The 67,895-nt window shown below is 46.0% G+C and overlaps 7 protein-coding genes and 3 long non-coding RNA genes across 10 annotated transcripts; 5 read left to right on the top strand and 5 right to left on the bottom strand.

Moving 5' to 3' along the window:
- Nucleotides 1–18,962: 18,962 nt before the first annotated feature.
- Nucleotides 18,963–22,052, bottom strand: LOC148715713 (uncharacterized). The gene is made up of 3 exons (XM_088746598.1): nt 21,714–22,052; nt 19,514–19,808; nt 18,963–19,150 (listed from the first exon to the last, which is right to left on the bottom strand). Exons 1-3 carry the CDS (start codon nt 21,818–21,820, stop codon nt 19,031–19,033), a joined length of 522 nt encoding a protein of 173 aa, XP_088602724.1. The 5' UTR covers nt 21,821–22,052; the 3' UTR covers nt 18,963–19,030.
- A 1,986-nt stretch (nt 22,053–24,038) lies between these two features.
- On the top strand, nt 24,039–26,487 carry LOC148715712 (uncharacterized). Its single transcript, XM_088746601.1, has 3 exons — nt 24,039–24,078; nt 24,124–24,320; nt 25,222–26,487. Exons 1-3 carry the CDS (start codon nt 24,039–24,041, stop codon nt 25,297–25,299), a joined length of 315 nt encoding a protein of 104 aa, XP_088602727.1. The 3' UTR covers nt 25,300–26,487.
- A 934-nt stretch (nt 26,488–27,421) lies between these two features.
- LOC148715711 (uncharacterized) lies at nt 27,422–28,491 on the top strand. Its single transcript, XR_015995886.1, has 2 exons — nt 27,422–27,690; nt 28,000–28,491. It is a non-coding gene; the product is annotated as an uncharacterized LOC148715711 (long non-coding RNA).
- A 1,032-nt stretch (nt 28,492–29,523) lies between these two features.
- On the bottom strand, nt 29,524–36,766 carry LOC148715710 (uncharacterized). Its single transcript, XM_088746600.1, has 8 exons — nt 36,672–36,766; nt 35,730–35,918; nt 34,172–34,228; nt 33,999–34,092; nt 32,954–33,522; nt 31,467–32,254; nt 31,076–31,257; nt 29,524–30,944 (listed from the first exon to the last, which is right to left on the bottom strand). The coding sequence occupies exons 1-8, from the start codon at nt 36,764–36,766 to the stop codon at nt 30,231–30,233; spliced, it is 2,688 nt and encodes an 895-aa protein (XP_088602726.1). The 3' UTR covers nt 29,524–30,230.
- Nucleotides 36,767–38,202: 1,436 nt separating this feature from the next.
- Nucleotides 38,203–44,798, bottom strand: LOC148715709 (uncharacterized). The gene is made up of 5 exons (XM_088746603.1): nt 44,460–44,798; nt 42,260–42,554; nt 41,804–41,896; nt 40,852–40,985; nt 38,203–39,380 (listed from the first exon to the last, which is right to left on the bottom strand). Exons 1-5 carry the CDS (start codon nt 44,564–44,566, stop codon nt 38,891–38,893), a joined length of 1,119 nt encoding a protein of 372 aa, XP_088602729.1. The 5' UTR covers nt 44,567–44,798; the 3' UTR covers nt 38,203–38,890.
- Nucleotides 44,799–46,784: 1,986 nt separating this feature from the next.
- LOC148715708 (uncharacterized) lies at nt 46,785–49,233 on the top strand. The gene is made up of 3 exons (XM_088746599.1): nt 46,785–46,824; nt 46,870–47,066; nt 47,968–49,233. Exons 1-3 carry the CDS (start codon nt 46,785–46,787, stop codon nt 48,043–48,045), a joined length of 315 nt encoding a protein of 104 aa, XP_088602725.1. The 3' UTR covers nt 48,046–49,233.
- An 866-nt stretch (nt 49,234–50,099) lies between these two features.
- Nucleotides 50,100–52,601, top strand: LOC148715707 (uncharacterized). Its single transcript, XR_015995887.1, has 2 exons — nt 50,100–50,434; nt 51,336–52,601. It is a non-coding gene; the product is annotated as an uncharacterized LOC148715707 (long non-coding RNA).
- A 934-nt stretch (nt 52,602–53,535) lies between these two features.
- On the top strand, nt 53,536–54,605 carry LOC148715706 (uncharacterized). The gene is made up of 2 exons (XR_015995885.1): nt 53,536–53,804; nt 54,114–54,605. It is a non-coding gene; the product is annotated as an uncharacterized LOC148715706 (long non-coding RNA).
- A 1,032-nt stretch (nt 54,606–55,637) lies between these two features.
- LOC148715705 (uncharacterized) lies at nt 55,638–62,880 on the bottom strand. The gene is made up of 8 exons (XM_088746602.1): nt 62,786–62,880; nt 61,844–62,032; nt 60,286–60,342; nt 60,113–60,206; nt 59,068–59,636; nt 57,581–58,368; nt 57,190–57,371; nt 55,638–57,058 (listed from the first exon to the last, which is right to left on the bottom strand). The coding sequence occupies exons 1-8, from the start codon at nt 62,878–62,880 to the stop codon at nt 56,345–56,347; spliced, it is 2,688 nt and encodes an 895-aa protein (XP_088602728.1). The 3' UTR covers nt 55,638–56,344.
- A 1,436-nt stretch (nt 62,881–64,316) lies between these two features.
- LOC148715704 (uncharacterized) lies at nt 64,317–67,142 on the bottom strand. The gene is made up of 2 exons (XM_088746604.1): nt 66,966–67,142; nt 64,317–65,494 (listed from the first exon to the last, which is right to left on the bottom strand). Exons 1-2 carry the CDS (start codon nt 67,052–67,054, stop codon nt 65,005–65,007), a joined length of 579 nt encoding a protein of 192 aa, XP_088602730.1. The 5' UTR covers nt 67,055–67,142; the 3' UTR covers nt 64,317–65,004.
- Between the last annotated feature and the right edge of the window lie 753 nt (nt 67,143–67,895).

Genomic DNA, 67,895 nt, shown 5'->3' with positions numbered 1-67,895 from the left:
GTGCGCCGTAATACCCATCCCGCTGGACTACAAGCTCAGTGAGTTTCAGCCTCCCTGCCCACGTATCCCATCTTTGCCAGGGCTCTCAACATGCCACCAGCGCGCGTTTTCTCGGATTTTGCGGGCATGCCACGCGGCCGTGCCTATTGTTTGAGACGCGCGCTTTGTGCGCCGTAATACCCATCCCGCTGGACTACAAGCTCAGTGAGTTTCAGCCTCCCTGCCCACGTATCCCATCTTTGCCAGGGCTCTCAACATGCCACCAGCGCGCGTTTTCTCGGATTTTGCGGGCATGCCACGCGGCCGTGCCTATTGTTTGAGACGCGCGCTTTGTGCGCCGTAATACCCATCCCGCTGGACTACAAGCTCAGTGAGTTTCAGCCTCCCTGCCCACGTATCCCATCTTTGCCAGGGCTCTCAACATGCCACCAGCGCGCGTTTTCTCGGATTTTGCGGGCATGCCACGCGGCCGTGCCTATTGTTTGAGACGCGCGCTTTGTGCGCCGTAATACCCATCCCGCTGGACTACAAGCTCAGTGAGTTTCAGCCTCCCTGCCCACGTATCCCATCTTTGCCAGGGCTCTCAACATGCCACCAGCGCGCGTTTTCTCGGATTTTGCGGGCATGCCACGCGGCCGTGCCTATTGTTTGAGACGCGCGCTTTGTGCGCCGTAATACCCATCCCGCTGGACTACAAGCTCAGTGAGTTTCAGCCTCCCTGCCCACGTATCCCATCTTTGCCAGGGCTCTCAACATGCCACCAGCGCGCGTTTTCTCGGATTTTGCGGGCATGCCACGCGGCCGTGCCTATTGTTTGAGACGCGCGCTTTGTGCGCCGTAATACCCATCCCGCTGGACTACAAGCTCAGTGAGTTTCAGCCTCCCTGCCCACGTATCCCATCTTTGCCAGGGCTCTCAACATGCCACCAGCGCGCGTTTTCTCGGATTTTGCGGGCATGCCACGCGGCCGTGCCTATTGTTTGAGACGCGCGCTTTGTGCGCCGTAATACCCATCCCGCTGGACTACAAGCTCAGTGAGTTTCAGCCTCCCTGCCCACGTATCCCATCTTTGCCAGGGCTCTCAACATGCCACCAGCGCGCGTTTTCTCGGATTTTGCGGGCATGCCACGCGGCCGTGCCTATTGTTTGAGACGCGCGCTTTGTGCGCCGTAATACCCATCCCGCTGGACTACAAGCTCAGTGAGTTTCAGCCTCCCTGCCCACGTATCCCATCTTTGCCAGGGCTCTCAACATGCCACCAGCGCGCGTTTTCTCGGATTTTGCGGGCATGCCACGCGGCCGTGCCTATTGTTTGAGACGCGCGCTTTGTGCGCCGTAATACCCATCCCGCTGGACTACAAGCTCAGTGAGTTTCAGCCTCCCTGCCCACGTATCCCATCTTTGCCAGGGCTCTCAACATGCCACCAGCGCGCGTTTTCTCGGATTTTGCGGGCATGCCACGCGGCCGTGCCTATTGTTTGAGACGCGCGCTTTGTGCGCCGTAATACCCATCCCGCTGGACTACAAGCTCAGTGAGTTTCAGCCTCCCTGCCCACGTATCCCATCTTTGCCAGGGCTCTCAACATGCCACCAGCGCGCGTTTTCTCGGATTTTGCGGGCATGCCACGCGGCCGTGCCTATTGTTTGAGACGCGCGCTTTGTGCGCCGTAATACCCATCCCGCTGGACTACAAGCTCAGTGAGTTTCAGCCTCCCTGCCCACGTATCCCATCTTTGCCAGGGCTCTCAACATGCCACCAGCGCGCGTTTTCTCGGATTTTGCGGGCATGCCACGCGGCCGTGCCTATTGTTTGAGACGCGCGCTTTGTGCGCCGTAATACCCATCCCGCTGGACTACAAGCTCAGTGAGTTTCAGCCTCCCTGCCCACGTATCCCATCTTTGCCAGGGCTCTCAACATGCCACCAGCGCGCGTTTTCTCGGATTTTGCGGGCATGCCACGCGGCCGTGCCTATTGTTTGAGACGCGCGCTTTGTGCGCCGTAATACCCATCCCGCTGGACTACAAGCTCAGTGAGTTTCAGCCTCCCTGCCCACGTATCCCATCTTTGCCAGGGCTCTCAACATGCCACCAGCGCGCGTTTTCTCGGATTTTGCGGGCATGCCACGCGGCCGTGCCTATTGTTTGAGACGCGCGCTTTGTGCGCCGTAATACCCATCCCGCTGGACTACAAGCTCAGTGAGTTTCAGCCTCCCTGCCCACGTATCCCATCTTTGCCAGGGCTCTCAACATGCCACCAGCGCGCGTTTTCTCGGATTTTGCGGGCATGCCACGCGGCCGTGCCTATTGTTTGAGACGCGCGCTTTGTGCGCCGTAATACCCATCCCGCTGGACTACAAGCTCAGTGAGTTTCAGCCTCCCTGCCCACGTATCCCATCTTTGCCAGGGCTCTCAACATGCCACCAGCGCGCGTTTTCTCGGATTTTGCGGGCATGCCACGCGGCCGTGCCTATTGTTTGAGACGCGCGCTTTGTGCGCCGTAATACCCATCCCGCTGGACTACAAGCTCAGTGAGTTTCAGCCTCCCTGCCCACGTATCCCATCTTTGCCAGGGCTCTCAACATGCCACCAGCGCGCGTTTTCTCGGATTTTGCGGGCATGCCACGCGGCCGTGCCTATTGTTTGAGACGCGCGCTTTGTGCGCCGTAATACCCATCCCGCTGGACTACAAGCTCAGTGAGTTTCAGCCTCCCTGCCCACGTATCCCATCTTTGCCAGGGCTCTCAACATGCCACCAGCGCGCGTTTTCTCGGATTTTGCGGGCATGCCACGCGGCCGTGCCTATTGTTTGAGACGCGCGCTTTGTGCGCCGTAATACCCATCCCGCTGGACTACAAGCTCAGTGAGTTTCAGCCTCCCTGCCCACGTATCCCATCTTTGCCAGGGCTCTCAACATGCCACCAGCGCGCGTTTTCTCGGATTTTGCGGGCATGCCACGCGGCCGTGCCTATTGTTTGAGACGCGCGCTTTGTGCGCCGTAATACCCATCCCGCTGGACTACAAGCTCAGTGAGTTTCAGCCTCCCTGCCCACGTATCCCATCTTTGCCAGGGCTCTCAACATGCCACCAGCGCGCGTTTTCTCGGATTTTGCGGGCATGCCACGCGGCCGTGCCTATTGTTTGAGACGCGCGCTTTGTGCGCCGTAATACCCATCCCGCTGGACTACAAGCTCAGTGAGTTTCAGCCTCCCTGCCCACGTATCCCATCTTTGCCAGGGCTCTCAACATGCCACCAGCGCGCGTTTTCTCGGATTTTGCGGGCATGCCACGCGGCCGTGCCTATTGTTTGAGACGCGCGCTTTGTGCGCCGTAATACCCATCCCGCTGGACTACAAGCTCAGTGAGTTTCAGCCTCCCTGCCCACGTATCCCATCTTTGCCAGGGCTCTCAACATGCCACCAGCGCGCGTTTTCTCGGATTTTGCGGGCATGCCACGCGGCCGTGCCTATTGTTTGAGACGCGCGCTTTGTGCGCCGTAATACCCATCCCGCTGGACTACAAGCTCAGTGAGTTTCAGCCTCCCTGCCCACGTATCCCATCTTTGCCAGGGCTCTCAACATGCCACCAGCGCGCGTTTTCTCGGATTTTGCGGGCATGCCACGCGGCCGTGCCTATTGTTTGAGACGCGCGCTTTGTGCGCCGTAATACCCATCCCGCTGGACTACAAGCTCAGTGAGTTTCAGCCTCCCTGCCCACGTATCCCGTCTTTGCCAGGGCTCTCAACATGCCACCAGCGCGCGTTTTCTCGGATTTTGCGGGCATGCCACGCGGCCGTGCCTATTGTTTGAGACGCGCGCTTTGTGCGCCGTAATACCCATCCCGCTGGACTACAAGCTCAGTGAGTTTCAGCCTCCCTGCCCACGTATCCCGTCTTTGCCAGGGCTCTCAACATGCCACCAGCGCGCGTTTTCTCGGATTTTGCGGGCATGCCACGCGGCCGTGCCTATTGTTTGAGACGCGCGCTTTGTGCGCCGTAATACCCATCCCGCTGGACTACAAGCTCAGTGAGTTTCAGCCTCCCTGCCCACGTATCCCGTCTTTGCCAGGGCTCTCAACATGCCACCAGCGCGCGTTTTCTCGGATTTTGCGGGCATGCCACGCGGCCGTGCCTATTGTTTGAGACGCGCGCTTTGTGCGCCGTAATACCCATCCCGCTGGACTACAAGCTCAGTGAGTTTCAGCCTCCCTGCCCACGTATCCCGTCTTTGCCAGGGCTCTCAACATGCCACCAGCGCGCGTTTTCTCGGATTCTGCGGGCATGCCACGCGGCCGTGCCTATTGTTTGAGACGCGCGCTTTGTGCGCCGTAATACCCATCCCGCTGGACTACAAGCTCAGTGAGTTTCAGCCTCCCTGCCCACGTATCCCGTCTTTGCCAGGGCTCTCAACATGCCACCAGCGCGCGTTTTCTCGGATTTTGCGGGCATGCCACGCGGCCGTGCCTATTGTTTGAGACGCGCGCTTTGTGCGCCGTAATACCCATCCCGCTGGACTACAAGCTCAGTGAGTTTCAGCCTCCCTGCCCACGTATCCCGTCTTTGCCAGGGCTCTCAACATGCCACCAGCGCGCGTTTTCTCGGATTTTGCGGGCATGCCACGCGGCCGTGCCTATTGTTTGAGACGCGCGCTTTGTGCGCCGTAATACCCATCCCGCTGGACTACAAGCTCAGTGAGTTTCAGCCTCCCTGCCCACGTATCCCGTCTTTGCCAGGGCTCTCAACATGCCACCAGCGCGCGTTTTCTCGGATTTTGCGGGCATGCCACGCGGCCGTGCCTATTGTTTGAGACGCGCGCTTTGTGCGCCGTAATACCCATCCCGCTGGACTACAAGCTCAGTGAGTTTCAGCCTCCCTGCCCACGTATCCCGTCTTTGCCAGGGCTCTCAACATGCCACCAGCGCGCGTTTTCTCGGATTTTGCGGGCATGCCACGCGGCCGTGCCTATTGTTTGAGACGCGCGCTTTGTGCGCCGTAATACCCATCCCGCTGGACTACAAGCTCAGTGAGTTTCAGCCTCCCTGCCCACGTAATCCCATCTTTGCCAGGGCTCTCAACATGCCACCAGCGCGCGTTTTCTCGGATTTTGCAGGCATGCCACGCGGCCGTGCCTATTGTTTGAGACGCGCGCTTTGTGCGCCGTAATACCCATCCCGCTGGACTACAAGCTCAGTGAGTTTCAGCCTCCCTGCCCACGTATCCCATCTTTGCCAGGGCTCTCAACATGCCACCAGCGCGCGTTTTCTCGGATTTTGCAGGCATGCCACGCGGCCGTGCCTATTGTTTGAGACGCGCGCTTTGTGCGCCGTAATACCCATCCCGCTGGACTACAAGCTCAGTGAGTTTCAGCCTCCCTGCCCACGTATCCCATCTTTGCCAGGGCTCTCAACATGCCACCAGCGCGCGTTTTCTCGGATTTTGCAGGCATGCCACGCGGCCGTGCCTATTGTTTGAGACGCGCGCTTTGTGCGCCGTAATACCCATCCCGCTGGACTACAAGCTCAGTGAGTTTCAGCCTCCCTGCCCACGTATCCCATCTTTGCCAGGGCTCTCAACATGCCACCAGCGCGCGTTTTCTCGGATTTTGCAGGCATGCCACGCGGCCGTGCCTATTGTTTGAGACGCGCGCTTTGTGCGCCGTAATACCCATCCCGCTGGACTACAAGCTCAGTGAGTTTCAGCCTCCCTGCCCACGTATCCCATCTTTGCCAGGGCTCTCAACATGCCACCAGCGCGCGTTTTCTCGGATTTTGCAGGCATGCCACGCGGCCGTGCCTATTGTTTGAGACGCGCGCTTTGTGCGCCGTAATACCCATCCCGCTGGACTACAAGCTCAGTGAGTTTCAGCCTCCCTGCCCACGTATCCCATCTTTGCCAGGGCTCTCAACATGCCACCAGCGCGCGTTTTCTCGGATTTTGCAGGCATGCCACGCGGCCGTGCCTATTGTTTGAGACGCGCGCTTTGTGCGCCGTAATACCCATCCCGCTGGACTACAAGCTCAGTGAGTTTCAGCCTCCCTGCCCACGTATCCCATCTTTGCCAGGGCTCTCAACATGCCACCAGCGCGCGTTTTCTCGGATTTTGCAGGCATGCCACGCGGCCGTGCCTATTGTTTGAGACGCGCGCTTTGTGCGCCGTAATACCCATCCCGCTGGACTACAAGCTCAGTGAGTTTCAGCCTCCCTGCCCACGTATCCCATCTTTGCCAGGGCTCTCAACATGCCACCAGCGCGCGTTTTCTCGGATTTTGCAGGCATGCCACGCGGCCGTGCCTATTGTTTGAGACGCGCGCTTTGTGCGCCGTAATACCCATCCCGCTGGACTACAAGCTCAGTGAGTTTCAGCCTCCCTGCCGACGTATCCCATCTTTGCCAGGGCTCTCAACATGCCACCAGCGCGCGTTTTCTCGGATTTTGCAGGCATGCCACGCGGCCGTGCCTATTGTTTGAGACGCGCGCTTTGTGCGCCGTAATACCCATCCCGCTGGACTACAAGCTCAGTGAGTTTCAGCCTCCCTGCCCACGTATCCCATCTTTGCCAGGGCTCTCAACATGCCACCAGCGCGCGTTTTCTCGGATTTTGCAGGCATGCCACGCGGCCGTGCCTATTGTTTGAGACGCGCGCTTTGTGCGCCGTAATACCCATCCCGCTGGACTACAAGCTCAGTGAGTTTCAGCCTCCCTGCCCACGTATCCCATCTTTGCCAGGGCTCTCAACATGCCACCAGCGCGCGTTTTCTCGGATTTTGCGGGCATGCCACGCGGCCGTGCCTATTGTTTGAGACGCGCGCTTTGTGCGCCGTAATACCCATCCCGCTGGACTACAAGCTCAGTGAGTTTCAGCCTCCCTGCCCACGTATCCCATCTTTGCCAGGGCTCTCAACATGCCACCAGCGCGCGTTTTCTCGGATTTTGCGGGCATGCCACGCGGCCGTGCCTATTGTTTGAGACGCGCGCTTTGTGCGCCGTAATACCCATCCCGCTGGACTACAAGCTCAGTGAGTTTCAGCCTCCCTGCCCACGTATCCCATCTTTGCCAGGGCTCTCAACATGCCACCAGCGCGCGTTTTCTCGGATTTTGCGGGCATGCCACGCGGCCGTGCCTATTGTTTGAGACGCGCGCTTTGTGCGCCGTAATACCCATCCCGCTGGACTACAAGCTCAGTGAGTTTCAGCCTCCCTGCCCACGTATCCCATCTTTGCCAGGGCTCTCAACATGCCACCAGCGCGCGTTTTCTCGGATTTTGCGGGCATGCCACGCGGCCGTGCCTATTGTTTGAGACGCGCGCTTTGTGCGCCGTAATACCCATCCCGCTGGACTACAAGCTCAGTGAGTTTCAGCCTCCCTGCCCACGTATCCCATCTTTGCCAGGGCTCTCAACATGCCACCAGCGCGCGTTTTCTCGGATTTTGCAGGCATGCCACGCGGCCGTGCCTATTGTTTGAGACGCGCGCTTTGTGCGCCGTAATACCCATCCCGCTGGACTACAAGCTCAGTGAGTTTCAGCCTCCCTGCCCACGTATCCCATCTTTGCCAGGGCTCTCAACATGCCACTAGCGCGCGTTTTCTCGGATTTTGCAGGCATGCCACGCGGCCGTGCCTATTGTTTGAGACGCGCGCTTTGTGCGCCGTAATACCCATCCCGCTGGACTACAAGCTCAGTGAGTTTCAGCCTCCCTGCCCACGTATCCCATCTTTGCCAGGGCTCTCAACATGCCACCAGCGCGCGTTTTCTCGGATTTTGCGGGCATGCCACGCGGCCGTGCCTATTGTTTGAGACGCGCGCTTTGTGCGCCGTAATACCCATCCCGCTGGACTACAAGCTCAGTGAGTTTCAGCCTCCCTGCCTACGTATTCCATCTTTGCCAGGGCTCTCAACATGCCACCAGCGCGCGTTTTCTCGGAATTTGCAGGCATGCCACGCGGCCGTGCCTATTGTTTGAGACGCGCGCTTTGTGCGCCGTAATACCCATCCCGCTGGACTACAAGCTCAGTGAGTTTCAGCCTCCCTGCCCACGTATTCCATCTTTGCCAGGGCTCTCAACATGCCACCAGCGCGCGTTTTCTCGGATTTTGCGGGCATGCCACGCGGCCGTGCCTATTGTTTGAGACGCGCGCTTTGTGCGCCGTAATACCCATCCCGCTGGACTACAAGCTCAGTGAGTTTCAGCCTCCCTGCCCACGTATTCCATCTTTGCCAGGGCTCTCAACATGCCACCAGCGCGCGTTTTCTCGGATTTTGCAGGCATGCCACGCGGCCGTGCCTATTGTTTGAGACGCGCGTTTTGTGCGCCGTAATACCCATCTCGCTGGACTACAAGCTCAGTGAGTTTCAGCCTCCCTGCCTACGTATTCCATCTTTGCCAGGGCTCTCAACATGCCACCAGCGCGCGTTTTCTCGGATTTTGCGGGCATGCCACGCGGCCGTGCCTATTGTTTGAGACGCGCGCTTTGTGCGCCGTAATACCCATCCCGCTGGACTACAAGCTCAGTGAGTTTCAGCCTCCCTGCCCACGTATTCCATCTTTGCCAGGTCTCTCAACATGCCACCAGCGCGCGTTTTCTCGGATTTTGCAGGCATGCCACGCGGCCGTGCCTATTGTTTGAGACGCGCGCTTTGTGCGCCGTAATACCCATCCCGCTGGACTACAAGCTCAGTGAGTTTCAGCCTCCCTGCCCACGTATTCCATCTTTGCCAGGGCTCTCAACATGCCACCAGCGCGCGTTTTCTCGGATTTTGCGGGCATGCCACGCGGCCGTGCCTATTGTTTGAGACGCGCGCTTTGTGCGCCGTAATACCCATCCCGCTGGACTACAAGCTCAGTGAGTTTCAGCTTCCCTGCCCACGTATTCCATCTTTGCCAGGGCTCTCAACATGCCACCAGCGCGCGTTTTCTCGGATTTTGCGGGCATGCCACGCGGCCGTGCCTATTGTTTGAGACGCGCGCTTGGTGCGCCGTAATACCCATCCCGCTGGACTACAAGCTCAGTGAGTTTCAGCCTCCCTGCCCACGTATTCCATCTTTGCCAGGGCTCTCAACATGCCACCAGCGCGCGTTTTCTCGGATTTTGCGGGCATGCCACGCGGCCGTGCCTATTGTTTGAGACGCGCGCTTTGTGCGCCGTAATACCCATCCCGCTGGACTACAAGCTCAGTGAGTTTCAGCCTCCCTGCCCACGTATTCCATCTTTGCCAGGGCTCTCAACATGCCACCAGCGCGCGTTTTCTCGGATTTTGCGGGCATGCCACGCGGCCGTGCCTATTGTTTGAGACGCGCGCTTTGTGCGCCGTAATACCCATCCCGCTGGACTACAAGCTCAGTGAGTTTCAGCCTCCCTGCCCACGTATTCCATCTTTGCCAGGGCTCTCAACATGCCACCAGCGCGCGTTTTCTCGGATTTTGCGGGCATGCCACGCGGCCGTGCCTATTGTTTGAGACGCGCGCTTTGTGCGCCGTAATACCCATCCCGCTGGACTACAAGCTCAGTGAGTTTCAGCCTCCCTGCCCACGTATTCCATCTTTGCCAGGGCTCTCAACATGCCACCAGCGCGCGTTTTCTCGGATTTTGCGGGCATGCCACGCGGCCGTGCCTATTGTTTGAGACGCGCGCTTTGTGCGCCGTAATACCCATCCCGCTGGACTACAAGCTCAGTGAGTTTCAGTCTCCCTGCCCACGTATTCCATCTTTGCCAGGGCTCTCAACATGCCACCAGCGCGCGTTTTCTTAGATTTTGCGGGCATGCCACGCGGCCGTGCCTATTGTTTGAGACGCGCGCTTTGTGCGCCGTAATACCCATCCCGCTGGACTACAAGCTCAGTGAGTTTCAGCCTCCCTGCCCACGTATTCCATCTTTGCCAGGGCTCTCAACATGCCACCAGCGCGCGTTTTCTCGGATTTTGCGGGCATGCCACGCGGCCGTGCCTATTGTTTGAGACGCCCGCTTTGTGCGCCGTAATACCCATTCCGCTGGACTACAAGGTCAGTGAGTTTCAGCCTCCCTGCCCACGTATTCCATCTTTGCCAGGGCTCTCAACATGCCACCAGCGCGCGTTTTCTCGGATTTTGCGGGCATGCCACGCGGCCGTGCCTATTGTTTGAGACGCGCGCTTTGTGCGCCGTAATACTCATCCCGCTGGACTACAAGCTCAGTGAGTTTTAGCCTCCCTGCCCACGTATTCCATCTTTGCCAGGGCTCTCAACATGCCACCAGCGCGCGTTTTCTCGGATTTTGCAGGCATGCCACGCGGCCGTGCCTATTGTTTGAGACGCGCGCTTTGTGCGCCGTAATACCCATCCCGCTGGACTACAAGCTCAGTGAGTTTCAGCCTCCCTGCCCACGTATTCCATCTTTGCCAGGGCTCTCAACATGCCACCAGCGCGCATTTTCTCGGATTTTGCAGGCATGCCACGCGGCCGTGCCTATTGTTTGAGACGCGCGCTTTGTGCGCCGTAATACCCATCCCGCTGGACTACAAGCTCAGTGAGTTTCAGCCTCCCTGCCCACGTATTCCATCTTTGCCAGGGCTCTCAACATGCCACCAGCGCGCATTTTCTCGGATTTTGCAGGCATGCCACGCGGCCGTGCCTATTGTTTGAGACGCGCGCTTTGTGCGCCGTAATACCCATCCCGCTGGACTACAAGCTCAGTGAGTTTCAGCCTCCCTGCCCACGTATTCCATCTTTGCCAGGGCTCTCAACATGCCACCAGCGCGCGTTTTCTCGGATTTTGCGGGCATGCCACGCGGCCGTGCCTATTGTTTGAGACGCGCGCTTCGTGCGCCGTAATACCCATCCCGCTGGACTACAAGCTCAGTAAGTTTCAGCCTCCCTGCCCACGTATTCCATCTTTGCCAGGGCTCTCAACATGCCACCAGCGCGCGTTTTCTCGGATTTTGCAGGCATGCCACGCGGCCGTGCCTATTGTTTGAGACGCGCGCTATTTGCGCCGTAATACCCATCCCGCTGGACTACAAGCTCAGTGAGTTTCAGCCTCCCTGCCCACGTATTCCATCTTTGCCAGGGCTCTCAACATGCCACCAGCGCGCGTTTTCTCGGATTTTGCGGGCATGCCACGCGGCCTTGCCTATTGTTTGAGACGCGCGCTTTGTGCGCCGTAATACCCATCCCGCTGGACTACAAGCTCAGTGAGTTTCAGCCTCCCTGCCCACGTATTCCATCTTTGCCAGGGCTCTCAACATGCCACCAGCGCGCGTTTTCTCGGATTTTGCAGGCATGCCACGCGGCCGTGCCTATTGTTTGAGACGCGCGCTTTGTGCGCCGTAATACCCATCCCGCTGGACTACAAGCTCAGTGAGTTTCAGCCTCCCTGCCCACGTATTCCATCTTTGCCAGGGCTCTCAACATGCCACCAGCGCGCGTTTTCTCGGATTTTGCAGGCATGCCACGCGGCCGTGCCTATTGTTTGAGACGCGCGCTTTGTGCGCCGTAATACCCATCCCGCTGGACTACAAGCTCAGTGAGTTTCAGCCTCCCTGCCCACGTATTCCATCTTTGCCAGGGCTCTCAACATGCCACCAGCGCGCGTTTTCTCGGATTTTGCAGGCATGCCACGCGGCCGTGCCTATTGTTTGAGACGCGCGCTTTGTGCGCCGTAATACCCATCTCGCTGGACTACAAGCTCAGTGAGTTTCAGCCTCCCTGCCCACGTATTCCATCTTTGCCAGGGCTCTCAACATGCCACCAGCGCGCGTTTTCTCGGATTTTGCGGGCATGCCACGCGGCCGTGCCTATTGTTTGAGACGCGCGCTTTGTGCGCCGTAATACCCATCCCGCTGGACTACAAGCTCAGTGAGTTTCAGCGTCCCTGCCCACGTATTCCATCTTTCCCAGGGCTCTCAACATGCCACCAGCGCGCGTTTTCTCGGATTTTGCAGGCATGCCACGCGGCCGTGCCTATTGTTTGAGACGCGCGCTTTGTGCGCCGTAATACCCATTCCGCTGGACTACAAGCTCAGTGAGTTTCAGCCTCCCTGCCCACGTATTCCATCTTTGCCAGGGCTCTCAACATGCCACCAGCGCGCGTTTTCTCGGATTTTCCGGGCATGCCACGCGGCCGTGCCTATTGTTTGAGACGCGCGCTTTGTGCGCCGTAATACCCATCCTGCTGGACTACAAGCTCAGTGAGTTTCAGCCTCCCTGCCCACGTATTCCATCTTTGCCAGGGCTCTTAACATGCCACCAGCGCGCGTTTTCTCGGATTTTGCGGGCATGCCACGCGGCCGTGCCTATTGTTTGAGACGCGCGCTTTGTGCGCCGTAATACCCATCCCGCTGGACTACAAGCTCAGTGAGTTTCAGCCTCCCTGCCCACGTATTCCATCTTTGCCAGGGCTCTCAACATGCCACCAGCGCGCGTTTTCTCGGATTTTGCAGGCATGCCACGCGGCCGTGCCTATTGTTTGAGACGCGCGCTTTGTGCGCCGTAATACCCATCCCGCTTGGACTACAAGCTCAGTGAGTTTCAGCCTCCCTGCCCACGTATTCCATCTTTGCCAGGGCTCTCAACATGCCACCAGCGCGCGTTTTCTCGGATTTTGCGGGCATGCCACGCGGCCGTGCCTATTGTTTGAGACGCGCGCTTTGTGCGCCGTAATACCCATCCCGCTGGACTACAAGCTCAGTGAGTTTCAGCCTCCCTGCCCACGTATTCCATCTTTGCCAGGGCTCTCAACATGCCACCAGCGCGCGTTTTCTCGGATTTTGCGGGCATGCCACGCGGCCGTGCCTATTGTTTGAGACGCGCGCTTTGTGCGCCGTAATACCCATCCCGCTGGACTACAAGCTCAGTGAGTTTCAGCTTCCCTGCCCACGTATTCCATCTTTGCCAGGGCTCTCAACATGCCACCAGCGCGCGTTTTCTCGGATTTTGCAGGCATGCCACGCGGCCGTGCCTATTGTTTGAGACGCGCGCTTTGTGCGCCGTAATACCCATCCCGCTGGACTACAAGCTCAGTGAGTTTCAGCCTCCCTGCCCACGTATTCCATCTTTGCCAGGGCTCTCAACATGCCACCAGCGCGCGTTTTCTCGGATTTTGCGGGCATGCCACGCGGCCGTGCCTATTGTTTGAGACGCGCGCTTTGTGCGCCGTAATACCCATCCCGCTGGACTACAAGCTCAGTGAGTTTCAGCTTCCCTGCCCACGTATTCCATCTTTGCCAGGGCTCTCAACATGCCACCAGCGCGCGTTTTCTCGGATTTTGCGGGCATGCCACGCGGCCGTGCCTATTGTTTGAGACGCGCGCTTTGTGCGCCGTAATACCCATCCCGCTGGACTACAAGCTCAGTGAGTTTCAGCCTCCCTGCCCACGTATTCCATCTTTGCCAGGGCTCTCAACATGCCACCAGCGCGCGTTTTCTCGGATTTTGCGGGCATGCCACGCGGCCGTGCCTATTGTTTGAGACGCGCGCTTTGTGCGCCGTAATACCCATCTCGCTGGACTACAAGCTCAGTGAGTTTCAGCCTCCCTGCCCACGTATTCCATCTTTGCCAGGGCTCTCAACATGCCACCAGCGCGCGTTTTCTCGGATTTTGCGGGCATGCCACGCGGCCGTGCCTATTGTTTGAGACGCGCGCTTTGTGCGCCGTAATACCCATCCCGCTGGACTACAAGCTCAGTGAGTTTCAGCCTCCCTGCCCACGTATTCCATCTTTGCCAGGGCTCTCAACATGCCACCAGCGCGCGTTTTCTCGGATTTTGCGGGCATGCCACGCGGCCGTGCCTATTGTTTGAGACGCGCGCTTTGTGCGCCGTAATACCCATCCCACTGGACTACAAGCTCAGTGAGTTTCAGCCTCCCTGCCCACGTATTCCATCTTTGCCAGGGCTCTCAACATGCCACCAGCGCGCGTTTTCTCGGATTTTGCGGGCATGCCACGCGGCCGTGCCTATTGTTTGAGACGCGCGCTTTGTGCGCCGTAATACCCATCCCGCTGGACTACAAGCTCAGTGAGTTTCAGCCTCCCTGCCCACGTATTCCATCTTTGCCAGGGCTCTCAACATGCCACCAGCGCGCGTTTTCTCGGATTTTGCGGGCATGCCACGCGGCCGTGCCTATTGTTTGAGACGCCCCCTTTGTGCGCCGTAATACCCATCCCGCTGGACTACAAGGTCAGTGAGTTTCAGCCTCCCTGCCCACGTATTCCATCTTTGCCAGGGCTCTCAACATGCCACCAGCGCGCGTTTTCTCGGATTTTGCAGGCATGCCACGCGGCCGTGCCTATTGTTTGAGACGCGCGCTTTGTGCGCCGTAATACCCATCTCGCTGGACTACAAGCTCAGTGAGTTTCAGCCTCCCTGCCCACGTATTCCATCTTTGCCAGGGCTCTCAACATGCCACCAGCGCGCGTTTTCTCGGATTTTGCGGGCATGCCACGCGGCCGTGCCTATTGTTTGAGACGCGCGCTTTGTGCGCCGTAATACCCATCCCGCTGGACTACAAGCTCAGTGAGTTTCAGCGTCCCTGCCCACGTATTCCATCTTTCCCAGGGCTCTCAACATGCCACCAGCGCGCGTTTTCTCGGATTTTGCAGGCATGCCACGCGGCCGTGCCTATTGTTTGAGACGCGCGCTTTGTGCGCCGTAATACCCATTCCGCTGGACTACAAGCTCAGTGAGTTTCAGCCTCCCTGCCCACGTATTCCATCTTTGCCAGGGCTCTCAACATGCCACCAGCGCGCGTTTTCTCGGATTTTCCGGGCATGCCACGCGGCCGTGCCTATTGTTTGAGACGCGCGCTTTGTGCGCCGTAATACCCATCCTGCTGGACTACAAGCTCAGTGAGTTTCAGCCTCCCTGCCCACGTATTCCATCTTTGCCAGGGCTCTTAACATGCCACCAGCGCGCGTTTTCTCGGATTTTGCGGGCATGCCACGCGGCCGTGCCTATTGTTTGAGACGCGCGCTTTGTGCGCCGTAATACCCATCCCACTGGACTACAAGCTCAGTGAGTTTCAGCCTCCCTGCCCACGTATTCCATCTTTGCCAGGGCTCTCAACATGCCACCAGCGCGCGTTTTCTCGGATTTTGCGGGCATGCCACGCGGCCGTGCCTATTGTTTGAGACGCGCGCTTTGTGCGCCGTAATACCCATCCCGCTGGACTACAAGCTCAGTGAGTTTCAGCCTCCCTGCCCACGTATTCCATCTTTGCCAGGGCTCTCAACATGCCACCAGCGCGCGTTTTCTCGGATTTTGCGGGCATGCCACGCGGCCGTGCCTATTGTTTGAGACGCGCGCTTTGTGCGCCGTAATACCCATCCCGCTGGACTACAAGCTCAGTGAGTTTCAGCCTCCCTGCCCACGTATTCCATCTTTGCCAGGGCTCTCAACATGCCACCAGCGCGCGTTTTCTCGGATTTTGCGGGCATGCCACGCGGCCGTGCCTATTGTTTGAGACGCGCGCTTTGTGCGCCGTAATACCCATCCCGCTGGACTACAAGCTCAGTGAGTTTCAGTCTCCCTGCCCACGTATTCCATCTTTGCCAGGGCTCTCAACATGCCACCAGCGCGCGTTTTCTTAGATTTTGCGGGCATGCCACGCGGCCGTGCCTATTGTTTGAGACGCGCGCTTTGTGCGCCGTAATACCCATCCCGCTGGACTACAAGCTCAGTGAGTTTCAGCCTCCCTGCCCACGTATTCCATCTTTGCCAGGGCTCTCAACATGCCACCAGCGCGCGTTTTCTCGGATTTTGCGGGCATGCCACGCGGCCGTGCCTATTGTTTGAGACGCCCGCTTTGTGCGCCGTAATACCCATCCCGCTGGACTACAAGGTCAGTGAGTTTCAGCCTCCCTGCCCACGTATTCCATCTTTGCCAGGGCTCTCAACATGCCACCAGCGCGCGTTTTCTCGGATTTTGCGGGCATGCCACGCGGCCGTGCCTATTGTTTGAGACGCGCGCTTTGTGCGCCGTAATACTCATCCCGCTGGACTACAAGCTCAGTGAGTTTTAGCCTCCCTGCCCACGTATTCCATCTTTGCCAGGGCTCTCAACATGCCACCAGCGCGCGTTTTCTCGGATTTTGCAGGCATGCCACGCGGCCGTGCCTATTGTTTGAGACGCGCGCTTTGTGCGCCGTAATACCCATCCCGCTGGACTACAAGCTCAGTGAGTTTCAGCCTCCCTGCCCACGTATTCCATCTTTGCCAGGGCTCTCAACATGCCACCAGCGCGCATTTTCTCGGATTTTGCAGGCATGCCACGCGGCCGTGCCTATTGTTTGAGACGCGCGCTTTGTGCGCCGTAATACCCATCCCGCTGGACTACAAGCTCAGTGAGTTTCAGCCTCCCTGCCCACGTATTCCATCTTTGCCAGGGCTCTCAACATGCCACCAGCGCGCATTTTCTCGGATTTTGCAGGCATGCCACGCGGCCGTGCCTATTGTTTGAGACGCGCGCTTTGTGCGCCGTAATACCCATCCCGCTGGACTACAAGCTCAGTGAGTTTCAGCCTCCCTGCCCACGTATTCCATCTTTGCCAGGGCTCTCAACATGCCACCAGCGCGCGTTTTCTCGGATTTTGCGGGCATGCCACGCGGCCGTGCCTATTGTTTGAGACGCGCGCTTCGTGCGCCGTAATACCCATCCCGCTGGACTACAAGCTCAGTAAGTTTCAGCCTCCCTGCCCACGTATTCCATCTTTGCCAGGGCTCTCAACATGCCACCAGCGCGCGTTTTCTCGGATTTTGCAGGCATGCCACGCGGCCGTGCCTATTGTTTGAGACGCGCGCTATTTGCGCCGTAATACCCATCCCGCTGGACTACAAGCTCAGTGAGTTTCAGCCTCCCTGCCCACGTATTCCATCTTTGCCAGGGCTCTCAACATGCCACCAGCGCGCGTTTTCTCGGATTTTGCGGGCATGCCACGCGGCCTTGCCTATTGTTTGAGACGCGCGCTTTGTGCGCCGTAATACCCATCCCGCTGGACTACAAGCTCAGTGAGTTTCAGCCTCCCTGCCCACGTATCCCATCTTTGCCAGGGCTCTCAACATGCCACCAGCGCGCGTTTTCTCGGATTTTGCAGGCATGCCACGCGGCCGTGCCTATTGTTTGAGACGCGCGCTTTGAGCGCCGTAATACCCATCCCGCTGGACTACAAGCTCAGTGAGTTTCAGCCTCCCTGCCCACGTATTCCATCTTTGCCAGGGCTCTCAACATGCCACCAGCGCGCGTTTTCTCGGATTTTGCAGGCATGCCACGCGGCCGTGCCTATTGTTTGAGACGCGCGCTTTGCGCGCCGTAATACCCATCCCGCTGGACTACAAGCTCAGTGAGTTTCAGCCTCCCTGCCCACGTATCCCATCTTTGCCAGGGCTCTCAACATGCCACCAGCGCGCGTTTTCTCGGATTTTGCAGGCATGCCACGCGGCCGTGCCTATTGTTTGAGACGCGCCGCTTTGTGCGCCGTAATACCCATCCCGCTGGACTACAAGCTCAGTGAGTTTCAGCCTCCCTGCCCACGTATCCCATCTTTGCCAGGGCTCTCAACATGCCACCAGCGCGCGTTTTCTCGGATTTTGCAGGCATGCCACGCGGCCGTGCCTATTGTTTGAGACGCGCGCTTTGCGCGCCGTAATACCCATCCCGCTGGACTACAAGCTCAGTGAGTTTCAGCCTCCCTGCCCACGTATCCCATCTTTGCCAGGGCTCTCAACATGCCACCAGCGCGCGTTTTCTCGGATTTTGCAGGCATGCCACGCGGCCGTGCCTATTGTTTGAGACGCGCGCTTTGTCCGCCGTAATACCCATCCCGCTGGACTACAAGCTCAGTGAGTTTCAGCCTCCCTGCCCACGTATTCCATCTTTGCCAGGGCTCTCAACATGCCACCAGCGCGCGTTTTCTCGGATTTTGCAGGCATGCCACGCGGCCGTGCCTATTGTTTGAGACGCGCGCTTTGCGCGCCGTAATACCCATCCCGCTGGACTACAAGCTCAGTGAGTTTCAGCCTCCCTGCCCACGTATTCCATCTTTGCCAGGGCTCTCAACATGCCACCAGCGCGCGTTTTCTCGGATTTTGCAGGCATGCCACGCGGCCGTGCCTATTGTTTGAGACGCGCGCTTTGCGCGCCGTAATACCCATCCCGCTGGACTACAAGCTCAGTGAGTTTCAGCCTCCCTGCCCACGTATTCCATCTTTGCCAGGGCTCTCAACATGCCACCAGCGCGCGTTTTCTCGGATTTTGCAGGCATGCCACGCGGCCGTGCCTATTGTTTGAGACGCGCGCTTTGCGCGCCGTAATACCCATCCCGCTGGACTACAAGCTCAGTGAGTTTCAGCCTCCCTGCCCACGTATCCCATCTTTGCCAGGGCTCTCAACATGCCACCAGCGCGCGTTTTCTCGGATTTTGCAGGCATGCCACGCGGCCGTGCCTATTGTTTGAGACGCGCGCTTTGTGCGCCGTAATACCCATCCCGCTGGACTACAAGCTCAGTGAGTTTCAGCCTCCCTGCCCACGTATTCCATCTTTGCCAGGGCTCTCAACATGCCACCAGCGCGCGTTTTCTCGGATTTTGCAGGCATGCCACGCGGCCGTGCCTATTGTTTGAGACGCGCGCTTTGTGCGCCGTAATACCCATCCCGCTGGACTACAAGCTCAGTGAGTTTCAGCCTCCCTGCCCACGTATTCCATCTTTGCCAGGGCTCTCAACATGCCACCAGCGCGCGTTTTCTCGGATTTTGCAGGCATGCCACGCGGCCGTGCCTATTGTTTGAGACGCGCGCTTTGCGCGCCGTAATACCCATCCCGCTGGACTACAAGCTCAGTGAGTTTCAGCCTCCCTGCCCACGTATCCCATCTTTGCCAGGGCTCTCAACATGCCACCAGCGCGGGTTAGGGTTAGGGTTAGGGTTAGGGTTAGGGTTAGGGTTAGGGTTAGGGTTAGGGTTAGGGTTAGATAGGGGTTAGGGTTAGGGTTAGGGTTAGGGTTAGGGTTGCATGCTATTTTCCAGTTTGAAGGTGATGAGTTGAAGGGTTCCCATGAATATTGTCCAGTTTAGGGCGATAAGTTGAATCTACTTACCAAAAGCAAAAAGTTCCCACTTTCCTCCTTCGTAAGGCGTGGACGAAACTCCTTGATGTAATTTGCAAGAACTTTGTACAGCTCGTGGCCAGGCTAAAAAAAGAAGGACAGATCCTTTTTCAGTTGACTTCCCCTTTTTTAGAAAGCGATGGGAAAATTCTTCGCACAGTAATGAGTATGGTGTCTTTGTTCATGTGAAATCGGCAAAATCTACAATGATCCTTCATAATCGTAAGAAAATAAATAAATAACTAGCTACCCAATTCCCTTGCCGGCTGCAACTTGGCAAATGTTAACAACACATGCTGTCCATTTCTTTTTTCCCTTGAGCTGGCATAAAAGCTATATTTTGGAAAGCACATTGTTTGCAAAGACTTTGCAACTGGTACAAATGTTCTTTTCATCAGCGCCACAAGAGCGTTTCGGGCTTTCTTAAAAACTGAGTCCTCATCTCACCTGCAGAGTTAGCTCATCCCGTCCACAGGAGCTTTTGGTTTTGTAATCATTAAAGTGGAGCACAATGGAATCTTCCCTCATCACCAGCAGATTTTGTTCCTTCCGCTGTCGTGCCTCCAAGCTGTCTGGCTCTGTGACAATTCGAAGAGTTCGCATCTCAAGACCCCGGGATGGTGGAATGAAAACATACAGGCTTAAAAGGACCAAGTTGCAGCTTTCCCTGGCTTTCATGTTGACCTCCCAGCTCAATTGAAAGCGTTCGCGTTGGAGTGAGACGGCAGCCACAACCTCGTCCCTAAAAGATTGAACGACGAGGCTGACTTAGAATCAACAAAGAAAGTCCACATAATTGATAGAAAAGTCAAAAATGTTTTTCGTCCTTGTACCTGTAGACACCATTCCTCTACCCCTAAGGTTCAGAGAACATCTCGAGTCAACTTTATCTCGGCTAACTAGGGTAAATAAGTCCCTCTTCATTATGGGTGATTTTCATATAAACTTATTCAATTGTGAAAGTCATCCTGAGTCCAATGATTTCTTGCTAATGCTAAACTCCTTTTCTCTTGTACCTTGCATCTCACAATCAACACGTATTACTTAAAGATCAGCAACCTTCATTGATAATATATTTGCAAATAGTCATGCTATGAATGCCATCAGTGGTAATCTAGTCTCTAATCATCTTCCTCAATTCCTGATCGTACACAATCTCAGACTGAATTATTTCAATCACAATTTCATATTTTCCTTGGACTTAAAACTAGGAAGACTGGTAGAATCTCATTCAGTGACAGGACAACATCTGTCATTACTGATGGACTAAAGAATGAAGACTGTAGTGAGATATCTGATTTCACCAATGAACTTTAAGTCAAGTATACAGATAAATGCAAGGTTCTGAAAGCTGAATGCAATCTTGACACATTTTGAACATGAATCAACTAATATAAGGACTCAAGCAAAGACTAAACAATTGGATTGAGATAAGTACACATGAAGCATATTATTCTTGAACTCAAACTGTAAGACATGCAATAATAGGTCAAATGTGACATACCAAATCCTCAGTAGAATAGGTCACTACCTTGAGGTTACATGTACTGGAGTTACTTTTTCTGTGACCAAGAGGTTCTGAGCTAGTAAGTGCTGGTCTGGACACTCTGAACTACTGAGTTAAACTAACTAACTGTACTTCTTTTATAAGGAATCGAGCAATAGCAGGAAATTCTCTAGAATTTTGGAAGTTAGGTGTGATCATTCTAAAGGAAATTTATGATGCAAATCCTGTGTGTATGATAATTTGGTTATCATAGGAAATAGTTTCTGAAGATGTAATTCTAAAATTCTAACAAAAAATATTGCAATGTCATGCACAATTGTTAGCCTGCTCACATGTAGACTATATAAAGTTTTAAACTATTATAAAAATGACTTTTCCAAACTCGGTGAAGAGAAATTTATCAATGACTTAATTTTCACGTCTAGATCTGGAATAACATCTCAAGTGATCGTTATAGATGCCAACACTAGATTCAATATTTTGCTATGATCAGATATCTCAACTTGTAAATTATCATGCACCGTGTCGAAAGCTCTCCAAACGCAAAATCAAGTGGTCTACCAAGCCCGGTATCACTAAATGCATTCTTGCCAAAATACAATACAGAGATAAGCTCTATTCCCAGATCTATAGGTGTCCACATTCAAATCCTAATCTGATGTATCTTCGTAAGAACTTCAGGAATAGTGTTGTCAAAGAAAAAAAATTATAGCTAGCAAATCCGATTATTTTAAAAATGACTTTTTGTGTAATAAGATGAATATGAGAAAAACATGGTCTGGAATTAGATATCAATCATCAACATTGGTAAAGTAAAAGCTGATTACATTTCCCAGTATTCTTGAAAGTGGTAAAACTGTTGACAATCCCTGTGCTAGTGCTAACATCTTTAATACTTTCTCTGTGGGAATGTAGCTAGAAAACACTGACAAAGACATTCCATGTGGGAACTGCTCTCCAACTGCTTTTCTGAAGGGCAATTTTCCTGATTCCCCTGTTACTTCAGTTCAAGTTGATTGATACATATCTCAAATGGACAATAACAAATCCATTGGTCCCTACAGTATACCAGTATCATTGCTAAAATTATTAATTTGCCAGTTTACAGGTACTGGCTCAAAAGAACGAAAGACAACTCACCAGGGTAGCCAGCGATTTAGGGCTTCGAACTCTTCTCGCGACGAAGGCCGTTCTCTGTCGCCTTGCTTTTGAAATATCGTTGCCTGTGCTCTCAACTGACGAATCATTTGAACATCCTTGAAACCAGGACCGTGTTCCTTATGCAGAAACTTCACCGCATAAAGCAGTGAGCTCACGTGGTTTGAAATTGTCGCCGAACTGCATTGCCTCTCGTCCTAGCAACAACATTTGAGTAAATCCAGGTTATTGAAGGTCACGTACAACCAAAAAACAAGTGAGAGAAATTGGCAGAGCTGAACTGACCGGCGAAGTAGTTCGGGCAGCCATTTTGATTCAAGAGACAAGCATTATGGTCAGCGGTCTAAGGGCGTCATGTCATATTTGTCAAGGTGTCCTTTTTGTCTCAAGCAAGCACGTGTCTCGCCGCGCGAAACGTGACGGCTGCGGGGAGACCAGTAGGGCATTGGCCGAGTTAAAAATATTGCTGACGTTGAACAAGCTGCAAACTTGCAAGACAAGAACGTCTTTTGAAAGCTGGTCAAACAAAAGCAATGAAGCCTGAAAAACTCGAATGATTTATGGGGCACAACGGCGCTATCTTGCTGCACAATTTAAGCCTGAAAATATGGCACAATTTGTGATTTTTCCTTTTCTTTTACCTTTGTTGCCGTCCTATCAGATGGCTTGAGACAGTTTTGCAGTTTTTGTGGGCAAAGTTATTTCCTAAAGGCGACAAGAAACAATTGCCAAAATTCAAATCTGCACTCACCCTGAGAAAGTTGAAATATTGTTCCATGAGACTTAGGCGCAGAAAAACATCTGGTGCTAGGTCCATTCCGAGATATCTCTTCAAAAATCCAAGGTAGCCTTGAGATGAAACAGAAAAACAGAAAATCAGGTCAGGTGTGACGCACGTGTGTGTTGCTTACTTGCTTGCGAGCAAGATATTTGAATGCGAATAAGCTAGCAAGGTAATTGACTGCGAATAATAAGTGTTCATGTAGTGACTTACACATCATGCGCTCACGCGCTTTGAGGAAAGTGGACTGCGCGACGGCTGCACTTTGTCGTTCAAGGTTCACCGCTCTAGTGAAGTAATTGGAAACAGCATCCAGAAAGACGTCCACATCGGGTGGGATATCTCGCGGACTTAGGGCGTAGGTGAGTTTTTTCCGGGTAGGTGTAGGAGTCAAATGGTGCGGGCTGTCCAATTGGCCAAGGCAATCTGGTTGTGGTGATTTTTGCTGCGTTGCCTGTGCCTCGTGGCTTACAGGCGATAAATTCGAAGTCGAAGTCGAAGTCGGAGGATGTTGCGTGGTTTGATCGTGAAAGTCTAGGATCTGTGATTCGTCGTCGTCGGAAGCATAGCACAGGTCTACGAGAGAGGCCATCTTTTTTTCCCGCTGGTTTTTCTCTCTTAGGATGGGAGAAGAGATTGTTTTAACCCTTGAGTTGTCTTTTGCGGTGTTCAGTCGGCAGCGTTTGGAAGGAATAGAGGCCGATTAGGTGAGATCATGGACTTTTTAAAGTGGGGCTGTGTCGTCCCCTGGGGTTTGACGATTGGACAAAAAGTTGAATTTTTGAGAGCTTAATGCAGGCGCCGCGAGAGAGCTGGGGCTTCCAAAAACTGTTCCCTCAATAGTATAGACAGTGCAGCGCGCGCCTGTCACAGTCTCGTGTTTGTGAAATGCGCTGTTTAATTATGAGAGAATGATAAACTTTGAGGATGAGCTAAAAAGTTGAATTTTTGAGAGCTTAATGCAGGCGCCGCGAGAGAGCTGAGGCTTCGAAAAACTGTTCCCTCAATAGTATAGAAAGTGTAGCGCGCGCCTGTCACACTCTCGTGTTTGTGAAATGCGCTGTTTAATTATGAGAGAATGATAAACTTTGAGGATGAGCTAAAAAGTTGAATTTTTGAGAGCTTAATGCAGGCGCCGCGAGAGAGCTGAGGCTTCGAAAAACTGTTCCCTCAATAGTATAGAAAGTGTAGCGCGCGCCTGTCACACTCTCGTGTTTGTGAAATGCGCTGTTTAATTATGAGAGAATGATAAACTTTGAGGATGAGCTAAAAAGTTGAATTTTTGAGAGCTTAATGCAGGCGCCGCGAGAGAGCTGAGGCTTCGAAAAACTGTTCCCTCAATAGTATAGAAAGTGTAGCGCGCGCCTGTCACACTCTCGTGTTTGTGAAATGCGCTGTTTAATTATGAGAGAATGATAAACTTTGAGGATGAGCTAAAAAGTTGAATTTTTGAGGCCTTGATGCGGCCGCCGCGAGAGGGCTGGGGCTTAGAAAAACTTCCCTCGATAGACTAGAATGAATAATGTATGGCGTGCGGCTGGGAGAATCTGGAGTTTGTGAAAGGCGGTGTTTAGTTATGAGAGAATCATAAAGTTTGATCAGAATTAATAGAGGGAACGGGAAGTGGTTATGAAAGCCGGAGAAGTTCAAACGGTAAGAAGAATGGGAGCCCTCTGAGGTTGAAGGTAGAAGTCACATTCAAAACAAGATGGCGCTTGCTATGGGGAGACGATTTGGAAGTTATTTTAGACATTTTAGAAGGTGATGAAAGAGTCAATCAGCAGTTTGTAGCAGCAGTTAAGCAGCATGTAAGTTGCGATTGTGCTAATTTAGGTGTGTAATTTCTTTCTACCGACCCAAAACGTTCGCTCGGTGGTATATTCGGGGCATGGCAAGTTACTGAGTCGAGTCAGCCTTTTAAAAATGTTACAGCCCCAAAAATTGGACTTAGATATACATGTCCTAGCTGCAATGACTGATCAGGGTTTTTCTGTAGAAGCTACACTGAATGTCTGGTTTCATATGAGAAGTACTTGCTGGAAACAGCTCACATGGAATTTTATTTATTTATTTATTTATTTATTTATTTATAATAACTTCATTTGCCTAAATAATAAGATAATAATAATAATAATAATAATAATAATACAGACAGATAACAATAGAAATAACATCGAGATGCAAAAAGGCAAAAAGGGTCAAGCCAGAGAGGAACTCAATTCTCATTGACGGCAGCCCCCAGAATAAAAGCAATATGCAATAAAAATAAAACTAAAATGTAAAGGTAAAAATTATTGAAAAAACAAGTTAATTGATAAATGGATATTGGTGCAATATTATTGATATTATTTAAAAATGTGTTCTTTCAGTTTTTTTTTTAAACTTACTAGCAGAGCTAGAGCTAACTACTATGTCACTTGGCAAGTCATTCCAGATTTTTATATATTTATACCAAAAAGAGTTCTTGAGGATATTTGTTCGAGCATAAGGCGTCCAGATTTTGACATTGTTGGTAGATCTCGTCCGACTATTGGAGAAAGTTAAGTAATTACATATAAGTCTACTCTTGAAAAACCATTAATGAATTTGAATAATTGCACTAAACTAAGAAATTCACGACGCGAGTCGAGTGTTGGCCAGCCAAGATACTTCAAACGTTCACTATAGCAATATGTTGCACGAATCGTAATTTTTCTTTGTTGGTTGTAGGTCCAGCAACATGAAATGATCTGCAAAGACTGTGTGAACGACACAGCAGTCTTCACCAAGGATCCATTCAGCCTTTGAGCGTCAGCATACTTGCTGAGGTTGTGGCTTCCGCAATCAGGAAATTCAATGAAACTGAATTGTTACAAAAAGCTTGAGGGATGAACTAAGCAAGTATTCTTTTCAACAGCCAGAGGAAAGAGGTTTGGAATTCACTGGTATCAAATCAATGTATGATGGGTTTTTTAAAGAATTGAGACCTGGTGAAGTTTTTCAGAAATATCATGCAACAGTCCCGGTGAAGTCTAGGCAGTTCTTCACTGGACTGTCAAGGAATGCTGCCCCATTATGATGGTGGACTAAAGTTGCCGACTGCCTCATTGCATACTACTGTAAGAGAAGCAAGAACTCACTCTGGTGACAATGATCCCACCAGTACAGTACCATCTGAGGGGCAAAAGGGCTGGTCATGTGCTGCACAATTTGTGTGTGTGAGAAATATGCAAGAACCGGTACCGTGGAGAGCCAGCAAGCTATGGCAATACTAAAGGCTGGCAAACTTGACTGTATCAATGATTCAAACAAAGCATGCAAAATCTGATTTCAAGTAATAGAACCGTGGTGGGCTATGGTCAATTACAGAGCCAGCTCCAAGAGTGGTTTCACTAGGAATCGAAACTGTTACGATAACTCTCAAAGCTACTAGTGATAGTGATGGATTGATCATAACTGATCAAGGATGTATTGCATGGCATGACTACTTTGTGTGTGTACGGATATGCTCACAATTCTCCTTCCCAAAGGATGTGAGTGAGAAAAACAAGATCGAAGTGAAGCACACAACAGAGGGGAAGTGTCTTTGCAAGGAAATTAGTCAGAGTTGCTAATCAAATGAACAAGGGAAGCAAAGTTAAAGTTCTCCATTTATATTTCACTTACTTTTGTGAACAACAAATAGCAAAGTTGTTTACAACATTATTAAAAGAAGCTAGTTTCTAATGTTTAGTTCCAAACAATGTGACAATGCCAAATGAAAACTTTCCCATGTGAATGTGGAACTTGGTGTCAATACGATCATAGCTTGTTTGAATGGAATTTGGAGGATTATGGAAAACTACTTATGAATGATTTCATTCTAAAAACGTGTGTTAACCATTGTGTTAATCACTGTTTGATTGTGAAAAAGTGGTCTGTCATTTCATACTGGCATTTGTGGATGGCGTGCCAAAATGTTCTTCTCAATTTCACATTAAAAAAAAAAAAAAAACACTTCCTATGCTTTCTGTCCTCTTACATTTGTTGTAGGACTGCAGAAGCAAGGCTACAACCTAATTGGCATTGTGTAGTTCCAGAAAATGTCCATACTCCGCTTAAAGAGAGGGTTGAAAATTCTTGGGAATGGGGGGAATCTCAAAGGCCAAAAGCCTCAAGGAAATGTATGAACCTTCATTGCAATTTCCAGAGTGTTGGGAGGGGGTCTTAAGAAAAGTCCCTTCTGTGGGGGGGAGGTATGGATAATATTTATAGAAGTACATAGGGCAAAAAAATTCCAACCTCCCAAACGAGGTCTCTAGTTTTAGTCACACAAACTTGACTTTTTCGTGGACCCTGACAAACCTAGAATTGCCATGAAATTTCTAACGAGCAATCTGACATTCTCTTTCGCTTAAATACGGTAGCATAGCCAGTAAACAGTAAACACTCTCGTGTTTGTGAAATGCGCTGTTTAATTATGAGAGAATGATAAACTTTGAGGATGAGCTAAAAAGTTGAATTTTTGAGAGCTTAATGCAGCCGCCGCGAGAGAGCTGGGCCTTCGAAAAACTGTTCCCTCAATAGTATAGAAAGTGCAGCGCGCGCCTGTCACACTCTCGTGTTTGTGAAATGCGCTGTTTAATTATGAGAGAATGATAAACTTTGAGGATGAGCTAAAAAGTTGAATTTTTGAGAGCTTAATGCAGCCGCCGCGAGAGAGCTGGGCCTTAGAAAAACTGTTCCCTCAATAGTATAGAAAGTGCAGCGCGCGCCTGTCACACTCTCGTGTTTGTGAAATGCGCTGTTTAATTATGAGAGAATGATAAACTTTGAGGATGAGCTAAAAAGTTGAATTTTTGAGGGCTTGATGCGGCCGCCGCGAGAGGGCTGGGCCTTAGAAAAACTGTTCCCTCGATAGACTAGAATGAATAATGTATGGCGTGCGGCTGTGAGAATCTGGAGTTTGTGAAAGGCGGTGTTTAACTATGAGAGAATCATAAAGTTTGATCAGAGTTAATAGAGGGAACGGGAAGTGGTTATGAAAGCCGGAGAAGTTCAAACGGTAAGAAGAATGGGAGCCCTCTGAGGTTGAAGGTACAAGTCACATTCAAAACAAGATGGCGCTTGCTATGGGGAGACGATTTGGAAGTTATTTTAGACATTTTAGAAGGCGATGAAAGAGTCAATCAGCAGTTTGTAGCAGCAGTTAAGCAGCATGTAAGTTGCGATTGTGTTAATTGAGGTGTCTAATTTCTTTCTACCGACCCAAAACGTTCGCTCGGAGATATATTCGGGGCATGGCAAGTTACTGAGTCGAGTCAGCCTTTTAAAAATGTTACAGCCCCAAAAATTGGACTTAGATATACATGTCCTAGCTGCAATGACTGATCAGGGTTTTTCTGTAGAAGCTACACTGAATGTCTGGTTTAATATGAGAAGTACTTGCTGGAAACAGCTCACATGGAATTTTTTAGCTGGTTGTAGCAATATGTTGCACGAATCGTAATTTTTCTTTGTTTGTTGTAGGTCCAGCAACATGAAATGATCTGCAAAGCATGCAAAATCTGATTTCAAGTAATAGAACCGTGGTGGGCTATGGTCAATTACAGAGCCAGCTCCAAGAGTGGTTTCACTAGGAATTGAAACTGTTACAATAACTCTCAAAGCTACTAGTGATAGTGATGGATTGATCATAACTGATCAAGGATGTATTGCATGGCACGATTACTTTGTGTGTGTACGGATATGCTCACAATTCTCCTTCCCAAAGGATGTGAGTGAGAAAAACAAGATCGAAATGAAGCACACGACAGAGGGGAAGTGTCTTTGCAAGGAAATTAGTCAGAGTTGCTAATGAAATGAACAAGGGAAGCAAAGTGAAAGTTCTCCATTTCTATTTCACTTACTTTTGTGAACAACAAATAGCAAAGTTGTTTACAACATTATTAAAAGAAGCTAGTTTCTAATGTTTAGTTCCAAACAATGTGACAATGCCAAATGAAAACTTTCCCATGTGAATGTGGAACTTGGTGTCAATACGATCATAGCTTGTTTGAATGGAATTTGGAGGATTATGGAAAACTACTTATGAATTATTTCATTCTAAAAGCGTGTGTTAACCATTGTGTTAATCACTGTTTGATTGTGAAAAAGTGGTCTGTCATTTCATACTGGCATTTGTGGATGGCGTGCCAATGTTCTTCTCAATTTCACATTAAAAAAAAACAAAAAAAACACACTTCCTATGCTTTCTGTCCTCTTACATTTGTTGTAGGACTGCAGAAGCAAGGCTACAACCCAATTGGCATTGTGTAGTTCCAGAAAATGTCCATACTCCGCTTAAAGAGAGGGTTGAAAATTCTTGGGAATGGGGGGAATCTCAAAGGCCAAAAGCCTCAAGGAAATGTATGAACCTTCATTGCAATTTCCAGAGTGTTGGGAGGGGGTCTTAAGAAAAGTCCCTTCTGTGGGGGGGGAGGTATGGATAATATTTATAGAAGTACATAGGGCAAAAAAATTCCAACCTCCCAAACGAGGTCTCTAGTTTTAGTCACACAAACTTGACTTTTTCGTGGACCCTGACAAACCTAGAATTGCCATGAAATTTCTAACGAGCAATCTGACATTCTCTTTCGCTTAAATACGGTAGCATAGCCAGGATATTTAGAAATTCCTGTAAAGAGTCGTGCTACTACACAGCATTTTTACAGTTTGACTTTTTTTGGGCATGGCCACTTGGCATCGGTAAGCTGTTCCCAAGATTTCTTCCCATCTTTCCTTCCTTTGGTATTGCCACTCTGACATGAAATGGATCTCTCCATTCTAATGGTGTTACTATTGTAACCAAACTGATGAAGAACTGAAACCTGTAACAAAATGTTGATGATTGATATGGATGATTTAATAACATACGACTTGGAATCATTTGAGTAAGGAGATCTTTAGATTTAATGTTTGAGTTTGGATTTTCTGATTTCAGTATGACTCTTTTTCATAGATTTGAATGCAATTGCGCTCTGCAATTTTCCAAAAATAATATGTCCAAATCTATTTGCGAAAAAAAAAAAAAAAAAAAAAAAAAATAGAAGAAGAGAAGAAAACACCTGTAGATATCAAAAACCCAACCCTTAGAGCAACAATTTAAGATACACACACACACACACACAGTGGTTGTTTTCGTTGTAAAACAAGATTTAATGGAGTGGCTTCAGTTTACAAGCGTCCTCCTGAAATAAAACTAGTAGTAGTAGTAGAATCTTTATTTATACACGATAACAATTCAAGGTAAAAGGCTTGTGGGCTCGTGTACTTAACAAAATAGTATCTAGCCAACTTATGATTATACTGAGACACATTTCAAACTAAATAAGAAGCTACACTACAATAAAACATTCAATTTCCTCTCAAACTTAAAAGTACTTGTAATCAGTTGATCTATTCCTAGCCGTCGAACCTGATGAACTGGTAAAAAGTAAAGCTTGTGAAGTGATTGTTTCTCCTGAGATTCTTAAGGGCGAAACTACCTACATTTTTGACAAGATGGTTAACATAGCTAACATAGTACCGAACCTCTATATGCTAAAGAGTCCTAGACCGGCGATCGGTCGCGCCGGTGAGTGACGAACAGAACATGACAGCGAGAACGAGGAAGGAAGGAAGAAAAACAAACTAACCCTAACACAATTGAAAAATCTGAACGCGTGCAAAGTCCAAGTCATTCGCAGGCGCAGTCACTGCCATTTAGAATAGGACACTTTTCAGGTTTGGAGAGAGGGGGTCAGAAAGTCCTTCCAGGAAGAATCGTCGGGCAACCTCTTACGGATGGCTTCCAGAGCCAGCAGTTTGGCCTGTCGACCGCGTTGGGCGATGACCGTGTTTGCTACCCTCCGCAGCTGTTCCCAGAAGGCCGCTCGACCACTGGACAATTGAACGCAGAGCAGCTGGGGCACCAGCAGGGCTAGCTCCCCGATGCGTCGGATGCACTGCAACCTATTTCTTTCCACTTCTAAAAGGGAGCACAGCAAGGCCTTTACAGACTGCTTCCTCGTAGTTTTCTGGCCGGGGGGCAATGACTTGGGGACTGCCAGCTCGTAGAGTTGGTGGACGGCCACCGCACTGGCCAGCAGTCGGCTGAAGAGGGCGCCCTTGCTAGTGGAGCTCCTAGCGAGGAGATGGCAGAGATCCAGGTGGCGAGCAAACACCCTGCAGACGGGACATGGTGGTTGTCGCCGACAGGGGTCTGCTGGCTCCATCTGCGGCCAAAATCGACCGGCCTTCAGGGCACAGCTCTCCTCTGGGCAGTCACAGGCAGCGGCGCAAATGACAAAGAGGCTTGCCATCTTCTCGGCCACCATTTGACGGTGCGCGTCTGCGACTCGCTGGCTGGTGGCCTCTTGCACTGCCTCCGGATCTTCTTTCCAAGCGCGTCCTCCTGCATTTGCCGCTGTGCTGGCCATGGCAGTTTGTAGTTCCTGTTGGGACAGACAACAAGAAGGGGAAACAAGATTGACGATATACATCACCAGTGCGCCAGGAGGCACACAAATGATCCAACAGGGTTTAACAGTGATGATCTGATCGGTGATCACGAATGTAAGTTTACCTCTTGGCGAAGTGGCTGGTGGTCTCTGAAGAAGTTTGACACGGCCTGCCACGTTTCCTCGTCGGGGAAATCCTCCATTCGGAGACCCGGCACCGACGAGTGCCTCAGGCCCCAGCGATCCTCTGCCTCTGCTTGCGCTGTCTGCCCTTCGCCTTGGCCTGTGGTCGTCGCTCCTGCTCCAGCTGTCATTTAAAAAGTGAAAAAAAAAAAAAATAATAATAATAATAATAAAATCAAATAAAATAAATAAATAGATAAATAGATAAATAAATTAATAAATAAATAATGTGAACAGAAAAAAAAAAAAAAAAAAAAAAAAACCGAACAAAACAGACAATCAAACAAAAGGCAGCAGTTGGTTAACGCGGTTGCTTTTCAGCCTTATCATTACCTGGTTGTCCGCCCTCAGGCAGCGCCCTTTCTTCCGTGCGCGTCGCCTTGGTTCTAGCACCGCCTACAGAGGAAGCCCTTCTCTTCTTTCTTCTGGCAAGGCCGGCGACAGCCGTGGAGGTGGTGGCTTCTGCTGCCCCTTCGGCCCCACCGCCGTCCCCTTCGGACGAGGAGTCACTCTGCTGCCCAGGTTGGCTAGCTAGCCGCGCGAGCAGATCGCAGAGCAGTCTGTCTTTCTCTCGGGAGGACTGGCGTTGCGCAGTGCCGTCGCTGGACGACTTGCCGATTTCCCGCATGACGCTTTGCGGACACTCTATCAGGGGTTCGTCGGCGTCGTCGTCTTCCTCGTTGCTGGGGCTGGATCCCTCCGCGGCTGACGACTCGTCGCCCTCTCTCCAAGCTGGGTTCAGGTTGGAGTGAAGCGTTTCTAAGGTCTCCGGCGAGAGGGCTTCAAAGGTGGCGAAGCTCACGCCGTACTCCACCATGGCGGACGCAAGGTACTGCGGACAGAATGTTCCGCTCTGATATCTGATGGCCGCGTACCTGAGGTTTAGGAGTCGCGCCCTGCTGAGACCTGAGCCCGCGGTGGTTGCCCGACTTACCAAGCAGGCCACGTCGCACACAGCCAGTCGCCTCAACGTCAGATTACTGGCTTTCGCCGACACTGTTATGTTGCCCGGTAGAAAACCCCCGTGGTCTTGCGTAACGAGCTTCCTGGGAAAGCCGTGCGTGTATTCTGGGCTGGCCAGGGACCAGGGAGGTGCATTCCAGACCATGATATTTCCAAACCTACATGGAGACGAAGGATTACCAAACAAGAATTAAGGAAAGAAATGGATTGATTCATTTACTTAAGTATTTCTACAAAGTACACGAAAAACAGAGACACAAAACTGAAAGAGAAACCGAAAAAAAAAAACTGAAACAAAAAACTAAGCATCCTATTCCCCCTCCATTCCCTAGATCTAATACGCTCACGCAAAAAGGAGGCAAAAACTAGAATCTAAGAGCTACAAACCGAGTGGGTTTGTAGCTCCGACGACATTTAGGACAGATTATTTTAAAAGTGCGATAATGTTCGCCATCAAAGACGTGTAAGAGTCTTTTAAAGTCAAAATCCTGAAGCTCGCCCCTAAAAGAGCCAAGGGGCTCTGACTGCCTAGCATCAACTGGAATATTGTTCCACAAAAGGAATCATTCTAATCGAGTAAAAGTCTCTGCAAGTAGATGCTTTGCTCATATTTGGTTTCATTCAAGGGAAAAGCTGAGCATCCTTCCTAGGCGAGTCTGACTGGCCGGTAACAGGTGATAAAAAATGATCCAAAGGTCCGGCGGGCTAGATCTATCTGTCCACGAAGTCATTTAAAGAAGAGAAAAAAAAATAGGAGATCTAAATACTCCGACCATTAGCCAAGGGGTAAGAGTTTAAGCCTAACGCGGAAATCAAATCCAATCATATGAAAATGAAAAAAAAAACCAGCGACCTACCTGTCCAAGCGAACCAGGTTTAAATTGCTGTCTAAAGGCGCTTGTCTGCTAGTTAGGGCTTCGGTCAACTTTGCCCCGTCACGTCGGAAAAGTTCCCACTTGTTCAGGTCTCTGAGTAGATGTTTGCGACGGGGAGACTTCTGGGTTGGATCAGACGGAGAGGGCAAAGGAAGCGTGTCTTTCCACCCAATCTCTAGGCTGCGTGTGCAGTAACGTATTGCGCTGGCTGCGTCTTCGAAGGTAAGTGCGTTGGAGACCCTCTCCTCATCAGAGTCGCGAGGCACTATGTGTCTTGGCAGCGTCAGACTGTCCAACAAGAACAAATCAAAGTTGAAGGCTAGAGGCCTGTCCGGGGATTCTGCGAATGCCAAGGGAAAGTATGGCTGTACAGTCTCCGCGTCCCTTTGGACGGAAAGTGCCTCCTGTTTTCGGTAAAAGGACTGACTGCTCTCCTCTACAAGTTCCTCTTCTGGCACTAAAAATGTCCTGTCCCCGGGCGTCTGCACGTCTTCCTCATCATCGTGGTCGTCAGCTCTGTCGGCGCAAAAACCTCCTATTAGACCATTACCCTACGGCTACCAAAAGAGAAAAGGGAAAAAAATGGGCCAAGTAGAGGAGCGATTTGACCCACCTCCTACCACCTTCAGCTGCAGCCTCCGTGTCAAGCAACTGTCTGAAAATCCAAGACAGACACACTTTTTGTTTGTTGTTTTTTTTTTTTTTACACAAGTAACAATGGCCATAGATACAGATTGTGGCCATTTCCAGAACGTACCGAGTGCGCGCGACAAAATTGTACACCAAAGATATATCGCAGATCCTGGGTTACTAAAAACAAACAGAAAACATGAGGATCCTACCTTGCTCCAGCGCCACTGGTTTTTCGACTTCTCTGGTTTTTCCTACACAGAACAAGATACGCGATCGTGTTAAGTTGTCTAGGCTCGTTCCAAATGCATTTGAAATCACGGTGAAATGAACTAGCTACGCCTGCTGCCCCAAGAAGTGAAACCATAGGTTAAGAAGGCATAATCGGCGGTTTGACCAGAATATCCGAGTTCACGTCGAATGCCTTACAAAAGTCAAGTAAGCTATCTTTCTCAAAAGTTTCAGCGTAATAGTGGAATTCTCTCTGAACTCTGTCATGAAAACAGAGAACAGATTTCACGGCTTTACCCTGGTTCCACGTGTCATCATCATTTAGTTGATATCATTTACCTTCTTGGTGGACTCTTGTCGTCTCTGCCACTACCGTCGTCACTCTCTTGCGAGGATCTACGAGAATAATGAGAATCATAATAATAATAATCATAATCATAATAATAATAATAATAATAATAATAATAATAATAACAATAATAGGACTCTAGATTTGCCATTCACCTTTCTCTTTTCTGTATAGTTTTAGATATGCTTTTACTTATCAGATTATTAGACTTTGAATCTGTTCAGATTTGACTCCGTTATCTATAGTTTTCCAGACGCTTTGAAAGAAAAAAAAAAAAGGTGCAGATGTGAGCCGAAAGTGAGTTCTTTTTCATCGTTTTATTCGCTGTTAATATTTTGTATTGCAGAAGATTTGATGGAAACTATTGCTATATGATAGTAAGGGAAATAATAAGGAATCATAGTAAGGCATAATGATAAGGAATAACAGCAAGGCAATGAGAAAGCTATTTCTGGGAATCATAGCTAAAGCCAGGAATACTGAGCCAAGAAGTGTTCAGCATTATTATCATAGCTATCATTATTATGAACCGAGGTGTGTATGCACTCGCTTTTCTTAAATTTTTATCAGACATTTCAATGTATTTTTCGATTTTTAAGCATTTTATCGGAATAATAATAGTTATAAAACAAAAACAAGACAAAACAAAACGGAAACAAAACAAAAGAAAAACCAACAGTTTTTTCGCCCAATGTAAAAGCAAAATAATTATAGTGATCGCTTGAGGCTTTCAGTCGGAATTCGCCAAGTAAATATTTGGCTGTTAGATTCGCTCCGACGAACGAGGGGCTAACGCTCGAAAGGTCAGCTTTTATAATCGTAACGGTGGCCAATTTACCATTTCAACTTTGTTGATATGTTCAAATTATTTCCTTACCCCCACCGACGCAGCCCCAAACATTTTCTTTAGAAACTATCGGCCTTTATTCATTTGGCTGTTAGGTTTGAGACGAGTTTTTCGAAGTGTGTCACCAGATAGCCATTTTATAGTATGGCCACGATCGCATCTTTCGATGGTGAACTAGCTAGAAAACCAAAATAATATTTAGAGTCGCTTGACCTTGCTAAAGAAACATTTAATACTCTCAAGAGGCTTGAAAGATCGAAGCTTTCAGTGAAAATTCGGTGAGATTTTCTGACTGCCGGGCATTTAGTCTATTTAAGACCATTCCCGGCTGCCGGGCATATGTATATAGCCACAGCGAGTTCCGAGTGGAAACAAACAAACAAACAAGCGATTTGCAATATTCCTCTTGGAAGTGTTACAAGATGCTACAGCGATTTCTACTATTGAAAACAATACTAAATAATGCTTCCCCTACCGAAATAATTCCTGCGAATCTCGTTCCTCGTTCGCTGGACTCGAACTCTTGGATGAAAAATAATCGGAGATCGCAGCTTTCCGGCTCATTTTTAGAGGTTCTCGCTGCGGCTTCAAGTACGTTTCTTTAATATGTATTTATTTTTATTTTGCCAGGGGACACTTATATATAACGGGGGCACCTTACGTCAAATTTCCCAAAATAGATCTTGCCTTACTTTGTTTACCTATTGACGTCAATTTTCTCCAAATAGACGTCCCAAAAAAGCCTCTTGACGTCATTCGAGGATTTTCCCCACGTAGCTATTTTGGTGTTTTGGCCGAGCGAACACTGGAACTTGCCTCGACGGGGCAAGTTCCAGTGCTCCGGCGGCTGCCTGTGCATTCTCGGTGCTCGAATGACTTGGACGGTCGAACTAAATAATAATTGAACAATATGGTATTAAACCGACAATTTCTTTTGATCGATCCAGCCCAAAAGAGTCTCCCTTTGTTTACAGAGCCCTCCTACGCAGCCCCTAGGCCGAGATGATGAACGAAAGCTTCGATTGGACGGCAGATCGCCAAAGCAGTTTCCCATTACCCTTCGAGATCATACGTCAAAATCTAACCAAAATACCTGCAAAAATAAGCACTTTTCCGCGAAGAGAAAGCAAGAATATTTTACCGACAAAAGAAATTCCTGTAAAGAGTGTACAAATCAAATTGAGACGACAAGTGACTTCCTTCAAGCATCTAAAGAGTGTACAGATCCGAAATGAAGCTGACAATTCACTTCTTTCTTCAAGCAAAGAGTCCTTGAGATGAGCCTTTTTTTCTTTTCGTTTCGTTCAGTTTCTCCTCAAAACAATGCTTCCTTTTTCGGTCAATGAGCAAAATCGCCAAGCTGATCAAATGAAATTTCTCACAATCTACTACCTAAGGCTTTTCTCAATGTCTTGGCACATACCAGTCGTGGGTAATTGAAGTACTGGGCTAGCATGAAAAGTCCAGCATATTATATGAGTCAGGTCAGATCAGAACGACCATTTTAATACATGCTGTTCTTTGTAAATGATGACATCTTCATGTAAGAGAGTTGGTTCTAAGAGAGAGCGGTTGTTATTTCTTTTGAAAGAAGGCAAAGATTCCCAACGACAACCCTTTGAGCCCCCCCCATACCCACTTACAAATTCTCCCTAGTGATCTTTCCATTACCTTCTTCACAGAATTTGATACAATACCCAAACACTTTTCCTGAGCTGATCACTTTAGGAAATCTCATAACTTTCTCTTCTCATCTAGTGATATTGTGGGGGGAAGACTGACTGTGATCACTTTTGTGACTTGAAAGGGTTGTAAAACCCAAACTGATAAAACAGCACAAAACCAACCCCAGGCCTGAAAAGTGCAATTTATCATCTCAGTCAGGTCAGAGGGAATTGAAGCCTTTGCATCTATTTAAGGGGACTCATGTCCTATTGTTTATGTACAAGTACTTTGTACAGATCTTTAAAGGAAACGAGGAAGGCAGTTATTTTATTCAGTCTCTTCTTTCTTGGCTGGTTTTAATCGGGGTAGGGTTTTCTGCCTGAACCATTTTAATGGATGCTGTCCTTTGTAAATGATGACATCTTCATGGAAGAGAGTTGGTTTAAGAGAGTGGTTGAAATCTCATAACTTGTTCTTCTGATGATCCATTCATAGGGGAGAGAACTGATTTTGATCACCCCCACAAGTGCAATATCAATTGAGAAAACTGCTAGAGGTCTAAGTCCACCAAACTGCTCTTTTTTTAAGTTTCTCATGCCCCATTCTCCCAAAGCACATTAATGTAGACATGCTTAGAAAGGTCTCTGCAAGAGGAACACTTTGATATGTATAAAACTCTTTAACTCCTTCATGGGCATGCTCAGCGGAAGAGGTCGAAAACGAGGGGAGGTCCACCAAAGTGGTTTTCCTTAAGTTTGTCAAGCTTCATCTCACCAAACCACACTAAAGTAGTCCTGGTTGGGAAGATCTCTGCCAGAGGAACACTTTCATATGTATAAAACTCAATAGGTTAAGAAACCCCTTAAGATACAGCAGTTAGTTAGGGTTGCAATCTAGGGCTAGGGTTAGGCTAGGGGTTAGGGTTGCAATCTAGGGCTAGGGGTTAGGGTTGCAATCTAGGACTAGGGGTTAGGGTTAGCATCTTCACGTCTAGGGGAATCGCCCTAGAATTAACTCAGTCCTGCCCAAATCTGGCATGAAACTTCCCAAGGCTGGAGGGTTAGCTAACCTGTAATGTGCATTCGAGCATATGCACATGTAATTTGGAATATGCAGGTCCTGCGCTTTTCCTGAGGTGATCATTTCATGAAATCTCATAACTTTTTGCATCTCATGTAGGGATTATTGATCACTTTTGTGACTCGAAAGGGTTGAAGAAACCCCGAAACAGAAGAGCACGAAAGCGAGCAAAAGAATACCTATCCCCCTCTCCCTATCACAATCTTATATGGATAGACCAGCCAACTTCACAGTGACCATCGGTCCCCTGCACCTCCAGTCAAATAGCTATAGTGCTCCATGTAAGGGAATCCAAGATCTTTCTCAGTGGGACTTGATAAATCCAGCACTTCTCAGACCCCCTCACATGGGACAAAGAAGCTATTGTTTTGAAAGCTGTCAGCATTTTGGCATTTCTTTAAAATCAAGCAAACCAATACCAGCTGAGAATATGTAAACACATCGATTTATTTCCTCACAAGACACAACACAATCACTTCAACAACTCACACGTGACAAATGCTATATTCCTTCGCAAACGCTGCCGACACCTCCACTTTTGTTTTTCCAAGGGAAACTGTTCATAGAAAGCGATTTTTAAAAGTGAACCGTCTACGAGACAAGCACAAGACTGAATAAATGTCTCTGCAGCCTTGGAGCCAAGTATGAAATACTGGGGTCCCACTCAATTCAAATTGCATACACGTGTGTATGTTGCAGGTCAAAATTCAATTTTCAATTCAGACTCAATTTTTTTTTCTTCTTTTTTTTTTCAACTTCCAAAGATATTTTTTGGCAATACAAAATGCCCTTCTTAAAATCCAATCAAATGGCCTGTGAGAACAGCGTGCATGTTGCAGGTCAACATTGCATCGGAGTGAATTTTTTTTTTTTTTCCAGACCTGGGTTGATTCTCAATTTCATTTGTCTCCTAGCCCTAATTATTCGAGAGGAAAATCGAGAATCAACCCAACTTGAAAAAAATTCAAATTGTGACCCATAACACACATCACAACCATCACGTCAACAAAACGGCAACACTTTAAAATGGCATGAGATGGATGATCAAGTAACAAAATGAATGTTTGTAGCAATGACACGAAAAAGAGTTGTAGTTCTTCAGTGGACTGAAGATATCCTAATCTGCAAAGACGACCTTGTGTATTTGACGGGGGGAAGTGCACAGTTGATACAACCCCGGTCGATTCTTTGGCGCTTTCACAGTAACAGGCACTAGGCTGTCAACACTCTCCCTCCACTGTCCACTGCCGTGTTGCAGTCTGTAAAAGTTCTTTGAAACATTCTTGTACCAGAGAAGAGAAACCTCACCTTCTTGACCAAGGGAATGGATCTGTCCTATCAAAACCTTTGGGCAGTTAAGCCGGCTATCCTCTTCCACTACTGCCACAAAGTCACCGGGTTTGAAAGGGCAGTCATCGGAACTCTGCGGTTGTGCTTGGCCACCGTCGGATCCGTCGTCCAGACGGTCCTCTGCGTAGTCTCTGGCCAGGTCGACAGCAAGCCTCTTTCGGTCATTGGCGGTGCGGCGGTCGTATGTCCGCTGAGCCTGTTGCCGTGAATGTCTGAGCGCGGCCGCCAATGACGCCTTCAGGGCATCTGTGCAGTCCCTGTGAAATGGAAATCTGGTTTTAGAGATGGCTACATTGACAACACTGAATTTAGTGGGTACTGGTCCAAGTGTAAGTTGCATGTTTAAGTTGAGTTTTCATCTTAAGTGTTTGTTTTGTTTTGGTTGCCTGTGGAATGAATGGCCTTAGTACAAGAGAAAATTATAAATTAAATTACAATATTAAGGTCGGGACACGCACAGAGTTAAACTAGAAATAATTAAGACTAAAGGAAATTTGCAAGTCATGAAAAAAAAAAAAAATAAATAAAAAAAAAAAAAATAAATAAACAAATATATATATTTTTTATATATATATATATTGAGGGCCTCCCACAATATATACTTTGCTCTACTTCTATGTATTGAGCACTGTTCTACGAAAATCAAGTCACACTAAATACATATATATATATATATGTATAAATTATAAAAGAGCCTAGAGCAACAAATAAATCACAGTAATAGCTATGAAGAAACTGATTACTCTGGTCAAAGCAGAAGACCAGGGTGACATTAATATTGGCACAGTAATTCATTTTTAATTTCTTTTTTTTTTTAAATTTACTGAAAGGGGTTGACTTTATATCTTGGCCAAGAGAGTCCCAGACCTTTGGTCCTTAAAGCGAATATGAAAAATACCATAGTTTGTGCTAGCTCGAGGCAGGTAATAAGATTGATTTGCTGCACTTCGTGTATTGTAGTTGTGGATACTAAGTACTGAATTAAAGAAGCCATCGAGATAAAAACTCCAATTTTCTTAACAATATCTCATGACTGATGGTATCAAACGCCTTACTGACATCTAAGAATATACCGCAAGAAAAATGCCTGTCAATTGCCCATCAATTGCCCTTTGAAATCTATCAACAACACCAAGTGTAGTGTGATGAGTGGACTGCTAAGCCCTAAAACCAAGTTCATTTTCAAAGAACGCTTTTTTCCTTTTCAAGGAAATCAACTAATCTATTGCATGCAAGTTTTTCAAGGAATTTATTAAAAACAGACATCAAGCAGATTGGTTGATAATTGGATAGACAAGTGTGGGATCCCTTTTTATAGACTGGAATCACATTTGCTAATTTTAAATTGGCCGGCATTACAACCGGTCTCAAAGGAGGTATTGAACAAGATTTGGTCTTGAAATATCTTTTATAAAATTTACTTTTTTTACTCGAATGGATATTTTGAAATCCTTGGGTTATCCATGGCTTTGACTGAAATTTTAATTCTTTCTTAGGTAAGGTAAGGTCAAGACTTTATCTAACGAGGGTTAACACGAAATAGCCGAGGCTAATAAACTTGCGGCCCTCTAGATAATAAATAATGAGTTCTTAAAGAATTGTTAAATGAAATTGTATGTTTATGTTCTGAGGGCCAAAAGTTGAGGCTATCTGCTGTTGCGATCATTAAATAAAGGCATGACTTATTTGCTGAATTGTATAGTAGTAAAAAAAAAAATGGCCACTTACTCTCTACCATATGACCAGGTAATGAATGCAGATCGAAGCATGTTGATTGTCACCGATTTTCCAGTGAGGCTGCGAAACAAACTTTTCATGTGCGCAGAGAATGCGGGTCCTGAAAAGCTTTCACCCTTCCTGTTCTACAAGGTGCAAGTAAAAAGAAAACATTCATGAATGGACAATGAACAGAAATGAACTATAACCAGTTTGAATTCACAATAATAATTATAGTAATAGTAATAATAATAATAATAGTAACAATAATAATAATAACCAGTTCTACCATTTCTTAAGACAAATGTTTGCAATTTTCAAACCACACCTCCCCAGTGGGCAAATCACTCGATCTTTTCCTCAAGACTGAAAATGACATTGAACTTGTAAAAAAAAAACAAACAAACAGTACTGTATGTAGTGGTCAAGCTTTTGCTTTTCTGAGACCCCCTCATGCTGTCCATACCACCATCAGGTTGACACACTGAGTAGAATTAATTTCCAATCCCAGGCACCCCTATGAGGGTGGTTAAGAAATCCCAAGGACCCCTACGAGGGTGCTTAAGAAATCCCATGGACCCCTATGAGGGTGGTTAAGGTTTCAAGGGTAAGACATTTGAGAGATTCACCTTTGAAAGGGTAAGACATTTGAAAGATTCACCCTTAGAAGGGTGAGACATTTGATAGACTCACCCTTTGAAGGGTGAGACATTTGAAATATTCACCCATTTGAAGGGTGAGACATTTGAAAGATTCACCCTTACAAGGGTAAGCAATTTGAAAGATTCACCCTTAGAAGGGTGAGACATTTGAAAAATTCACCCTTTGAAGGGTTAGCAATTTGAAAGATTTAACCGGGTTTTTAGGGGTTAGGGTTGCATGCTATTTTCCAGTTTGAAGGTGATGAGTTGAAGGGTTCCCATGAATATTGTCCAGTTTAGGGCGATAAGTTGAATCTACTTACCAAAAGCAAAAAGTTCCCACTTTCCTCCTTCGTAAGGCGTGGACGAAACTCCTTGATGTAATTTGCAAGAACTTTGTACAGCTCGTGGCCAGGCTAAAAAAAGAAGGACAGATCCTTTTTCAGTTGACTTCCCCTTTTTTAGAAAGCGATGGGAAAATTCTTCGCACAGTAATGAGTATGGTGTCTTTGTTCATGTGAAATCGGCAAAATCTACAATGATCCTTCATAATCGTAAGAAAATAAATAAATAACTAGCTACCCAATTCCCTTGCCGGCTGCAACTTGGCAAATGTTAACAACACATGCTGTCCATTTCTTTTTTCCCTTGAGCTGGCATAAAAGCTATATTTTGGAAAGCACATTGTTTGCAAAGACTTTGCAACTGGTACAAATGTTCTTTTCATCAGCGCCACAAGAGCGTTTCGGGCTTTCTTAAAAACTGAGTCCTCATCTCACCTGCAGAGTTAGCTCATCCCGTCCACAGGAGCTTTTGGTTTTGTAATCATTAAAGTGGAGCACAATGGAATCTTCCCTCATCACCAGCAGATTTTGTTCCTTCCGCTGTCGTGCCTCCAAGCTGTCTGGCTCTGTGACAATTCGAAGAGTTCGCATCTCAAGACCCCGGGATGGTGGAATGAAAACATACAGGCTTAAAAGGACCAAGTTGCAGCTTTCCCTGGCTTTCATGTTGACCTCCCAGCTCAATTGAAAGCGTTCGCGTTGGAGTGAGACGGCAGCCACAACCTCGTCCCTAAAAGATTGAACGACGAGGCTGACTTAGAATCAACAAAGAAAGTCCACATAATTGATAGAAAAGTCAAAAATGTTTTTCGTCCTTGTACCTGTAGACACCATTCCTCTACCCCTAAGGTTCAGAGAACATCTCGAGTCAACTTTATCTCGGCTAACTAGGGTAAATAAGTCCCTCTTCATTATGGGTGATTTTCATATAAACTTATTCAATTGTGAAAGTCATCCTGAGTCCAATGATTTCTTGCTAATGCTAAACTCCTTTTCTCTTGTACCTTGCATCTCACAATCAACACGTATTACTTAAAGATCAGCAACCTTCATTGATAATATATTTGCAAATAGTCATGCTATGAATGCCATCAGTGGTAATCTAGTCTCTAATCATCTTCCTCAATTCCTGATCGTACACAATCTCAGACTGAATTATTTCAATCACAATTTCATATTTTCCTTGGACTTAAAACTAGGAAGACTGGTAGAATCTCATTCAGTGACAGGACAACATCTGTCATTACTGATGGACTAAAGAATGAAGACTGTAGTGAGATATCTGATTTCACCAATGAACTTTAAGTCAAGTATACAGATAAATGCAAGGTTCTGAAAGCTGAATGCAATCTTGACACATTTTGAACATGAATCAACTAATATAAGGACTCAAGCAAAGACTAAACAATTGGATTGAGATAAGTACACATGAAGCATATTATTCTTGAACTCAAACTGTAAGACATGCAATAATAGGTCAAATGTGACATACCAAATCCTCAGTAGAATAGGTCACTACCTTGAGGTTACATGTACTGGAGTTACTTTTTCTGTGACCAAGAGGTTCTGAGCTAGTAAGTGCTGGTCTGGACACTCTGAACTACTGAGTTAAACTAACTAACTGTACTTCTTTTATAAGGAATCGAGCAATAGCAGGAAATTCTCTAGAATTTTGGAAGTTAGGTGTGATCATTCTAAAGGAAATTTATGATGCAAATCCTGTGTGTATGATAATTTGGTTATCATAGGAAATAGTTTCTGAAGATGTAATTCTAAAATTCTAACAAAAAATATTGCAATGTCATGCACAATTGTTAGCCTGCTCACATGTAGACTATATAAAGTTTTAAACTATTATAAAAATGACTTTTCCAAACTCGGTGAAGAGAAATTTATCAATGACTTAATTTTCACGTCTAGATCTGGAATAACATCTCAAGTGATCGTTATAGATGCCAACACTAGATTCAATATTTTGCTATGATCAGATATCTCAACTTGTAAATTATCATGCACCGTGTCGAAAGCTCTCCAAACGCAAAATCAAGTGGTCTACCAAGCCCGGTATCACTAAATGCATTCTTGCCAAAATACAATACAGAGATAAGCTCTATTCCCAGATCTATAGGTGTCCACATTCAAATCCTAATCTGATGTATCTTCGTAAGAACTTCAGGAATAGTGTTGTCAAAGAAAAAAAATTATAGCTAGCAAATCCGATTATTTTAAAAATGACTTTTTGTGTAATAAGATGAATATGAGAAAAACATGGTCTGGAATTAGATATCAATCATCAACATTGGTAAAGTAAAAGCTGATTACATTTCCCAGTATTCTTGAAAGTGGTAAAACTGTTGACAATCCCTGTGCTAGTGCTAACATCTTTAATACTTTCTCTGTGGGAATGTAGCTAGAAAACACTGACAAAGACATTCCATGTGGGAACTGCTCTCCAACTGCTTTTCTGAAGGGCAATTTTCCTGATTCCCCTGTTACTTCAGTTCAAGTTGATTGATACATATCTCAAATGGACAATAACAAATCCATTGGTCCCTACAGTATACCAGTATCATTGCTAAAATTATTAATTTGCCAGTTTACAGGTACTGGCTCAAAAGAACGAAAGACAACTCACCAGGGTAGCCAGCGATTTAGGGCTTCGAACTCTTCTCGCGACGAAGGCCGTTCTCTGTCGCCTTGCTTTTGAAATATCGTTGCCTGTGCTCTCAACTGACGAATCATTTGAACATCCTTGAAACCAGGACCGTGTTCCTTATGCAGAAACTTCACCGCATAAAGCAGTGAGCTCACGTGGTTTGAAATTGTCGCCGAACTGCATTGCCTCTCGTCCTAGCAACAACATTTGAGTAAATCCAGGTTATTGAAGGTCACGTACAACCAAAAAACAAGTGAGAGAAATTGGCAGAGCTGAACTGACCGGCGAAGTAGTTCGGGCAGCCATTTTGATTCAAGAGACAAGCATTATGGTCAGCGGTCTAAGGGCGTCATGTCATATTTGTCAAGGTGTCCTTTTTGTCTCAAGCAAGCACGTGTCTCGCCGCGCGAAACGTGACGGCTGCGGGGAGACCAGTAGGGCATTGGCCGAGTTAAAAATATTGCTGACGTTGAACAAGCTGCAAACTTGCAAGACAAGAACGTCTTTTGAAAGCTGGTCAAACAAAAGCAATGAAGCCTGAAAAACTCGAATGATTTATGGGGCACAACGGCGCTATCTTGCTGCACAATTTAAGCCTGAAAATATGGCACAATTTGTGATTTTTCCTTTTCTTTTACCTTTGTTGCCGTCCTATCAGATGGCTTGAGACAGTTTTGCAGTTTTTGTGGGCAAAGTTATTTCCTAAAGGCGACAAGAAACAATTGCCAAAATTCAAATCTGCACTCACCCTGAGAAAGTTGAAATATTGTTCCATGAGACTTAGGCGCAGAAAAACATCTGGTGCTAGGTCCATTCCGAGATATCTCTTCAAAAATCCAAGGTAGCCTTGAGATGAAACAGAAAAACAGAAAATCAGGTCAGGTGTGACGCACGTGTGTGTTGCTTACTTGCTTGCGAGCAAGATATTTGAATGCGAATAAGCTAGCAAGGTAATTGACTGCGAATAATAAGTGTTCATGTAGTGACTTACACATCATGCGCTCACGCGCTTTGAGGAAAGTGGACTGCGCGACGGCTGCACTTTGTCGTTCAAGGTTCACCGCTCTAGTGAAGTAATTGGAAACAGCATCCAGAAAGACGTCCACATCGGGTGGGATATCTCGCGGACTTAGGGCGTAGGTGAGTTTTTTCCGGGTAGGTGTAGGAGTCAAATGGTGCGGGCTGTCCAATTGGCCAAGGCAATCTGGTTGTGGTGATTTTTGCTGCGTTGCCTGTGCCTCGTGGCTTACAGGCGATAAATTCGAAGTCGAAGTCGAAGTCGGAGGATGTTGCGTGGTTTGATCGTGAAAGTCTAGGATCTGTGATTCGTCGTCGTCGGAAGCATAGCACAGGTCTACGAGAGAGGCCATCTTTTTTTCCCGCTGGTTTTTCTCTCTTAGGATGGGAGAAGAGATTGTTTTAACCCTTGAGTTGTCTTTTGCGGTGTTCAGTCGGCAGCGTTTGGAAGGAATAGAGGCCGATTAGGTGAGATCATGGACTTTTTAAAGTGGGGCTGTGTCGTCCCCTGGGGTTTGACGATTGGACAAAAAGTTGAATTTTTGAGAGCTTAATGCAGGCGCCGCGAGAGAGCTGGGGCTTCCAAAAACTGTTCCCTCAATAGTATAGACAGTGCAGCGCGCGCCTGTCACAGTCTCGTGTTTGTGAAATGCGCTGTTTAATTATGAGAGAATGATAAACTTTGAGGATGAGCTAAAAAGTTGAATTTTTGAGAGCTTAATGCAGGCGCCGCGAGAGAGCTGAGGCTTCGAAAAACTGTTCCCTCAATAGTATAGAAAGTGTAGCGCGCGCCTGTCACACTCTCGTGTTTGTGAAATGCGCTGTTTAATTATGAGAGAATGATAAACTTTGAGGATGAGCTAAAAAGTTGAATTTTTGAGAGCTTAATGCAGGCGCCGCGAGAGAGCTGAGGCTTCGAAAAACTGTTCCCTCAATAGTATAGAAAGTGTAGCGCGCGCCTGTCACACTCTCGTGTTTGTGAAATGCGCTGTTTAATTATGAGAGAATGATAAACTTTGAGGATGAGCTAAAAAGTTGAATTTTTGAGAGCTTAATGCAGGCGCCGCGAGAGAGCTGAGGCTTCGAAAAACTGTTCCCTCAATAGTATAGAAAGTGTAGCGCGCGCCTGTCACACTCTCGTGTTTGTGAAATGCGCTGTTTAATTATGAGAGAATGATAAACTTTGAGGATGAGCTAAAAAGTTGAATTTTTGAGGCCTTGATGCGGCCGCCGCGAGAGGGCTGGGGCTTAGAAAAACTTCCCTCGATAGACTAGAATGAATAATGTATGGCGTGCGGCTGGGAGAATCTGGAGTTTGTGAAAGGCGGTGTTTAGTTATGAGAGAATCATAAAGTTTGATCAGAATTAATAGAGGGAACGGGAAGTGGTTATGAAAGCCGGAGAAGTTCAAACGGTAAGAAGAATGGGAGCCCTCTGAGGTTGAAGGTAGAAGTCACATTCAAAACAAGATGGCGCTTGCTATGGGGAGACGATTTGGAAGTTATTTTAGACATTTTAGAAGGTGATGAAAGAGTCAATCAGCAGTTTGTAGCAGCAGTTAAGCAGCATGTAAGTTGCGATTGTGCTAATTTAGGTGTGTAATTTCTTTCTACCGACCCAAAACGTTCGCTCGGTGGTATATTCGGGGCATGGCAAGTTACTGAGTCGAGTCAGCCTTTTAAAAATGTTACAGCCCCAAAAATTGGACTTAGATATACATGTCCTAGCTGCAATGACTGATCAGGGTTTTTCTGTAGAAGCTACACTGAATGTCTGGTTTCATATGAGAAGTACTTGCTGGAAACAGCTCACATGGAATTTTATTTATTTATTTATTTATTTATTTATTTATAATAACTTCATTTGCCTAAATAATAAGATAATAATAATAATAATAATAATAATAATACAGACAGATAACAATAGAAATAACATCGAGATGCAAAAAGGCAAAAAGGGTCAAGCCAGAGAGGAACTCAATTCTCATTGACGGCAGCCCCCAGAATAAAAGCAATATGCAATAAAAATAAAACTAAAATGTAAAGGTAAAAATTATTGAAAAAACAAGTTAATTGATAAATGGATATTGGTGCAATATTATTGATATTATTTAAAAATGTGTTCTTTCAGTTTTTTTTTTAAACTTACTAGCAGAGCTAGAGCTAACTACTATGTCACTTGGCAAGTCATTCCAGATTTTTATATATTTATACCAAAAAGAGTTCTTGAGGATATTTGTTCGAGCATAAGGCGTCCAGATTTTGACATTGTTGGTAGATCTCGTCCGACTATTGGAGAAAGTTAAGTAATTACATATAAGTCTACTCTTGAAAAACCATTAATGAATTTGAATAATTGCACTAAACTAAGAAATTCACGACGCGAGTCGAGTGTTGGCCAGCCAAGATACTTCAAACGTTCACTATAGCAATATGTTGCACGAATCGTAATTTTTCTTTGTTGGTTGTAGGTCCAGCAACATGAAATGATCTGCAAAGACTGTGTGAACGACACAGCAGTCTTCACCAAGGATCCATTCAGCCTTTGAGCGTCAGCATACTTGCTGAGGTTGTGGCTTCCGCAATCAGGAAATTCAATGAAACTGAATTGTTACAAAAAGCTTGAGGGATGAACTAAGCAAGTATTCTTTTCAACAGCCAGAGGAAAGAGGTTTGGAATTCACTGGTATCAAATCAATGTATGATGGGTTTTTTAAAGAATTGAGACCTGGTGAAGTTTTTCAGAAATATCATGCAACAGTCCCGGTGAAGTCTAGGCAGTTCTTCACTGGACTGTCAAGGAATGCTGCCCCATTATGATGGTGGACTAAAGTTGCCGACTGCCTCATTGCATACTACTGTAAGAGAAGCAAGAACTCACTCTGGTGACAATGATCCCACCAGTACAGTACCATCTGAGGGGCAAAAGGGCTGGTCATGTGCTGCACAATTTGTGTGTGTGAGAAATATGCAAGAACCGGTACCGTGGAGAGCCAGCAAGCTATGGCAATACTAAAGGCTGGCAAACTTGACTGTATCAATGATTCAAACAAAGCATGCAAAATCTGATTTCAAGTAATAGAACCGTGGTGGGCTATGGTCAATTACAGAGCCAGCTCCAAGAGTGGTTTCACTAGGAATCGAAACTGTTACGATAACTCTCAAAGCTACTAGTGATAGTGATGGATTGATCATAACTGATCAAGGATGTATTGCATGGCATGACTACTTTGTGTGTGTACGGATATGCTCACAATTCTCCTTCCCAAAGGATGTGAGTGAGAAAAACAAGATCGAAGTGAAGCACACAACAGAGGGGAAGTGTCTTTGCAAGGAAATTAGTCAGAGTTGCTAATCAAATGAACAAGGGAAGCAAAGTTAAAGTTCTCCATTTATATTTCACTTACTTTTGTGAACAACAAATAGCAAAGTTGTTTACAACATTATTAAAAGAAGCTAGTTTCTAATGTTTAGTTCCAAACAATGTGACAATGCCAAATGAAAACTTTCCCATGTGAATGTGGAACTTGGTGTCAATACGATCATAGCTTGTTTGAATGGAATTTGGAGGATTATGGAAAACTACTTATGAATGATTTCATTCTAAAAACGTGTGTTAACCATTGTGTTAATCACTGTTTGATTGTGAAAAAGTGGTCTGTCATTTCATACTGGCATTTGTGGATGGCGTGCCAAAATGTTCTTCTCAATTTCACATTAAAAAAAAAAAAAAAACACTTCCTATGCTTTCTGTCCTCTTACATTTGTTGTAGGACTGCAGAAGCAAGGCTACAACCTAATTGGCATTGTGTAGTTCCAGAAAATGTCCATACTCCGCTTAAAGAGAGGGTTGAAAATTCTTGGGAATGGGGGGAATCTCAAAGGCCAAAAGCCTCAAGGAAATGTATGAACCTTCATTGCAATTTCCAGAGTGTTGGGAGGGGGTCTTAAGAAAAGTCCCTTCTGTGGGGGGGAGGTATGGATAATATTTATAGAAGTACATAGGGCAAAAAAATTCCAACCTCCCAAACGAGGTCTCTAGTTTTAGTCACACAAACTTGACTTTTTCGTGGACCCTGACAAACCTAGAATTGCCATGAAATTTCTAACGAGCAATCTGACATTCTCTTTCGCTTAAATACGGTAGCATAGCCAGTAAACAGTAAACACTCTCGTGTTTGTGAAATGCGCTGTTTAATTATGAGAGAATGATAAACTTTGAGGATGAGCTAAAAAGTTGAATTTTTGAGAGCTTAATGCAGGCGCCGCGAGAGAGCTGAGGCTTCGAAAAACTGTTCCCTCAATAGTATAGAAAGTGTAGCGCGCGCCTGTCACACTCTCGTGTTTGTGAAATGCGCTGTTTAATTATGAGAGAATGATAAACTTTGAGGATGAGCTAAAAAGTTGAATTTTTGAGAGCTTAATGCAGGCGCCGCGAGAGAGCTGAGGCTTCGAAAAACTGTTCCCTCAATAGTATAGAAAGTGTAGCGCGCGCCTGTCACACTCTCGTGTTTGTGAAATGCGCTGTTTAATTATGAGAGAATGATAAACTTTGAGGATGAGCTAAAAAGTTGAATTTTTGAGGCCTTGATGCGGCCGCCGCGAGAGGGCTGGGGCTTAGAAAAACTTCCCTCGATAGACTAGAATGAATAATGTATGGCGTGCGGCTGGGAGAATCTGGAGTTTGTGAAAGGCGGTGTTTAGTTATGAGAGAATCATAAAGTTTGATCAGAATTAATAGAGGGAACGGGAAGTGGTTATGAAAGCCGGAGAAGTTCAAACGGTAAGAAGAATGGGAGCCCTCTGAGGTTGAAGGTAGAAGTCACATTCAAAACAAGATGGCGCTTGCTATGGGGAGACGATTTGGAAGTTATTTTAGACATTTTAGAAGGTGATGAAAGAGTCAATCAGCAGTTTGTAGCAGCAGTTAAGCAGCATGTAAGTTGCGATTGTGCTAATTTAGGTGTGTAATTTCTTTCTACCGACCCAAAACGTTCGCTCGGTGGTATATTCGGGGCATGGCAAGTTACTGAGTCGAGTCAGCCTTTTAAAAATGTTACAGCCCCAAAAATTGGACTTAGATATACATGTCCTAGCTGCAATGACTGATCAGGGTTTTTCTGTAGAAGCTACACTGAATGTCTGGTTTCATATGAGAAGTACTTGCTGGAAACAGCTCACATGGAATTTTATTTATTTATTTATTTATTTATTTATTTATAATAACTTCATTTGCCTAAATAATAAGATAATAATAATAATAATAATAATAATAATACAGACAGATAACAATAGAAATAACATCGAGATGCAAAAAGGCAAAAAGGGTCAAGCCAGAGAGGAACTCAATTCTCATTGACGGCAGCCCCCAGAATAAAAGCAATATGCAATAAAAATAAAACTAAAATGTAAAGGTAAAAATTATTGAAAAAACAAGTTAATTGATAAATGGATATTGGTGCAATATTATTGATATTATTTAAAAATGTGTTCTTTCAGTTTTTTTTTTAAACTTACTAGCAGAGCTAGAGCTAACTACTATGTCACTTGGCAAGTCATTCCAGATTTTTATATATTTATACCAAAAAGAGTTCTTGAGGATATTTGTTCGAGCATAAGGCGTCCAGATTTTGACATTGTTGGTAGATCTCGTCCGACTATTGGAGAAAGTTAAGTAATTACATATAAGTCTACTCTTGAAAAACCATTAATGAATTTGAATAATTGCACTAAACTAAGAAATTCACGACGCGAGTCGAGTGTTGGCCAGCCAAGATACTTCAAACGTTCACTATAGCAATATGTTGCACGAATCGTAATTTTTCTTTGTTGGTTGTAGGTCCAGCAACATGAAATGATCTGCAAAGACTGTGTGAACGACACAGCAGTCTTCACCAAGGATCCATTCAGCCTTTGAGCGTCAGCATACTTGCTGAGGTTGTGGCTTCCGCAATCAGGAAATTCAATGAAACTGAATTGTTACAAAAAGCTTGAGGGATGAACTAAGCAAGTATTCTTTTCAACAGCCAGAGGAAAGAGGTTTGGAATTCACTGGTATCAAATCAATGTATGATGGGTTTTTTAAAGAATTGAGACCTGGTGAAGTTTTTCAGAAATATCATGCAACAGTCCCGGTGAAGTCTAGGCAGTTCTTCACTGGACTGTCAAGGAATGCTGCCCCATTATGATGGTGGACTAAAGTTGCCGACTGCCTCATTGCATACTACTGTAAGAGAAGCAAGAACTCACTCTGGTGACAATGATCCCACCAGTACAGTACCATCTGAGGGGCAAAAGGGCTGGTCATGTGCTGCACAATTTGTGTGTGTGAGAAATATGCAAGAACCGGTACCGTGGAGAGCCAGCAAGCTATGGCAATACTAAAGGCTGGCAAACTTGACTGTATCAATGATTCAAACAAAGCATGCAAAATCTGATTTCAAGTAATAGAACCGTGGTGGGCTATGGTCAATTACAGAGCCAGCTCCAAGAGTGGTTTCACTAGGAATCGAAACTGTTACGATAACTCTCAAAGCTACTAGTGATAGTGATGGATTGATCATAACTGATCAAGGATGTATTGCATGGCATGACTACTTTGTGTGTGTACGGATATGCTCACAATTCTCCTTCCCAAAGGATGTGAGTGAGAAAAACAAGATCGAAGTGAAGCACACAACAGAGGGGAAGTGTCTTTGCAAGGAAATTAGTCAGAGTTGCTAATCAAATGAACAAGGGAAGCAAAGTTAAAGTTCTCCATTTATATTTCACTTACTTTTGTGAACAACAAATAGCAAAGTTGTTTACAACATTATTAAAAGAAGCTAGTTTCTAATGTTTAGTTCCAAACAATGTGACAATGCCAAATGAAAACTTTCCCATGTGAATGTGGAACTTGGTGTCAATACGATCATAGCTTGTTTGAATGGAATTTGGAGGATTATGGAAAACTACTTATGAATGATTTCATTCTAAAAACGTGTGTTAACCATTGTGTTAATCACTGTTTGATTGTGAAAAAGTGGTCTGTCATTTCATACTGGCATTTGTGGATGGCGTGCCAAAATGTTCTTCTCAATTTCACATTAAAAAAAAAAAAAAAACACTTCCTATGCTTTCTGTCCTCTTACATTTGTTGTAGGACTGCAGAAGCAAGGCTACAACCTAATTGGCATTGTGTAGTTCCAGAAAATGTCCATACTCCGCTTAAAGAGAGGGTTGAAAATTCTTGGGAATGGGGGGAATCTCAAAGGCCAAAAGCCTCAAGGAAATGTATGAACCTTCATTGCAATTTCCAGAGTGTTGGGAGGGGGTCTTAAGAAAAGTCCCTTCTGTGGGGGGGAGGTATGGATAATATTTATAGAAGTACATAGGGCAAAAAAACTCCAACCTCCCAAACGAGGTCTCTAGTTTTAGTCACACAAACTTGACTTTTTCGTGGACCCTGACAAACCTAGAATTGCCATGAAATTTCTAACGAGCAATCTGACATTCTCTTTCGCTTAAATACGGTAGCATAGCCAGTAAACAGTAAACACTCTCGTGTTTGTGAAATGCGCTGTTTAATTATGAGAGAATGATAAACTTTGAGGATGAGCTAAAAAGTTGAATTTTTGAGAGCTTAATGCAGCCGCCGCGAGAGAGCTGGGCCTTCGAAAAACTGTTCCCTCAATAGTATAGAAAGTGCAGCGCGCGCCTGTCACACTCTCGTGTTTGTGAAATGCGCTGTTTAATTATGAGAGAATGATAAACTTTGAGGATGAGCTAAAAAGTTGAATTTTTGAGAGCTTAATGCAGCCGCCGCGAGAGAGCTGGGCCTTAGAAAAACTGTTCCCTCAATAGTATAGAAAGTGCAGCGCGCGCCTGTCACACTCTCGTGTTTGTGAAATGCGCTGTTTAATTATGAGAGAATGATAAACTTTGAGGATGAGCTAAAAAGTTGAATTTTTGAGGGCTTGATGCGGCCGCCGCGAGAGGGCTGGGCCTTAGAAAAACTGTTCCCTCGATAGACTAGAATGAATAATGTATGGCGTGCGGCTGTGAGAATCTGGAGTTTGTGAAAGGCGGTGTTTAACTATGAGAGAATCATAAAGTTTGATCAGAGTTAATAGAGGGAACGGGAAGTGGTTATGAAAGCCGGAGAAGTTCAAACGGTAAGAAGAATGGGAGCCCTCTGAGGTTGAAGGTACAAGTCACATTCAAAACAAGATGGCGCTTGCTATGGGGAGACGATTTGGAAGTTATTTTAGACATTTTAGAAGGCGATGAAAGAGTCAATCAGCAGTTTGTAGCAGCAGTTAAGCAGCATGTAAGTTGCGATTGTGTTAATTGAGGTGTCTAATTTCTTTCTACCGACCCAAAACGTTCGCTCGGAGATATATTCGGGGCATGGCAAGTTACTGAGTCGAGTCAGCCTTTTAAAAATGTTACAGCCCCAAAAATTGGACTTAGATATACATGTCCTAGCTGCAATGACTGATCAGGGTTTTTCTGTAGAAGCTACACTGAATGTCTGGTTTAATATGAGAAGTACTTGCTGGAAACAGCTCACATGGAATTTTTTAGCTGGTTGTAGCAATATGTTGCACGAATCGTAATTTTTCTTTGTTTGTTGTAGGTCCAGCAACATGAAATGATCTGCAAAGCATGCAAAATCTGATTTCAAGTAATAGAACCGTGGTGGGCTATGGTCAATTACAGAGCCAGCTCCAAGAGTGGTTTCACTAGGAATTGAAACTGTTACAATAACTCTCAAAGCTACTAGTGATAGTGATGGATTGATCATAACTGATCAAGGATGTATTGCATGGCACGATTACTTTGTGTGTGTACGGATATGCTCACAATTCTCCTTCCCAAAGGATGTGAGTGAGAAAAACAAGATCGAAATGAAGCACACGACAGAGGGGAAGTGTCTTTGCAAGGAAATTAGTCAGAGTTGCTAATGAAATGAACAAGGGAAGCAAAGTGAAAGTTCTCCATTTCTATTTCACTTACTTTTGTGAACAACAAATAGCAAAGTTGTTTACAACATTATTAAAAGAAGCTAGTTTCTAATGTTTAGTTCCAAACAATGTGACAATGCCAAATGAAAACTTTCCCATGTGAATGTGGAACTTGGTGTCAATACGATCATAGCTTGTTTGAATGGAATTTGGAGGATTATGGAAAACTACTTATGAATTATTTCATTCTAAAAGCGTGTGTTAACCATTGTGTTAATCACTGTTTGATTGTGAAAAAGTGGTCTGTCATTTCATACTGGCATTTGTGGATGGCGTGCCAATGTTCTTCTCAATTTCACATTAAAAAAAAACAAAAAAAACACACTTCCTATGCTTTCTGTCCTCTTACATTTGTTGTAGGACTGCAGAAGCAAGGCTACAACCCAATTGGCATTGTGTAGTTCCAGAAAATGTCCATACTCCGCTTAAAGAGAGGGTTGAAAATTCTTGGGAATGGGGGGAATCTCAAAGGCCAAAAGCCTCAAGGAAATGTATGAACCTTCATTGCAATTTCCAGAGTGTTGGGAGGGGGTCTTAAGAAAAGTCCCTTCTGTGGGGGGGGAGGTATGGATAATATTTATAGAAGTACATAGGGCAAAAAAATTCCAACCTCCCAAACGAGGTCTCTAGTTTTAGTCACACAAACTTGACTTTTTCGTGGACCCTGACAAACCTAGAATTGCCATGAAATTTCTAACGAGCAATCTGACATTCTCTTTCGCTTAAATACGGTAGCATAGCCAGGATATTTAGAAATTCCTGTAAAGAGTCGTGCTACTACACAGCATTTTTACAGTTTGACTTTTTTTGGGCATGGCCACTTGGCATCGGTAAGCTGTTCCCAAGATTTCTTCCCATCTTTCCTTCCTTTGGTATTGCCACTCTGACATGAAATGGATCTCTCCATTCTAATGGTGTTACTATTGTAACCAAACTGATGAAGAACTGAAACCTGTAACAAAATGTTGATGATTGATATGGATGATTTAATAACATACGACTTGGAATCATTTGAGTAAGGAGATCTTTAGATTTAATGTTTGAGTTTGGATTTTCTGATTTCAGTATGACTCTTTTTCATAGATTTGAATGCAATTGCGCTCTGCAATTTTCCAAAAATAATATGTCCAAATCTATTTGCGAAAAAAAAAAAAAAAAAAAAAAAAAATAGAAGAAGAGAAGAAAACACCTGTAGATATCAAAAACCCAACCCTTAGAGCAACAATTTAAGATACACACACACACACACACAGTGGTTGTTTTCGTTGTAAAACAAGATTTAATGGAGTGGCTTCAGTTTACAAGCGTCCTCCTGAAATAAAACTAGTAGTAGTAGTAGAATCTTTATTTATACACGATAACAATTCAAGGTAAAAGGCTTGTGGGCTCGTGTACTTAACAAAATAGTATCTAGCCAACTTATGATTATACTGAGACACATTTCAAACTAAATAAGAAGCTACACTACAATAAAACATTCAATTTCCTCTCAAACTTAAAAGTACTTGTAATCAGTTGATCTATTCCTAGCCGTCGAACCTGATGAACTGGTAAAAAGTAAAGCTTGTGAAGTGATTGTTTCTCCTGAGATTCTTAAGGGCGAAACTACCTACATTTTTGACAAGATGGTTAACATAGCTAACATAGTACCGAACCTCTATATGCTAAAGAGTCCTAGACCGGCGATCGGTCGCGCCGGTGAGTGACGAACAGAACATGACAGCGAGAACGAGGAAGGAAGGAAGAAAAACAAACTAACCCTAACACAATTGAAAAATCTGAACGCGTGCAAAGTCCAAGTCATTCGCAGGCGCAGTCACTGCCATTTAGAATAGGACACTTTTCAGGTTTGGAGAGAGGGGGTCAGAAAGTCCTTCCAGGAAGAATCGTCGGGCAACCTCTTACGGATGGCTTCCAGAGCCAGCAGTTTGGCCTGTCGACCGCGTTGGGCGATGACCGTGTTTGCTACCCTCCGCAGCTGTTCCCAGAAGGCCGCTCGACCACTGGACAATTGAACGCAGAGCAGCTGGGGCACCAGCAGGGCTAGCTCCCCGATGCGTCGGATGCACTGCAACCTATTTCTTTCCACTTCTAAAAGGGAGCACAGCAAGGCCTTTACAGACTGCTTCCTCGTAGTTTTCTGGCCGGGGGGCAATGACTTGGGGACTGCCAGCTCGTAGAGTTGGTGGACGGCCACCGCACTGGCCAGCAGTCGGCTGAAGAGGGCGCCCTTGCTAGTGGAGCTCCTAGCGAGGAGATGGCAGAGATCCAGGTGGCGAGCAAACACCCTGCAGACGGGACATGGTGGTTGTCGCCGACAGGGGTCTGCTGGCTCCATCTGCGGCCAAAATCGACCGGCCTTCAGGGCACAGCTCTCCTCTGGGCAGTCACAGGCAGCGGCGCAAATGACAAAGAGGCTTGCCATCTTCTCGGCCACCATTTGACGGTGCGCGTCTGCGACTCGCTGGCTGGTGGCCTCTTGCACTGCCTCCGGATCTTCTTTCCAAGCGCGTCCTCCTGCATTTGCCGCTGTGCTGGCCATGGCAGTTTGTAGTTCCTGTTGGGACAGACAACAAGAAGGGGAAACAAGATTGACGATATACATCACCAGTGCGCCAGGAGGCACACAAATGATCCAACAGGGTTTAACAGTGATGATCTGATCGGTGATCACGAATGTAAGTTTACCTCTTGGCGAAGTGGCTGGTGGTCTCTGAAGAAGTTTGACACGGCCTGCCACGTTTCCTCGTCGGGGAAATCCTCCATTCGGAGACCCGGCACCGACGAGTGCCTCAGGCCCCAGCGATCCTCTGCCTCTGCTTGCGCTGTCTGCCCTTCGCCTTGGCCTGTGGTCGTCGCTCCTGCTCCAGCTGTCATTTAAAAAGTGAAAAAAAAAAAAAATAATAATAATAATAATAAAATCAAATAAAATAAATAAATAGATAAATAGATAAATAAATTAATAAATAAATAATGTGAACAGAAAAAAAAAAAAAAAAAAAAAAAAACCGAACAAAACAGACAATCAAACAAAAGGCAGCAGTTGGTTAACGCGGTTGCTTTTCAGCCTTATCATTACCTGGTTGTCCGCCCTCAGGCAGCGCCCTTTCTTCCGTGCGCGTCGCCTTGGTTCTAGCACCGCCTACAGAGGAAGCCCTTCTCTTCTTTCTTCTGGCAAGGCCGGCGACAGCCGTGGAGGTGGTGGCTTCTGCTGCCCCTTCGGCCCCACCGCCGTCCCCTTCGGACGAGGAGTCACTCTGCTGCCCAGGTTGGCTAGCTAGCCGCGCGAGCAGATCGCAGAGCAGTCTGTCTTTCTCTCGGGAGGACTGGCGTTGCGCAGTGCCGTCGCTGGACGACTTGCCGATTTCCCGCATGACGCTTTGCGGACACTCTATCAGGGGTTCGTCGGCGTCGTCGTCTTCCTCGTTGCTGGGGCTGGATCCCTCCGCGGCTGACGACTCGTCGCCCTCTCTCCAAGCTGGGTTCAGGTTGGAGTGAAGCGTTTCTAAGGTCTCCGGCGAGAGGGCTTCAAAGGTGGCGAAGCTCACGCCGTACTCCACCATGGCGGACGCAAGGTACTGCGGACAGAATGTTCCGCTCTGATATCTGATGGCCGCGTACCTGAGGTTTAGGAGTCGCGCCCTGCTGAGACCTGAGCCCGCGGTGGTTGCCCGACTTACCAAGCAGGCCACGTCGCACACAGCCAGTCGCCTCAACGTCAGATTACTGGCTTTCGCCGACACTGTTATGTTGCCCGGTAGAAAACCCCCGTGGTCTTGCGTAACGAGCTTCCTGGGAAAGCCGTGCGTGTATTCTGGGCTGGCCAGGGACCAGGGAGGTGCATTCCAGACCATGATATTTCCAAACCTACATGGAGACGAAGGATTACCAAACAAGAATTAAGGAAAGAAATGGATTGATTCATTTACTTAAGTATTTCTACAAAGTACACGAAAAACAGAGACACAAAACTGAAAGAGAAACCGAAAAAAAAAAACTGAAACAAAAAACTAAGCATCCTATTCCCCCTCCATTCCCTAGATCTAATACGCTCACGCAAAAAGGAGGCAAAAACTAGAATCTAAGAGCTACAAACCGAGTGGGTTTGTAGCTCCGACGACATTTAGGACAGATTATTTTAAAAGTGCGATAATGTTCGCCATCAAAGACGTGTAAGAGTCTTTTAAAGTCAAAATCCTGAAGCTCGCCCCTAAAAGAGCCAAGGGGCTCTGACTGCCTAGCATCAACTGGAATATTGTTCCACAAAAGGAATCATTCTAATCGAGTAAAAGTCTCTGCAAGTAGATGCTTTGCTCATATTTGGTTTCATTCAAGGGAAAAGCTGAGCATCCTTCCTAGGCGAGTCTGACTGGCCGGTAACAGGTGATAAAAAATGATCCAAAGGTCCGGCGGGCTAGATCTATCTGTCCACGAAGTCATTTAAAGAAGAGAAAAAAAAATAGGAGATCTAAATACTCCGACCATTAGCCAAGGGGTAAGAGTTTAAGCCTAACGCGGAAATCAAATCCAATCATATGAAAATGAAAAAAAAAACCAGCGACCTACCTGTCCAAGCGAACCAGGTTTAAATTGCTGTCTAAAGGCGCTTGTCTGCTAGTTAGGGCTTCGGTCAACTTTGCCCCGTCACGTCGGAAAAGTTCCCACTTGTTCAGGTCTCTGAGTAGATGTTTGCGACGGGGAGACTTCTGGGTTGGATCAGACGGAGAGGGCAAAGGAAGCGTGTCTTTCCACCCAATCTCTAGGCTGCGTGTGCAGTAACGTATTGCGCTGGCTGCGTCTTCGAAGGTAAGTGCGTTGGAGACCCTCTCCTCATCAGAGTCGCGAGGCACTATGTGTCTTGGCAGCGTCAGACTGTCCAACAAGAACAAATCAAAGTTGAAGGCTAGAGGCCTGTCCGGGGATTCTGCGAATGCCAAGGGAAAGTATGGCTGTACAGTCTCCGCGTCCCTTTGGACGGAAAGTGCCTCCTGTTTTCGGTAAAAGGACTGACTGCTCTCCTCTACAAGTTCCTCTTCTGGCACTAAAAATGTCCTGTCCCCGGGCGTCTGCACGTCTTCCTCATCATCGTGGTCGTCAGCTCTGTCGGCGCAAAAACCTCCTATTAGACCATTACCCTACGGCTACCAAAAGAGAAAAGGGAAAAAAATGGGCCAAGTAGAGGAGCGATTTGACCCACCTCCTACCACCTTCAGCTGCAGCCTCCGTGTCAAGCAACTGTCTGAAAATCCAAGACAGACACACTTTTTGTTTGTTGTTTTTTTTTTTTTTACACAAGTAACAATGGCCATAGATACAGATTGTGGCCATTTCCAGAACGTACCGAGTGCGCGCGACAAAATTGTACACCAAAGATATATCGCAGATCCTGGGTTACTAAAAACAAACAGAAAACATGAGGATCCTACCTTGCTCCAGCGCCACTGGTTTTTCGACTTCTCTGGTTTTTCCTACACAGAACAAGATACGCGATCGTGTTAAGTTGTCTAGGCTCGTTCCAAATGCATTTGAAATCACGGTGAAATGAACTAGCTACGCCTGCTGCCCCAAGAAGTGAAACCATAGGTTAAGAAGGCATAATCGGCGGTTTGACCAGAATATCCGAGTTCACGTCGAATGCCTTACAAAAGTCAAGTAAGCTATCTTTCTCAAAAGTTTCAGCGTAATAGTGGAATTCTCTCTGAACTCTGTCATGAAAACAGAGAACAGATTTCACGGCTTTACCCTGGTTCCACGTGTCATCATCATTTAGTTGATATCATTTACCTTCTTGGTGGACTCTTGTCGTCTCTGCCACTACCGTCGTCACTCTCTTGCGAGGATCTACGAGAATAATGAGAATCATAATAATAATAATCATAATCATAATAATAATAATAATAATAATAATAATAATAATAACAATAATAGGACTCTAGATTTGCCATTCACCTTTCTCTTTTCTGTATAGTTTTAGATATGCTTTTACTTATCAGATTATTAGACTTTGAATCTGTTCAGATTTGACTCCGTTATCTATAGTTTTCCAGACGCTTTGAAAGAAAAAAAAAAAAGGTGCAGATGTGAGCCGAAAGTGAGTTCTTTTTCATCGTTTTATTCGCTGTTAATATTTTGTATTGCAGAAGATTTGATGGAAACTATTGCTATATGATAGTAAGGGAAATAATAAGGAATCATAGTAAGGCATAATGATAAGGAATAACAGCAAGGCAATGAGAAAGCTATTTCTGGGAATCATAGCTAAAGCCAGGAATACTGAGCCAAGAAGTGTTCAGCATTATTATCATAGCTATCATTATTATGAACCGAGGTGTGTATGCACTCGCTTTTCTTAAATTTTTATCAGACATTTCAATGTATTTTTCGATTTTTAAGCATTTTATCGGAATAATAATAGTTATAAAACAAAAACAAGACAAAACAAAACGGAAACAAAACAAAAGAAAAACCAACAGTTTTTTCGCCCAATGTAAAAGCAAAATAATTATAGTGATCGCTTGAGGCTTTCAGTCGGAATTCGCCAAGTAAATATTTGGCTGTTAGATTCGCTCCGACGAACGAGGGGCTAACGCTCGAAAGGTCAGCTTTTATAATCGTAACGGTGGCCAATTTACCATTTCAACTTTGTTGATATGTTCAAATTATTTCCTTACCCCCACCGACGCAGCCCCAAACATTTTCTTTAGAAACTATCGGCCTTTATTCATTTGGCTGTTAGGTTTGAGACGAGTTTTTCGAAGTGTGTCACCAGATAGCCATTTTATAGTATGGCCACGATCGCATCTTTCGATGGTGAACTAGCTAGAAAACCAAAATAATATTTAGAGTCGCTTGACCTTGCTAAAGAAACATTTAATACTCTCAAGAGGCTTGAAAGATCGAAGCTTTCAGTGAAAATTCGGTGAGATTTTCTGACTGCCGGGCATTTAGTCTATTTAAGACCATTCCCGGCTGCCGGGCATATGTATATAGCCACAGCGAGTTCCGAGTGGAAACAAACAAACAAACAAGCGATTTGCAATATTCCTCTTGGAAGTGTTACAAGATGCTACAGCGATTTCTACTATTGAAAACAATACTAAATAATGCTTCCCCTACCGAAATAATTCCTGCGAATCTCGTTCCTCGTTCGCTGGACTCGAACTCTTGGATGAAAAATAATCGGAGATCGCAGCTTTCCGGCTCATTTTTAGAGGTTCTCGCTGCGGCTTCAAGTACGTTTCTTTAATATGTATTTATTTTTATTTTGCCAGGGGACACTTATATATAACGGGGGCACCTTACGTCAAATTTCCCAAAATAGATCTTGCCTTACTTTGTTTACCTATTGACGTCAATTTTCTCCAAATAGACGTCCCAAAAAAGCCTCTTGACGTCATTCGAGGATTTTCCCCACGTAGCTATTTTGGTGTTTTGGCCGAGCGAACACTGGAACTTGCCTCGACGGGGCAAGTTCCAGTGCTCCGGCGGCTGCCTGTGCATTCTCGGTGCTCGAATGACTTGGACGGTCGAACTAAATAATAATTGAACAATATGGTATTAAACCGACAATTTCTTTTGATCGATCCAGCCCAAAAGAGTCTCCCTTTGTTTACAGAGCCCTCCTACGCAGCCCCTAGGCCGAGATGATGAACGAAAGCTTCGATTGGACGGCAGATCGCCAAAGCAGTTTCCCATTACCCTTCGAGATCATACGTCAAAATCTAACCAAAATACCTGCAAAAATAAGCACTTTTCCGCGAAGAGAAAGCAAGAATATTTTACCGACAAAAGAAATTCCTGTAAAGAGTGTACAAATCAAATTGAGACGACAAGTGACTTCCTTCAAGCATCTAAAGAGTGTACAGATCCGAAATGAAGCTGACAATTCACTTCTTTCTTCAAGCAAAGAGTCCTTGAGATGAGCCTTTTTTTCTTTTCGTTTCGTTCAGTTTCTCCTCAAAACAATGCTTCCTTTTTCGGTCAATGAGCAAAATCGCCAAGCTGATCAAATGAAATTTCTCACAATCTACTACCTAAGGCTTTTCTCAATGTCTTGGCACATACCAGTCGTGGGTAATTGAAGTACTGGGCTAGCATGAAAAGTCCAGCATATTATATGAGTCAGGTCAGATCAGAACGACCATTTTAATACATGCTGTTCTTTGTAAATGATGACATCTTCATGTAAGAGAGTTGGTTCTAAGAGAGAGCGGTTGTTATTTCTTTTGAAAGAAGGCAAAGATTCCCAACGACAACCCTTTGAGCCCCCCCCATACCCACTTACAAATTCTCCCTAGTGATCTTTCCATTACCTTCTTCACAGAATTTGATACAATACCCAAACACTTTTCCTGAGCTGATCACTTTAGGAAATCTCATAACTTTCTCTTCTCATCTAGTGATATTGTGGGGGGAAGACTGACTGTGATCACTTTTGTGACTTGAAAGGGTTGTAAAACCCAAACTGATAAAACAGCACAAAACCAACCCCAGGCCTGAAAAGTGCAATTTATCATCTCAGTCAGGTCAGAGGGAATTGAAGCCTTTGCATCTATTTAAGGGGACTCATGTCCTATTGTTTATGTACAAGTACTTTGTACAGATCTTTAAAGGAAACGAGGAAGGCAGTTATTTTATTCAGTCTCTTCTTTCTTGGCTGGTTTTAATCGGGGTAGGGTTTTCTGCCTGAACCATTTTAATGGATGCTGTCCTTTGTAAATGATGACATCTTCATGGAAGAGAGTTGGTTTAAGAGAGTGGTTGAAATCTCATAACTTGTTCTTCTGATGATCCATTCATAGGGGAGAGAACTGATTTTGATCACCCCCACAAGTGCAATATCAATTGAGAAAACTGCTAGAGGTCTAAGTCCACCAAACTGCTCTTTTTTTAAGTTTCTCATGCCCCATTCTCCCAAAGCACATTAATGTAGACATGCTTAGAAAGGTCTCTGCAAGAGGAACACTTTGATATGTATAAAACTCTTTAACTCCTTCATGGGCATGCTCAGCGGAAGAGGTCGAAAACGAGGGGAGGTCCACCAAAGTGGTTTTCCTTAAGTTTGTCAAGCTTCATCTCACCAAACCACACTAAAGTAGTCCTGGTTGGGAAGATCTCTGCCAGAGGAACACTTTCATATGTATAAAACTCAATAGGTTAAGAAACCCCTTAAGATACAGCAGTTAGTTAGGGTTGCAATCTAGGGCTAGGGTTAGGCTAGGGGTTAGGGTTGCAATCTAGGGCTAGGGGTTAGGGTTGCAATCTAGGACTAGGGGTTAGGGTTAGCATCTTCACGTCTAGGGGAATCGCCCTAGAATTAACTCAGTCCTGCCCAAATCTGGCATGAAACTTCCCAAGGCTGGAGGGTTAGCTAACCTGTAATGTGCATTCGAGCATATGCACATGTAATTTGGAATATGCAGGTCCTGCGCTTTTCCTGAGGTGATCATTTCATGAAATCTCATAACTTTTTGCATCTCATGTAGGGATTATTGATCACTTTTGTGACTCGAAAGGGTTGAAGAAACCCCGAAACAGAAGAGCACGAAAGCGAGCAAAAGAATACCTATCCCCCTCTCCCTATCACAATCTTATATGGATAGACCAGCCAACTTCACAGTGACCATCGGTCCCCTGCACCTCCAGTCAAATAGCTATAGTGCTCCATGTAAGGGAATCCAAGATCTTTCTCAGTGGGACTTGATAAATCCAGCACTTCTCAGACCCCCTCACATGGGACAAAGAAGCTATTGTTTTGAAAGCTGTCAGCATTTTGGCATTTCTTTAAAATCAAGCAAACCAATACCAGCTGAGAATATGTAAACACATCGATTTATTTCCTCACAAGACACAACACAATCACTTCAACAACTCACACGTGACAAATGCTATATTCCTTCGCAAACGCTGCCGACACCTCCACTTTTGTTTTTCCAAGGGAAACTGTTCATAGAAAGCGATTTTTAAAAGTGAACCGTCTACGAGACAAGCACAAGACTGAATAAATGTCTCTGCAGCCTTGGAGCCAAGTATGAAATACTGGGGTCCCACTCAATTCAAATTGCATACACGTGTGTATGTTGCAGGTCAAAATTCAATTTTCAATTCAGACTCAATTTTTTTTTCTTCTTTTTTTTTTCAACTTCCAAAGATATTTTTTGGCAATACAAAATGCCCTTCTTAAAATCCAATCAAATGGCCTGTGAGAACAGCGTGCATGTTGCAGGTCAACATTGCATCGGAGTGAATTTTTTTTTTTTTTCCAGACCTGGGTTGATTCTCAATTTCATTTGTCTCCTAGCCCTAATTATTCGAGAGGAAAATCGAGAATCAACCCAACTTGAAAAAAATTCAAATTGTGACCCATAACACACATCACAACCATCACGTCAACAAAACGGCAACACTTTAAAATGGCATGAGATGGATGATCAAGTAACAAAATGAATGTTTGTAGCAATGACACGAAAAAGAGTTGTAGTTCTTCAGTGGACTGAAGATATCCTAATCTGCAAAGACGACCTTGTGTATTTGACGGGGGGAAGTGCACAGTTGATACAACCCCGGTCGATTCTTTGGCGCTTTCACAGTAACAGGCACTAGGCTGTCAACACTCTCCCTCCACTGTCCACTGCCGTGTTGCAGTCTGTAAAAGTTCTTTGAAACATTCTTGTACCAGAGAAGAGAAACCTCACCTTCTTGACCAAGGGAATGGATCTGTCCTATCAAAACCTTTGGGCAGTTAAGCCGGCTATCCTCTTCCACTACTGCCACAAAGTCACCGGGTTTGAAAGGGCAGTCATCGGAACTCTGCGGTTGTGCTTGGCCACCGTCGGATCCGTCGTCCAGACGGTCCTCTGCGTAGTCTCTGGCCAGGTCGACAGCAAGCCTCTTTCGGTCATTGGCGGTGCGGCGGTCGTATGTCCGCTGAGCCTGTTGCCGTGAATGTCTGAGCGCGGCCGCCAATGACGCCTTCAGGGCATCTGTGCAGTCCCTGTGAAATGGAAATCTGGTTTTAGAGATGGCTACATTGACAACACTGAATTTAGTGGGTACTGGTCCAAGTGTAAGTTGCATGTTTAAGTTGAGTTTTCATCTTAAGTGTTTGTTTTGTTTTGGTTGCCTGTGGAATGAATGGCCTTAGTACAAGAGAAAATTATAAATTAAATTACAATATTAAGGTCGGGACACGCACAGAGTTAAACTAGAAATAATTAAGACTAAAGGAAATTTGCAAGTCATGAAAAAAAAAAAAAATAAATAAAAAAAAAAAAAATAAATAAACAAATATATATATTTTTTATATATATATATATTGAGGGCCTCCCACAATATATACTTTGCTCTACTTCTATGTATTGAGCACTGTTCTACGAAAATCAAGTCACACTAAATACATATATATATATATATGTATAAATTATAAAAGAGCCTAGAGCAACAAATAAATCACAGTAATAGCTATGAAGAAACTGATTACTCTGGTCAAAGCAGAAGACCAGGGTGACATTAATATTGGCACAGTAATTCATTTTTAATTTCTTTTTTTTTTTAAATTTACTGAAAGGGGTTGACTTTATATCTTGGCCAAGAGAGTCCCAGACCTTTGGTCCTTAAAGCGAATATGAAAAATACCATAGTTTGTGCTAGCTCGAGGCAGGTAATAAGATTGATTTGCTGCACTTCGTGTATTGTAGTTGTGGATACTAAGTACTGAATTAAAGAAGCCATCGAGATAAAAACTCCAATTTTCTTAACAATATCTCATGACTGATGGTATCAAACGCCTTACTGACATCTAAGAATATACCGCAAGAAAAATGCCTGTCAATTGCCCATCAATTGCCCTTTGAAATCTATCAACAACACCAAGTGTAGTGTGATGAGTGGACTGCTAAGCCCTAAAACCAAGTTCATTTTCAAAGAACGCTTTTTTCCTTTTCAAGGAAATCAACTAATCTATTGCATGCAAGTTTTTCAAGGAATTTATTAAAAACAGACATCAAGCAGATTGGTTGATAATTGGATAGACAAGTGTGGGATCCCTTTTTATAGACTGGAATCACATTTGCTAATTTTAAATTGGCCGGCATTACAACCGGTCTCAAAGGAGGTATTGAACAAGATTTGGTCTTGAAATATCTTTTATAAAATTTACTTTTTTTACTCGAATGGATATTTTGAAATCCTTGGGTTATCCATGGCTTTGACTGAAATTTTAATTCTTTCTTAGGTAAGGTAAGGTCAAGACTTTATCTAACGAGGGTTAACACGAAATAGCCGAGGCTAATAAACTTGCGGCCCTCTAGATAATAAATAATGAGTTCTTAAAGAATTGTTAAATGAAATTGTATGTTTATGTTCTGAGGGCCAAAAGTTGAGGCTATCTGCTGTTGCGATCATTAAATAAAGGCATGACTTATTTGCTGAATTGTATAGTAGTAAAAAAAAAAATGGCCACTTACTCTCTACCATATGACCAGGTAATGAATGCAGATCGAAGCATGTTGATTGTCACCGATTTTCCAGTGAGGCTGCGAAACAAACTTTTCATGTGCGCAGAGAATGCGGGTCCTGAAAAGCTTTCACCCTTCCTGTTCTACAAGGTGCAAGTAAAAAGAAAACATTCATGAATGGACAATGAACAGAAATGAACTATAACCAGTTTGAATTCACAATAATAATTATAGTAATAGTAATAATAATAATAATAGTAACAATAATAATAATAACCAGTTCTACCATTTCTTAAGACAAATGTTTGCAATTTTCAAACCACACCTCCCCAGTGGGCAAATCACTCGATCTTTTCCTCAAGACTGAAAATGACATTGAACTTGTAAAAAAAAAACAAACAAACAGTACTGTATGTAGTGGTCAAGCTTTTGCTTTTCTGAGACCCCCTCATGCTGTCCATACCACCATCAGGTTGACACACTGAGTAGAATTAATTTCCAATCCCAGGCACCCCTATGAGGGTGGTTAAGAAATCCCAAGGACCCCTACGAGGGTGCTTAAGAAATCCCATGGACCCCTATGAGGGTGGTTAAGGTTTCAAGGGTAAGACATTTGAGAGATTCACCTTTGAAAGGGTAAGACATTTGAAAGATTCACCCTTAGAAGGGTGAGACATTTGATAGACTCACCCTTTGAAGGGTGAGACATTTGAAATATTCACCCATTTGAAGGGTGAGACATTTGAAAGATTCACCCTTACAAGGGTAAGCAATTTGAAAGATTCACCCTTAGAAGGGTGAGACATTTGAAAAATTCACCCTTTGAAGGGTTAGCAATTTGAAAGATTTAACCGGGTTTTTAGGGGTTAGGGGTTAGGGTTAGGGTTAGGGTTAGGGTTAGGGTTAGGGTTAGGTTAGGGTTTAGGGTTAGGGTTAGGG

The sequence above is a fragment of the Stylophora pistillata genome, unplaced genomic scaffold, assembly GCF_964205215.1.
Source record: "Stylophora pistillata unplaced genomic scaffold, jaStyPist1.2 SCAFFOLD_68, whole genome shotgun sequence".
Lineage (NCBI taxonomy): Eukaryota > Metazoa > Cnidaria > Anthozoa > Scleractinia > Pocilloporidae > Stylophora > Stylophora pistillata.
The sequence above is the reverse complement of the archived record's forward strand: the minus strand, read 5'-3'. Positions and strand labels throughout refer to the sequence as shown.

What these genes read in the sequence shown, in the direction of transcription:
- LOC148715709 (XM_088746603.1), bottom strand. Translation starts at nt 44,566, where the DNA reads ATGATTCGTCAGTTGAGAGCACAGGCAACGATATTTCAAAAGCAAGGC. An exon ending in CTAAATCGCTGGCTACCCTG is followed by an intron (nt 42,555 to 44,459) that starts GTGAGTTGTCTT and finishes TCAATCTTTTAG; the next exon opens with GGACGAGGTTGTGGCTGCCG. An exon ending in ACCTGGTCATATGGTAGAGA is followed by an intron (nt 39,381 to 40,851) that starts GTAAGTGGCCAT and finishes TCCATTTCACAG; the next exon opens with GGACTGCACAGATGCCCTGA.
- LOC148715705 (XM_088746602.1), bottom strand. Translation starts at nt 62,880, where the DNA reads ATGAGATTTCCTAAAGTGATCAGCTCAGGAAAAGTGTTTGGGTATTGT. An exon ending in ACGTGAACTCGGATATTCTG is followed by an intron (nt 59,637 to 60,112) that starts GTCAAACCGCCG and finishes TGGTAGCCGTAG; the next exon opens with GGTAATGGTCTAATAGGAGG. An exon ending in ACCAGCCACTTCGCCAAGAG is followed by an intron (nt 57,059 to 57,189) that starts GTAAACTTACAT and finishes CTGTCCCAACAG; the next exon opens with GAACTACAAACTGCCATGGC.
- LOC148715713 (XM_088746598.1), bottom strand. Translation starts at nt 21,820, where the DNA reads ATGATTCGTCAGTTGAGAGCACAGGCAACGATATTTCAAAAGCAAGGC. An exon ending in CTAAATCGCTGGCTACCCTG is followed by an intron (nt 19,809 to 21,713) that starts GTGAGTTGTCTT and finishes TCAATCTTTTAG; the next exon opens with GGACGAGGTTGTGGCTGCCG. An exon ending in GGGATGAGCTAACTCTGCAG is followed by an intron (nt 19,151 to 19,513) that starts GTGAGATGAGGA and finishes TTCTTTTTTTAG; the next exon opens with CCTGGCCACGAGCTGTACAA.
- LOC148715708 (XM_088746599.1), top strand. Translation starts at nt 46,785, where the DNA reads ATGGCGTGCGGCTGGGAGAATCTGGAGTTTGTGAAAGGCG. An exon ending in TCTGGAGTTTGTGAAAGGCG is followed by an intron (nt 46,825 to 46,869) that starts GTGTTTAGTTAT and finishes CAGAATTAATAG; the next exon opens with AGGGAACGGGAAGTGGTTAT. An exon ending in TAGCAGCAGTTAAGCAGCAT is followed by an intron (nt 47,067 to 47,967) that starts GTAAGTTGCGAT and finishes TGTTGGTTGTAG; the next exon opens with GTCCAGCAACATGAAATGAT.
- LOC148715704 (XM_088746604.1), bottom strand. Translation starts at nt 67,054, where the DNA reads ATGAAAAGTTTGTTTCGCAGCCTCACTGGAAAATCGGTGACAATCAAC. An exon ending in ACCTGGTCATATGGTAGAGA is followed by an intron (nt 65,495 to 66,965) that starts GTAAGTGGCCAT and finishes TCCATTTCACAG; the next exon opens with GGACTGCACAGATGCCCTGA.
- LOC148715710 (XM_088746600.1), bottom strand. Translation starts at nt 36,766, where the DNA reads ATGAGATTTCCTAAAGTGATCAGCTCAGGAAAAGTGTTTGGGTATTGT. An exon ending in GAGAAAATTGACGTCAATAG is followed by an intron (nt 34,229 to 35,729) that starts GTAAACAAAGTA and finishes TTATTCTCGTAG; the next exon opens with ATCCTCGCAAGAGAGTGACG. An exon ending in GACAAGAGTCCACCAAGAAG is followed by an intron (nt 34,093 to 34,171) that starts GTAAATGATATC and finishes TTTTCATGACAG; the next exon opens with AGTTCAGAGAGAATTCCACT.
- LOC148715712 (XM_088746601.1), top strand. Translation starts at nt 24,039, where the DNA reads ATGGCGTGCGGCTGGGAGAATCTGGAGTTTGTGAAAGGCG. An exon ending in TCTGGAGTTTGTGAAAGGCG is followed by an intron (nt 24,079 to 24,123) that starts GTGTTTAGTTAT and finishes CAGAATTAATAG; the next exon opens with AGGGAACGGGAAGTGGTTAT. An exon ending in TAGCAGCAGTTAAGCAGCAT is followed by an intron (nt 24,321 to 25,221) that starts GTAAGTTGCGAT and finishes TGTTGGTTGTAG; the next exon opens with GTCCAGCAACATGAAATGAT.